General features: G+C 38.9%; 1 protein-coding gene and 1 pseudogene across 1 annotated transcript; both read left to right on the forward strand.

The window, feature by feature from the left end:
* Positions 1–5,526: 5,526 nt before the first annotated feature.
* LOC127410392 (secernin-2) lies at positions 5,527–18,251 on the forward strand. The gene is made up of 9 exons (XM_051645637.1): positions 5,527–5,650; positions 6,815–6,977; positions 8,865–9,046; positions 10,169–10,368; positions 12,002–12,217; positions 12,850–13,015; positions 16,985–17,153; positions 17,601–17,763; positions 17,861–18,251. The coding sequence occupies exons 2-8, from the start codon at positions 6,816–6,818 to the stop codon at positions 17,751–17,753; spliced, it is 1,248 nt and encodes a 415-aa protein (XP_051501597.1). The 5' UTR covers positions 5,527–5,650; position 6,815; the 3' UTR covers positions 17,754–17,763; positions 17,861–18,251.
* Positions 18,252–21,000: 2,749 nt separating this feature from the next.
* On the forward strand, positions 21,001–36,497 carry LOC127410481 (histone H2A deubiquitinase MYSM1-like; annotated as a pseudogene).
* The last annotated feature ends 35,592 nt before the right edge of the window (positions 36,498–72,089 follow it).

Below are 72,089 nucleotides of genomic sequence, written 5' to 3' on the forward strand. Positions count from 1 at the left end.
CGGCTGTCACGTGATGTGCCCATAGTGTATACGGCTGTCACGTGATGTGCCCATAGTGTATACGGCTGTCACGTGATGTGCCCATAGTGTATACGGCTGTCACGTGATGTGCCCATAATGTATACGGCTGTCACGTGATGTGCCGTATGCGCATAGTGTATACGGCTGTCACGTGATGTGCCCATAGTGTATCCAGCTGTCACGTGATGTGCCCATAGTGTATACGGCTGTCACGTGATGTGCCCATAGTGTATCCAGCTGTCACGTGATGTGCCCATAGTGTATCCAGCTGTCACGTGATGTGCCCATAGTGTATACGGCTGTCACGTGATGTGCCGTATGCTCATAGTGTATACGGCTGTCACGTGATGTGCCCATAGTGTATACGGCTGTCACGTGATGTGCCGTATGCTCATAGTGTATACGGCTGTCACGTGATGTGCCCATAGTGTATACGGCTGTCACGTGATGTGCCGTATGCTCATAGTGTATCCGGCTGTCACGTGATGTGCTCATAGTGTATACGGCTGTCACGTGATGTGCCGTATGCTCATAGTGTATCCGGCTGTCACGTGACAAAAGAACGAACGACTCGGACCAGAAGACTCGAGAGGTGAACTAATCATTTCTGACCCTACATTAGATTGTTTACCTTTACGAGTTGTTAGACAAAACCAATATAAGGATATATATAATATGTGTACTAATTTACATTGTCGGGATGAATGGAGACACCGGAACCCTTAAAAATGACAATTCACCTGGAGTAATAAGGATGGATCCAAGAAATCTAGGCTCGATCTTTGGTTGATTTCACAAGAACTTGGGAAACAAATTCAAGAAATTGATATTATACCCTCTGTACTTAGTGACCACTGAATAATTTACTTAGTAGTTGACTTGGGGGACATGGGGAATAGGAGATCTGGTTTTAATTACTGGAAATTAAATAATGCTCTCCTTGAAGATAATTACTTTAAAAACAATGCTAAACATATTATAAAGAATTGTTATAGTAAAGCCAAAGTTTCTAATCTCTTTGGAAAACAATGGGAAATTATGACACTTGAAAATGAGCTATTAGAAGGGGAAAGGAGTTAGCTAAGATTAGGAAAGAATACAAAACATAATATTTATGAAAAACAAACTATATGTGATAGGAATAAGAATATATTAACCAAATTACAATTTTATGAACATAAAGCAAAAGGGCCATTTATAAGATCAAGAGGAAAAATTCTAAATATTTCTTTAAGCTAGAGAAGAGAAAGGCTGAGAATTCCTCTATAAAGAAACTTAATATTAATAAATCTTTCACAACAGATCCCAAACATATCTCTAACTTCATTGCAAACTTTTATGGACAATTATACTCCAAACACCACAGTATTGAAGAAGGTTCTTGGTTTCTAAATTCACTTAAGGAATATGCGACAATTATTGATGTGGATTCTTAAATGTTTTGTGATCAGGACATAACACTGGAAAAAATATGTAAATGTACTGAAAAATTAAAAAACAACAAATCACCCAGAAATGACGGGTTTACTAATTTTATAAGAGATTCCAAGAGGATGTTTCAGAATTCCTTCTCTGTGTATTTCAAGAAATATTGGAACATGAGAAACTGCTTCCAACCATGTCACAAGGTTTAATTACACTAATTCCAAAACCAGGGAAGAATTTACATAACACAGACAATTGAATTGAATTAATCAGTAATGACACCAAATTACTTTCATTAATTGTTGCAGAAAGACTGAAATTAATATTAGACAATAATTAAAATTATAGATGATTGTCAATCAGATTTTATACATGGAAGATATATAGGCAATAATATTCGACTGATCTTAGATTTAATAGATTATAACTTTCTAATTAATGATAATAGCTATATCCTTTTTATAGATTACAATAAAGCATTTGATACTATAGACCATACATTTCTACTTAAAACTTTACGTTTTTTTGGCTTTGGCAATAAGTTTATTCGTGCAATTCAAACACTATACAATAACTGTAATAGCTCTATTAAATTACCCTTTGGGACCACCTCTAGATTTAATATAAGCAGAGGAGTCAAGTAAGGTGATCCAATATCTCCTTTATTATTCTAGATGGTCATGCAAGTAAAGTGTCTCCATATTAAATTGAATACATTTCAAGGCATTCAGATACAGTATTTGATCATGAAATTAAATGTTCCCAATTGGCAGATGATACAGCTATATTTAAAAAAAAAAAAAAAAAAAAAAAAAATGAAAAATAATTAAAATTGGCTCTTGAGTGTCTCCATGAATTTTCTTTAGTATCTGGGTTAAACATAAATATTATGAAATGTGAATTATTTGCTCTCAAAAGCAGACCTGAACTCTATGGTATACCAATTAAGGACCAAATCTCTTATTTGGGTATTAACATTTGTAAAATTCAGAAAGAAAGAACAAATTTAAATGACTTTCCATTAATAAGCAATATTCAAAAAAAGTTTAATTCCTGGTTATTGAGGTATTTATCCTTAAATGGGAGGGTACTACTGTCAAAGTCAGAAGGCTTATCAAGACTAATTTATACTGCAATGGTCATAGATGTTCCAAATCCCTAATTAATCAGGTAAATAAAAACGTATATAATTTCTTTTGGAGGAATAAGCCTCCAACCTTTAAAATTACAAGACGATATTGTGTGACCAATAAGATTTGTGAGGTCTCGTTTAAGATTATTCACGTGATTTACCCTGTTAAACAAGTTATTGCAAGATTTAGGAAAGATATTGATTTAAAATGTGCTTTTTGTAACTTTGAATTGAAAGCATTGTACACCTCTTTTTTTATATACAAAAATGTTCTGATGTGATTTAGAATATTTTATTAAGGTGAATACGGGTATTGATATGCATTTAAGGAAAGAGGATGTTTTGTTTTATTTTGATAGTAAAATTGAACATAAAGCATGGTATATTATAAATGTATTGTTGATTTATGGAATTTTTTTATTCATAAATGTAAACAGTCGTCACAGAAACCAAACTTCATACACTTCAAATAGAAGTGTTACTTTAATTTGTTAACAGGAGTAAAAAACAGTAAAGCGCTAAAGAGTATTAACTTTTATAAAGCCTTAAATAACCCCTTTTGAATCTTAATGTTATATGCATTGTATATTGTATAATTTATAGCCTTTTGAAATCTGTATATTGTCTATATACCTTTTTGTACGTTTTGTTTCTTTTAGTTTATTTCTTATGCTTTCAGTTGGTTTGACTGTCATGTTATATTGGTTAAAGCAATAAAAAAACAAAAACAACTAATCATTTCTGTTTCCTGTACAGCGCCTACGCTGTTTTGACATAACAAATGGAGGTTGCACAATGCGCATGCGCGGCCAATTTACAACGCTTGTAAATTCATACATATTTAGTGATAATTTTGTATTGAGTTGAGCTGCATGTTATAAATGTAACACAGCCAGGTCATTCTTAATAATGGGAAACTTGTTCATGCATCTAACATAAAATCTGATTCCTGAATTTCTCACAGTGTTAATAAAACTAGCTCTACTCTAGCTGATTTTTCCAATGATTTTCAGGTGTTAGCTTCATTAACATAATCACCGGCCAGGAAGAGGAGACAGAGGGTATGTTTACACGACAACGATGTACTAAAAACGGAAAAGTTTTTCCTTTGCGTTTTTGAAAAGTTTTGCGTACAGACGACAACGTTGTAAAACCGATCCCCGTTTACACCAATCTGTGAAAACGACTAAAAACGCTGTATTATGCATGCCAGGCCAGTAGTTGGCGATGTCACTTTGTAAAGAAATATTACGTGCCTGCGCACATGAGCATTCTTCCACAGAGTGTTGAAAACAAACAATGAAGATGGCGATCGCTGGTCGTAGTAGTGATGCAGTAAATCTACACTTTGCTGGAGAACCGTCAATAAACTCAAAATCTTGAGCAGCACAAACACAGTCCTGTAGTCCGCCACTGTAGTTTTGAAGTATGCCTATAGACTGAACACGTAATATGCGTGCGCATGACGTCATCATTTTCACAAATTTGCGTTTTTGGATGTTTACACGGAGACGATAACGGCATCTTTTTCAAAAACTTGCTCTTTGAAACCCGTTTTCAAAAGTTTGCGTTTTCAGGCTCCAAAATGCTGTTGTCGTGTAAATGAACAGCCAAAACGCATAAAAAGTTTTCCGTTTTTAGTTGAAAATGGTGTCGTGTAAACGGCCCCAGAGTGTCCATTAGCACCTCTCAGCGGGAAAATTTCCACAACATAAAAAACAAAACAAAAAATCTCCTTAAAGGTGCACTGAGTAACATTTTTTGCTTGTATCATCTTGGACTTACACTGACAACTAGGGGCCTGAAGGCAGCATCATTCAAAAAATAATAATTTTCAGTAACAGATGCCATTGCAGAAATTCACAATTCAGTAAGCCCATGAAAAACTGAATCCATGAGTGACAGTGTCTAATAACAAGGCGGTTACTGAGATTAAGCGGTTAGTATTTGGCTGGTCATGAGAGACCTCTTCCATGTAGAATAAAACCGTTATGACTGCAGACACGCCTTTTTTATTATTTCAATATGTTCCTTGAGGTTCACTTTTAATATTTGTTACGTTTTTTGCACACAAAGAACAGTCATATATTTGTAAAACATGATCATTTTCCACCCTCATTCTGACCCTCTGTCAGAAACGCTCTGTTTTGGTGCTGCTTCTCCTTTAAGACTTGACAGTAAACACCCACTGTTATGATTGGCTCACTGCTCTTGACTGACCTGCTCCCTCTACTTACAATCTCACTGCTCACCGCTACTGGGTGGGCTACGGAAGTGATTAAAGGAAAAGAAGTCGCTGATTTGTTGTTGTGGAGGCGGTCAGATGCAAATGTCACAATGTGGAGGAAGTAGTGAACGAGTCGTTTTGGCAGCTTGGTTTCAACAAATGCTCTTTTAGCAGTGAGGGGGAAGTTTTGAGTTCTGAAACTTACAGTATGTTTTTATAGTACAACAACCTATTTTTTTTTAAGTATGTAATTCAATACAGCTTCAAAATTCACGTTTGAGGTATGGCTGTGTGTATTTTATGTAGTAGAACAAAACATCCACGTATCGTCAAGTAATGTTTACCACAGACCTTGTTTTACTCATTAGTTGAAAACCCCCATTATAAAAACCCACAGGAAATCCAGAGGGAACCAATGGCGAATTAGCCTTCCAAGTTGTTGGACTACAACCTGAGCAGCTCCATTGATTCACAGATTCTCTGTTTAATATTAGCCAGATAAACACGTTGGCTTAAGATATATTTATATATGTATATTCCGGTTCAATTGGCACTTGAGTTACTGTTTTACTTACTTGAGTGTTTTTCCTTTAAAATATTGCTTAAAAGTTCTCTGTTGCAATATTTCGGGTTAATATGTAGCTCCATGTCGAGTCAGTGTGTTCAGAGGACTTTTATTTTGAAGTCAGGTTAAACAGATTCAGCACTATCACAGACTCACTGTCGGATCAAGCTTCAGGCATCGATTTACTGTGTTAAGAGGACTTTTATTTTAAAGAGTCTGCATGCAGTAGCAGGTTGATCAGCCTCTCAAAGGCTTGCTGACAGATCTGGAGCTTATAAAGGTAATTACTTCATCAAATCCACTCGAACACGCGCTAGTAAATTAGAGTAACACTATTAAGAACCCATATAACGCATGCAGGTGGATGTCACGTCTTCATTTTATGCATGAGATAGATAATTCAATGTATTTTAGTGATCCGCTGTCGGGCACAGGCCATCAATAGACTAACAGATGTTATAAACCATCTCCTCTAAAATAACTGCATTCAGCACGTATGACTGTTTAAGGAGCAGATTGTATTCTGTTGTGCATGCACCTGAAGATCGGAGCTGAAGAATCGGTGAAATGGAGGTCAGGCGATAAGCCGAGTATATACCTGTCCAGCATTGAGACTTAACACTACAGTAATCCGCAGCACTGCATGACATTTAACTACAGCTACTCACACGCGAAGGTTTATGATACATTTTCATTTTTAAATATATCTAGATCTGCATGCATTTAGCTGGAAAAGCATAGGTGCATACAATAACTGATCCATCCAGGAATAACTGTTTATCCCATAGGATCTTATTTGAATCTTGGAAATAATGTGTATTGCATATTTACTATAGTATTACTTTTATTATTATTATTATTATTATTATTGTTATTTTAATTAAATTTCAAATAAGTTATCTAATATGTTATTACCACTTTATATGTTATTTTTTTCGTTAACATGTATTAGAATTGTATTGTACTGGCAAAATGAAAGGAAATCAATGGGAGATTTGATGAGATTTTCTTTACGTTTCTTTGGATATCATACATGGGCATTGTATTCTGTTGGTTATCACAATACTCCCATTGGGAACTGTATTCTAAAATATCTAGTTTTAGTTTTGTGGTATGATAGAGGCCTGAAAAGTTCCCAATGGGATTCTTTAGGATTGGTTCCAGATTATAACAAAACTTGCTGTATTATTTTCTAATTGCGTTCCTTTGAATAACTTTTGCATTGCTTTTTTGACTATGTGTATGATTTTTATCTATGTGTCTGTGTGTGAAAGATTTTATCTAGCCCTCCATGATATTTTTTTTTTTTTTCAGTCCTTTGTCCATCCTGTTTTTTCCTCCTCTTCTTTTTTTCTGTTACATAAAATATGGGACAGTATTGTGTAATCATGTATCATTTCAAAGTGATTCACTGCATTGATCCTTCTGTATTGATTTGATATAGGATGGCTGAACCTCCTCGGTCATGTGATTGTTTTGTATCTCTGCCTCCGGGTTCAAAAGAAGATAATGTGATATTTGGTAAGAACTCTGACCGTCCGAGAGATGAGGTACAGGAGGTGGTGTATTACCCTGCGACCTCACACGCTCCTGGGTCTACAGTCCAGGTAATACACCCCTACAGGAGCAGGACAGCTTACTCCTGCTTACACATGCTTAAAGTGATAGTTCACCCAAAAATGAAAATTCTCTCATTTATTCACCCTCATGATATCCCAGATGCTTATGACTTTCTTTCTTCTGCTGAACACAAACAAATATTTTTAGAAGAATATTTCAGCTCTGGAGGTCCATACAATGAAAGTGAATGGTGGCCAGAACTTTGAAGCTCCAAAAATCACATAAAAGCAGCATAAAAGTAATCAATTCAACTCCAGTGTTTAAATCTATATCTTCAGAAGTGATATGATAGTTGTGGGTGAGAAACAGATCACTATTTAAGTCCTTTATTCTTATAAATTCTCCTCCCTGGCCAGAAGGTGTCGATATGCATAAAAAATGTGAATCGCTAAAAATAAAAGAAGAATGTGAAAGTGAAAGTGGAGATTTTTAGTAAAAAAAAAAGGACTTAACTATTGATCTGTTTCTCACCCACACCTATCATATCACTTCTAAAGATATGGATTAAGCCACTGGAATCATATGGATTACTTTTATGCTACCTTTATATTAAGCATGTCATAAAATATCAATATATTGATTATTGATCAGCACATTATTTAATCTATATATTTTTGAGGCATTGATATATTAACATTAGCCAACATTTAAATTAGAAGCCTAATTTGTGGGCTTTCCAACTCACTCGGGCTTCTGTTGAATGTCTGGCATAATAGCATTGGTAGACCACAAGGGGGTGTAATAACATTTACTGAAGCAGGTCGCAAGGCAAAGGTATCACAACATAGGACTGGTATTTTAGAGCTTCTTGCACAGGATGCATACAAAAGTTACGAAGGTTGTTGTACTTCAAGAATGAAAGTTACATTGAGTTTGCAGGTTCGTGTATGCAACTGGTTTAACTGTGCAAGCTGAATGATTAGAAATTATTATGCAATTTCTCTGTATGTATCTTTGAATAGGTTTCATTCAAGCCGTCAAACCACAAAAACACATACTTGTATCTGAAAATACATTGTGTAGGCTATATGAAAGATGCATATACACAACATGTATCATCCACTGACGGCTGGAGTAAATACATTTTGTATCTGATAATGATTTATGTCAAATTTAATGGAAAACTATGCAAGTTGATCATCGTGGCGCTGCAGATTTTTAAACTGAGCGTTGCCGGTGTGTGCATACTTTCATAGAAAATTTTTGAATCCGCCATGTCATCTGTCAGACACGTCAGGTGTGCGTCCCCTTTTAATTTACCCTGCCGCTCACACATTACCAAAGTTGTGTTGAGAAATATGTTTGAAAAGATAGACTATTGTGCAATAAGCAATCCTATTTATGTCGATAAACATTAGGAAAATCTTCAGATTATCGATGCCTGATCGATCCTAAGCCTACTTTATGTACTTTTTGGAGCTTCAAAGTTCTAGCCACCATTCACTTGCATTGTATGGACCTACAGAGCTTTGTGTTCAGCAGAAGAAAGAAAGTCATAAACATCTGGGATGGCATGAGGGTGAGTAAATGATGAGAGAAAATTTTTATTTGGGTGAACTATCGCTTTAAAGTCAACAGCTTCTACAGGAAAATAAATGGTGATCATATAAGTGGTCCTTGCTGTCCTTTTTTTTTGACCAAATGTAATTTAATGTAGTTTTATAGTATTATTGAGTTTCTATTTCCATTTCATGAAATGCTGAAAAAAAACGATTTACTGTTAAATGCCTTGACATTTCACAAAATTGTATATGTCGTTTTTATTTATTTATTTATTTCAATTATCTGTAATGTATTGCTTCTTAACAAGAACAGTAATATGGAGTTATAGCCAAACCAAAAGGAATTTACAGAAGATTTCTTTTTCTATATAGTGCACATACATTTCCATCCCTCAAGTAGAGCTCACCCATGCAGTTGTACTGAGCAGACCCGCATGGCTCTGGGGGGCTGAGATGGGGGCTAATGAACATGGGGTGTGTATTGGAAATGAGGCAGTCTGGACCAAGGAGCCTGTGAATCCAGAGGAAGCTTTACTGGGAATGGACTTGGTTCGGTGAGCCCAAAACAACTTAACGTCTTTTTTATTTAAAAATGTTCTAGCCTTAAAGGTGAAGTGTGTAGTTTTTGCTCTGTTACAATACCTCCTACTATACCAGGTTAATATGCAAAGACAACTATACTGTAAGTAAGGCTTTAGAAGGTTGATTCACTCGAAAAGTGTTAGCACTATGGTGCCATAATTTGAGTGTTTTGACCAACTCGACACCACAACATTAACTCAACCAACGGTAGGAGTTTGGGAAAACCTGTTTGAAATGGTCATTATTTTTGCATTTCCGTTTGGTGACACTAGTGGTGCAGAAATTACACATTTTACCTCTATAAATTGACCATCACTGTTTTTTTTAAAAATTATTCAACAGTTAGACTCAGACCTCAAATTTCATTGGTGAACAGGTGTTGCAAGAGTGCTGATATTAAGTATAACATCACTGGGATTCTTTGCTATCTGTATCACTCTGTTTGTATGTGTTCGCAGCTTTTTAAATGGTCATGAAGATTTTGATTCATCCCAGTGACTCGAGTCTTGAATCCATTAACCAAAAAGATTTGTTCACTGATTTGTTGTTACCAAATCTGCAGATTACATCTTTAAGCCAGTAGGTGGCAACAAATGTGTGTCTTTTATGTTATGAGTGAGTAATTGAATCATTGATTTGTTAATAAAACACTTATTCATTCACCACTGAAACAAATAAAGTGAATGAGAATGATTCACATAAATGCACATTATTCTATATGATCTATTTACGTGTTTGTTGAACTATTGTATAAAAGCAATATCACACTTGCAGTCATTACCTACTGCCTCATGTCTACGCCTAAATCACAGCTGTGCTGATATTCAGAACAACAGCATTCTTGCTTATTTGATATTGATTATCATCGTATAGGATGATATTAGTTTCCATCTAACTTGGACCTTAAAAATTGGACCCGTGCTTTTTATCTTCCAGTGATGTATTTACATGGTCATCACATTTCTACAAAAGCAGATTGTGCATAGTGATTTTGTGCATTCCTTGTCATTCCTGACATTGATTGACTGTCATTTACTAATATTGTGAATAGATGAGCACAGCCTATTGACAGCAGGTGATGTATGTGTGTTCAGGCTGGGTCTTGAGCGGGGGGACAGTGCGTGGGCCGCTCTGAATGTCATCACAGGCCTACTGGAGCAGCACGGTCAGGGCGGAGCCTGTAGGGAGACCACCGAACCCTTTAGCTACCACAACACCTTCTTACTGGTGGACCGACAGGAAGCCTGGGTCTTAGAGACTGCTGGGAAATTGTGGGCTGCACAGAAAGTCACAGGTGAGGAAGAGAGGTGCTCAAGATTTATACATTATGATCAACTCTCAGGGGTGTGTGAGTTGCACAGGCTTTATTTGTTATACAGTTTGTTTTGTCTGATGATCCTAAATGGAGCATTTATGTTTTATTTTGGTTAAAAGTCAAGAATTAGCATCATTTAAGCATAAATTACATGCTATATTTCTGTTATTTCTGTATTTTATATATATATATATATATATATATATATATATATAGATTCTTGGGCTGTCAATCAATTACAACTCTTAATCAAATTAATTATATGATATGCCTATTATATATTAATATTGCATATATAGGGGGGCCTGGGTAGCTCAGTGGTAAAGACGCTGGCTATCACCCCTGGTTCGCTAGTTCGAATCCCAGGGTGTGCTGAGTGACTCCAGCCAGGTCTCCTAAGCAACCAAATTGGCCCGGTGGCTAGGGAGGGTAGAGTCACATGGGGTAACCTCCTCGTGGTCGCCATAATGTGGTTCATTCTCGGTGGGGCGCGTGGTGAGTTGAGCGTGGTTGACACGGTGGATGGCGTGAAGCCTCTGCCTATGTCTCCATGGCAACGCGCTCAACAAGCCACGTAATAAGATGCACGGGTTATAATGATTAAATCATTATAAATATAATATACACTGATCAGCAACAACATTAAAACCAACAGCGCTAACCCGCATCTCAGAATAACATTCTGAGATGATATTCTTTTCGCCACAATTGTACAGAGCAGTTATCTGAGTTACCGTAGACTTTGTCAGTTTGAACCAGTCTGGCCATTCTCTTTTGATGTGTCCTCGTCTTGTGTGGTCTGCTGTCAGTAAGTGTGTTTTTTTTTTGTTGTTTTTTTTGCCTGTTCTGCTGGAGTTGCGCTTACTGCCACCTGCTGACTGAGACTATATCCACATTAATCGGGATACATTTGAAAATGCCGTTTTCGCTTTTGAAGCACTCTCTGTCCACAATGCCATTTTCAAGCATTTTCTAAAAGTTGCTCGTCCACAATGAAACGAATGAAAACTCTTAAATCCCCTTACTGCTTATGTCGAAAAATTGCCTGTTCTGCTGGAGTTGCGCTTACTCTCACCTGCTAGCTGACTGAAGGCGGTCGCACACTGGACGAGAAGCGCCACTCCGCATTGCGGCTAGGACACGGCACAGGTATCAAACACAGGGCACGTCAATGAGGTTCACGTGGAAGACAGTACACACAAAAGTTAGCAAGATTCCCTTCTTCAAGAATGAACAAGGCTAGAGTAAATAATATAGTCCACTGATAATGATTTGGGTTGAATTTCATGGAAAATATTTGAGTTGCGCTCTGTGGCGTGGCAGAAATTTGAGCAGCCTCCGGAGTTGTAGGTGGGCGCAGCCGACAGATGCCGAGTGGTGGCGGTGGTGTGTGTACATTCATAGAAACCAATTGTTTCGAATTTTAGAACGCGCCATGTCATCCACCAAATGCTATAATTAATTGCATTGATTTAACGCGTTAAATTGACAGCCCTATTTATTCTGTAGCTATATCAGCATGAGAAATGTAATCTTGTGATGTAGTAATCTTGTGTAAAAAATGCTTGTAATCCACCTCTAAAAATAAACTTGAGGTTATTTATGTTGTCAGATGGAGTCAAGAACATCTCCAACCAGCTGACGATAGGCACAGAGATCTCAGCAGAGCATCCAGAGTTGCGCAGTGTGGCTCAGTCTCAGGGCTGGTGGAGTGGTGAGGGGGAGTTCAGCTTTACTGCTGTCTTCAGCCCTGACAATCCCCCTGCTAGGATGGAACTGGCCAAGCAGCGCTACAAGGGCGGCACAGCCCTGCTCCAGCAACACGACGGTAGATGTGCTTCACTTTGCCATCATGACTGAGGCGTTACTAAGCGGTTACATTACATGTAGAACAATAAGCATGAATGTTCTATTTGGGTTCCCCAAATTATAAGTATATTTGAAAAGTTTTGCCGTCCAGCATTGGATTTCGTTATTTTGAAGTCTTTTCATTGAATGTATTAAACAGCACCATCTAGTGTTTGGATCGCTGCAGGTACAATCAATGCTGTAAGGTTTTGGTAGAGAAACTAGAGTGGATGAGTAAATCAGTGAAAGAATAAAAAAGATTGGTGACATTTATTATTGATTCCATCAGGAGGCATCTGTTTTTACATCTGGTTTAACAGGTTTGGTTGTCACAGTCTATACTATTGGCTGTATAACACACCTAATATTATCTGATTAGCCAGTTCATACTTAAAATTTTTTGTTTGATCGTACGCTGTTTTTAAAATGCTTTAAAGGAATAGTTAATCCAACTAACTATTTATTTCAGGATTTCAATTTCAGATGTATTTGATTGTTTATTTGTTTGGTGTAACTTAGTGGTAGATTTGGTTGCAACCACTGTATTACAGAGTAATAATGCCCCTCCCAATTTTCTCCTCTGCTGACCTCTGACCCCTACCACTCTTACAGGCTCTGTGACGGCAGAGGTGATGATGAGCATTTTAAGAGACAAGGCCAGTGGGATCTGTATGGACTCAGAGGGCTTCTGTACCACAGGCAGCATGGTGTCCATCCTCCCACGCAACCAAGACATGCCCTGCGTTCACTTCCTCACTGCCACACCCGATCCCTCCAGGTTTGACCCTAAAAATACACCTGCACACAGTGACTAGATCAGACTTTAAACTTGAAATATGAAACTTATAGTTCCATTGCTAAAATCTGATTGGATTAGCAGTATTCAACACTATTGTGTAATAGCAGATATATGCACATCTGTGACCGCGCATCAGTTGAATGCGGCAAGTTGCTATGTTGCTTGGCAACCATTAACAACATACAGTTCATGGAAAGGTATGCAAACATTTTTCCTACTCCCTGAAAGATATTACTGAAAAAAGTGTCGCGAAATATCTCACCTGTCTCTGTGACAACTCTAGACTCTGTAAACAGCAAAGAAAAATCTGTCCGTGGGCCGCGGTCTCTGACGCTTTCAACTTGTCAATCATTTTGCGAGCTCTCTTAGTATCGCAGTTTTATTGAGGCTTGCTGCCATTTTATTCCATGTTGTTCATAACATTTGTCAGTTGATTGCGCTATTTTGCTGCTTTGTTTTTAATAACCTTTTCTGTACGATGTCGGTATCAATAAAGCTCATTTTGGTATCTTTGGAGTTTGGGGTTTCGGAAAGAGGGGGCTTGACTATTTCAACGGCTCTGTCTCGTGAAAGTAGAACGGCTAAAATCACTTACAGCACCTTTAATTTAGCAATAAGGTACAAATGGCTGTGAGTGGCTTATTGCTTTAAAAATAAAAACAGTTGCTACATAAATGTTACATAATAAAATATTAAGGATACATATTCAGTAAAATTCAGCAAGTGCCATACTTTAAAGGGTAGTTCACCCAAAGATGTCAATTTTCTCATAATTTACTCACCCTCATGCCATCCCAGATGTGAATGACTTTCTTTCTTCTGCTGAACACAGATGGAGATTTTTAGAAGAATATTTCAGCTCTGTTGGTCCATACAATGCAAGTGAATGGTGATTAGAACTTTGAAGGTCCAAAAAGCACATAAAGGTAGCATAAAAGTAATCCATATGATTCCAGTGGCTTAATCCATATATTCAGAAGTGATATGATAGGTGTGGGTGAGAAACAGATCAATATTTAAGTCCTTTTTTATTATAAATCTCCACTTTCACATTCACATTCTTTGTGCATATTGCCACTAACTGGGCAGGGAGGAGATAATAATATATATTTGTCAAAATTTATTTTTGTGGTAATCAACATTATGCCACAAATGCTGTCGATTGAGCTTAACTTGTATTGAACCTGGAATATTCCTTTAATTTAATCATAATAATTAACTGTATTGACAGTTAACTGTCTTATTAACTGTAAATTATGTTAAACAATTAACAAGAGGCATTAGGATTAGCTATCAAATATTTTACTGCAAGGCTAACATTAGCTATCAAATAGCAAATTTGATCATCAACCATCTGTTACTTATTTTTCTGGACTTCGTATAAAGATTTCAGCGTTTTTTACCTTCTATAAAACACACGATAAAATAATCCCAGGTTAAGGTTAAAATGTTGTGAATCTGAACTGTCTGTGAGCCCTTGGCTTTAACCATAAGCTCAAGTTCTCCGTGTGTCTGAAGATGTTGGTCATGTAAGAAGATACCAGAAAATATGAAGATGCACTACACAATTTAAGATAACATTGGCTGTTGCGTATGGATGGACGCATGTATGCACAAGCATATAATATTGTTATTTGAAGAAAGTGAAGTGTTGTTCGGACACTGCAGCCTCTCGTTTCGGAAAATATTTTCGGGAGAGGCATAAAAAAATTACATAATGTGAATGGATTGTCCATATTTTTAAATCAAGAGTGTAATATGGGTTACAGGCTCACTAATGTCACCAATTGTGTTGCATTTAAGGACAGTGCATCCAGAAAGTATTCACAGCGCTTCACTTTTTCCACATTTTGTTATGTTACAGCCTTATTCCAAAATGGATTAAATTCATTATTTTCCTCAATTCTACAAACAATACCCCATAATGACAACATGAAAGAAGTTTGTTTGAAATCTTTGCAAATTTATTAAAAATAAACAACGAAAAAAAAAATCACATGTACATAAGTATTCACAGCCTTTGCCATGACACTCAAAATTGAGCTCAGGTGCATCCTGTTTCCACTGATCATCCTTGAGATGTTTCTACAACTTGATTGGAGCCCACCTGTGGTAAATTCAGTTGATTGGACATGATTTGGAAAGGCACACACCTGTCTATATAAGGTCCCACAGTTAACAGTGCATGTCAGAGCACAAACCAAGCCATGAAGTCCAAGGAATTGTCTGTAGACTTCCGAGACAGGATTGTATCGAGGCACAGATCTGGGAAAGGTACAGAAAACTTTCTGCAGCATTGAAGGTCCCAATGAGCACAGTGGCCTCCATCATCTGTAAATGGAAGAAGTTTGGAACCACCAGGACTCTTCCAAGAGCTGGCTGCCCGGCCAAACTGAGCGATCGGGGGAGAAGGGCCTTAGTCAGGGAGGTGACCAAGAACCCGATGGTCACTCTGACAGAGCTCAAGCATTTCTCTGTGGAGAGAGGAGAACCTTCCAGAAGAACAACCATCTCTGCAGCACTCCACCAATCAGGCCTGTATGGTAGAGTGGCCAGACGGAAGCCACTCCTCAGTAAAAGGCACATGACAGCCCACCTGGAGTTTGCCAAAAGGCACCTGAAGGACCCTCAGACCATGAGAAACAAAATTCTCTGGTCTGATGAAACAAAGATTGAACTCTTTGGCCTGAATGGCAAGCGTCATGTCTGGAGGAAACCAGGCACCGCTCATCACCTGGCCAATACCATCCCTACAGTGAAGCATGGTGGTGGCAGCATCATGCTGTGGGGATGTTTTTCAGCAGCAGGAACTGGGAGACTAGTCAGGATCGAGGGAAAGATGAATGCAGCAATGTACAGAGACATCCTTGATGAAAACCTGCTCCAGATCGCTCCGGACCTCAGACTGGGGTGAAGGTTCATCTTCCAACAGGACAACGACCCTAAGCACACAGCCAAGATAACAAAGGAGTGGCTACGGGACAACTCTGTGAATGTCCTTGAGTGGCCCAGCCAGAGCCCAGACTTGAACCCGATTGAACATCTCTGGAGAGATCTGAAAATGGCTGTGCCGCTCCCCATCCGACCTGATGGAGCTTGAGAGGTGCAAAGAAGAATGGGAGAAACTGCCCAAAAATAGGTGTGCCAAGCTTGTAGCATCATACTCAAAAAGACTTGAGGCTATAATTGGTGCCAAAGGTGCTTCAACAAAGTATTGAGCAAAGGCTGTGAATACTTATGTACATGTGATTTTCTTTTTTTTTTTTTCTTTTTTTTTTTTTTAATACATTTGCAAAGATTTCAAACAAACTTCTTTCACGTTGTCATTATGGGGTATTGTTTGTAGAATTGAGGAAAATAATGAATTTAATCCATTTTGGAATAAGGCTGTAACATAACAAAATGTGGAAAAAGTAAGCGCTGTGAATACTTTCCGGATGCACTGTAGGTATTCCAGGTATTCCAATCAATTTCTTCTAATAATCCCAGATAGGCTACAGCATACGTACATGTTTAATATTTCTGGATAATTAATCAGCACAGCTATACATTTTCTGATGGGTTATTTAAATGTGACGTCAGTTTGTAAATGCAGTGAGTTTACGCACCCATCTCTAAAATCTCTACAAACATCCCTTATCCTCTACGAATCGAAAGTAAACTTTACAGATGTCCGCAGTAATAATTAATCTACAGTCGGATATATTTCCAGAAAACTAATCACATCGAAATAGGGCTTTACTTAATAGCACCATCTACTGTTGGACATGTATGCATTCAGTCTGACTAGAAATGGATAAAACGTAAGCCCTACAAAGATACAAAATGAACGACCAGAAGGGGGGGTATGAAAAGCAGAGGAAAACCTGGGTAATAGCCTCAAGTTGCTTATTTCTTTGTTCTCAACGCAGAGTCATCACACTTTGATTAATCTTTACTGTTTTCAAGGTCTGTATTCAAGCCTTTTATCTTCTCTGAGAACATGAGGCCCGTCAGCATGGTGATGTCACCACAGTACGGGCCTGATGACCCTGTCAGGACACAGCCTCGATTTCAGCACCAGGTGGACCGCAAACATGAGCTGTACAAAGCCCACCAGACAGCGTTAACCAATCCCGTAAGTCTGCAAACAGTACAACACAATGGAACGCAAAGGCTTTACAGTGTTTACATTCAGAAAAATACGCCTCTTTTTCCAGCTGAAATCAATTTTGGTTTGGGTTTTTTCAGCTTTAAAATGATTAAATATATAGTTCACCCAAAAAGGAAGCCTGTCATCATTTACTCACCCTCATGGGGTTCCAAGCCCGTATGACTTTTTCTTTCATCTGTGGAACACAAATAGAAGGCAGAATGTTGGCCTCAGTCTCCATTCACTTTTATTGCATTATTTTTCCATATGAATGGTGACTGAGGTTAACATTCTGCCTAACAACATAAAGGCTGTTGGAAAAACATGAGGGTGAGTAAGTGATGACAGAATTTGTATTTTTGGATGAGCTATTCATTCAGCTGTGTGTGTGTGTGTGTGTGTGTGTGTGTGTGTGTGTGTGTGTGTGTGTAGGATGCTGGAGTCTCTCTGCAAGAGACTATGAGATACTTGGAGTATCAGTGTCTTGAGGAGATAGAGGCCATGCTTAGGGGAGAGATACAGGGCCAGGAGCTCGGCGACCTGTTCTTTGACTGCGTGGACGCAGAGATCAAATTCTACCAGTGAGACAGAGCAGGTAAACTCTCAGCGAACTCTCAGTTCCTGCTTGTGTGGACCACTCACTCCAGTCTTTCTCTGTCTGATATTGCCTTTAACTTATGGCTGTTTTGCAGTTGTCGTTGTGAATGTCACTAGTGCTTGCTGATCTGCCCGGAGAGAGGGAGAGACAGTCCCGAGTGCACAGGTTCCTGCCTGCTCAAATCCTGCTCTCCTAGTTCCCCTGATGCCATGCCAAACTAATTGTTATGTCCATGCCACACTAACTGTAACTCTTAAAAAAAAAAACACACTAGATGTTCATGTGAGTAATTGTCGCATAGGGCAGTCATATATGCATCTCAATAACCAGTTTGTGATAGATTACTAAGGTGTGTATTTGCCATGTGTAGATGTGTGAGAGAAGAGACGTTAGTGAAATACACTTGTCATACCTGTAAGTGAAGGGATCAGCTACCAGACTGACCTCTCTGAGGAGAAATACAATAAAATGTCAATGATTCAGCATGTCTGTTCTTTATTATAACTGAAACTATGTGTTTAAAGTGTGTCTGAAAGGCACTGTTGCCTAAATTTCTTTTTTTCTAGTACATAATCGGAATGAATCAGAAGATAATAAGCCATAAGCAACAGGTGCAAAGAACAGGTATGCTTCTGAAATTATACCCTCTTAGTGATATAAAATGATAGTTTAAACACCAGAATCTGTTTATGTGGACACTTCAACTGGCCACAGGAATATTCCAGGTTTAATATGAGTTAAAGGTGGAGTAAATGATTCCTGAGAAAGACTGTTGATATTTGAACTCAACAGCCAAACAAACACACCCCTTCTTCGGTGCTCCTTCAGAAGCTCCGCCCCCCAAATTCATGCACGTGTTGTGTGGATTGGTCCGATCCACTTTCTTTATTTGACCATTTACAGAGCCAGGGCTGCGTACAAACACCGGATTTTTTTCAGCACACACACAGAACGTACAGCTAGCGGACCGTGAAGAGATATTTGCGGAATTTGACAAAGTCTTACTCCACCTTTAAGCTTAATCGAAAACATTTGTGGCATAATATTGATAACCACAAAAAATTTATTTCGATTCATCGCTCCTTTTCTTTAAAAAGAAACAAATAAATCTGGGTTCCAGTAAGGCACTTATCACACTAAAATCATCTTAACATGCATATTGTTTACATATTTAAACAGTGTGTATGTATATATATATATATATATATATATATATGGGCAAGAAAAAGTATGTGAACCTTTTGGAATTGCATTTATGTATAAATATGTCTTAAAATCTGATTTGATCTTCATCTAAGTTACAATAATCAACAAACAATATGTTTGAACTAATAACACACAAATTATTGTATTGTTCTTGTACATATTGAACCGTCATTCAAACATTCACAGTGTAGGTTGTAAAAAATGCATGTGAATCCCTAGGCTAATGATGGCAACAAAAGTTAATTAGAGTCAGGAGCTGGCAAAATTGGAATCCAATTAATCAAACAAGATTGGAGGTGTGGGTTAGAGCTACTTTGACTTATAAAAAGCATTCAAACATTTTGAGTTTGCTATTCACAAGAAGTATCTGCTAACGTGGACTATGTCTCACAAAAAAAGAGACCTCAGAAGACCTACGATCAAGAATTGTTGCTTTGCATAAGGCTGGAAATGGTTACAAAGTTATCTGTAAGAGCTTAGATATTCATCTGTCCACTGTTAAATGGAGACTGTGGCTACTCTCCCTAGAAGTGGCCGTCCAGCCAAGATGACTGAAAGGGTAAAACGCAGAATGCTCAATGAGGTAAAAAAGAACCTCAGAATGACAGCTAAAGACTTGAAGGAATCATTGGAACTGGTTGACATCTCTGTTCACAAGTTTACTATACGGAAAACATTAAACAAGCATGGTGTCCATGGCAGGACACCACGATGGAAGCTCTTGCTTTCCAACAAAAACATTACTTCACGCCTGAAATTTGCCAAAGACCAACTTGACACTCCTCAACGCTACTGGGAAAATGTTTTGTGGACTGATAAAACTAAGGTTGAATTGTTTGGGAACAACACACAGCACTACATATGGTGTAAAAAGGGCACCACGTACCAACATGAAAACATCATCCCAACGGTGAAGTATGGTGGAGGAAGCATCGTGATTTTGGGCCGCTTTGCTGCTTCGGGGCCTGGATCGCTTGCCATTAGTGAGGGAAAAATTCATTCTAAGTTTAGCAAGATATCCTACAGGATAATGTCAGGGTGGCTGTGCAGCAGCTGAAGCTCAGTAGAAGTTGGGTAATGCAGCAGGACAATCAGCCTAAACATTGCAGTAAATCCAGTACAGAATGGCTTCAAAAAAAAAAAAAAAAGAGCCTAGACATTAACCCAATAGAGATGCTGTGGAATGACCTAAAGAGAGCAGTTCAAACAGACATCCTAAGACTATGGCTGAGCTGAATCAGTTCTGTAAGGAAGAATGGTCCAAAACTCCTTCTGAACTTTGTGCAGATCTAATCCGCAGCTACCGGAAACACTTGGTTGAGATTATTGCTGCCAAAGGGGTTCACTTATTTTTCCACAGCACTGTGAATGTTTAATGGGATGTGTTCAATAAAGACATGAAAGACTATAATTGTTTGATTTGTTAGCTTAAGCACATTGTGCTTTGTCTATACTTGTGACTTTGATGAAGATGAGATCACATTTTATGACCAATTAATCCAGAAAATCAGCTAATTCCATAGGGTTCACATATTTTTCTTGCCACTGTATACAGTATAAAGTATTTTAATGTTTACGCATTGGCCCCATTCACCTGCCTTACTGTAACCCAGATTTTTCCCTTTTTTTTTTTTATTGTTTTTTTTTTAGAAAAGGAGGGGCAAGTCAACATTTATTTTTGTGGTAATAAACATTATGCCACAAATGCTGTTGATTGAGGTTAACTTGAATTGACCTGGAATATTCCTTTAGTGCTATTCACACTACAAAAACACTAATAAAAAGAATAGTTTACATGTCAGCTAGAACCTCAGGATGAATGTAAAGGGCCACGGATGACTTCATTCATTGGCTCTGGATCCAAATAATACTGAAATTTCTTAAGTTAAAGCAAGAGTACTGTTCAAATAAGAATTAAAAGAGGAGGAGAAAATGCAGGCCTTACCCAGACCAGAAACATAGATGATAAGGCAGAATATAAAGCTCTGTCCTTTGTTTTCTGATTTATTTTCATAATTTATTGCAAATATGAGTTGGCCTATGTCTCAGGTAAGTCCATCTCCCTAAAAAAAAAAAAAAAAAAAAAAAACTAAATATTCCTTTTTAATATAGAAAGTAAATAATTTATTAAATGTGTCATGTTGTTTTATTCTGCACACTTGGTTACTATGTACCTATAGGTTGAGATGCTAATTTGACTATGTAAGATTAGTTTTAATATAATTCATAACAGTTGTTTTTAACCCATGTCATTAGCCAAACATCCTAAAAACCATTAACATTTGTGATTTTCTAGGAGAAAGAGTAATTTATTCAAACTATAAACACTATTCATGGGTTTTCACACAAGTTTAATATCTATTAAAGGGAAAGTTCAACCGAAAAAAAAAATCTTTCATCATTTACTCACCATCATGCCATCCCAGATGTGCATGAATGTTCTTCTTCTGCAGGACACAAACAAAGATTTTTAGAAGAATATCTCAGCTCTGTCAGTCAATACAATGTAAGTGAATGGTGACCAGAACTTTCAAGCTCCAAAAATCACATTAAGGCAGCATAAAAGTAATCCATATGACTTTAGGTGTGGGTGAGAAGCAAATCAATATTTAAGTCTTTATTTACTGTAAATGGCCACTTTTACATTCTGAAAGTGTATGGATTACTTTTATTCTGTCTTTATATGCTTTTTGGAGCTTGAAAGTTCTGGTCACCATTCACTTGCATTGTATGGACCGACAGAGCTGAGATATTCTTCTAAAATCTTTGTTTGTGTTCTGCAGAAGAAAGAAAGTCATACACATCTGGGATGGCATGATGGTGAGTGAATGATGAGAGAATTTTTATTTTTAGGTGAACTATCCCTTTAACCATCTTTTAAACTCTAAGCACAAATTCAGTGTATTGCACCAGTGTGCCTTAAAGCAATAGTTCACCCAAAAATGAAAATTTGCTGATAATTTACTCACCCTCAGGCCAGGAGTTTTTTTCTTCATCAAAACAGAATTTAATACTTTTAGGATTTCATTTCAGGCCTCCTCCTCCTCTAAACAATGCATGTGAATGTCCTCCATTTCTTGATGATCCAAAATGCATATTTAGGGTGCATCAAAATAATCCACACAACTCCAGTCGACAAATAAAGTTCTTCTGAACGCAAACGATTGATTATTTTGAGAAACAAAACAATACTAATATACTTTTTAACTACAAATGTTCGCTTCCGTACATCTCTGTGACGTGCGCTCATGAGAAGGATGACGTAAGCTCGTTGGTAAGGTCACACGTCAGGTGGAGGAGGAGTCAGGGACGTGTCATTACTCAGATACATCTTGGATGCCCTGAATAAATTATCAGCAAATTTTCATTTTTGGGTGAACTATTCCTTTAAAGCGCGCAGCAGCAGCAGTAGCAGCATCCTGCCAGTGAGCGGCGCTGTGAGAAACACACTCCTCTAAATATCTCATCTCTCTCATGTATCCGCAACAAATATGGCAGAGGAGTGTGACGTTGTTGACGTCGAGGGAGATGAATGTGATGAAAGAGTCGGGAGGAGTTCATTCATTCATATTCCGCGTTGTGGGCAATATTATGGACTCGTGCTTTGATAGTATTAAGTGGACGATTGTTCAAAAGTGAGACAAGAGCGATAGAAAAGCGACAGACAGAAGAATTATGAGCTCTTCCACTGTTATGAACACATTTACACTAGTTTAACATGATGAAAGACACTTTCAGCAAAGTGAAGCTTAATACACTATAGCTTAATGTAACTATACAGCTTCAGTGTATACTATGGACTTCTAGTACGATGTATTTATCAGTAACTGTAATGGCACATCAGACACTTGTTATAGGAGAGCCAGTGTTTATCTTTTAAAACATTAAGTTAAGACCTATTGATAGATGGGTATGCTGTCGATTACCACTGACAATAATTTCGATTAGTCCTTCAGTTTATAACAAAACAAATATCGCTTTTACATATGCACTTACTGTATAATGAAAGTCTATGGGGCACATGATAATACATGTGATAAAATTGCTTGCTAACTTTGTACAAAGTTAACTTAAAGGAATTTTCCGGGTTCAATAGAAGTTAAGCTTAATCGACAGCATTTGTGGTATAATATTGATTACCACAAAAATGCATTTTACATTTAAAAAAATAAATAAAAAAATAGAAGCAAAAATCTGGTGTCCGAGAAGTACTTACAATGGAAGTCAATGGGGGCCAATCCGTAAACATTAAAATACTCACTGTTTCAAAAGTAAAGTCACAAGACATAAACCATATGCATGTTAACATTATATTAGTGTGATGAAATCGCTTGAGAGAACAGACAGGCCATTGAGAGCATGCTACAGGAGGAACTGTATCCTTCACTCTTCTACACTGATCTTTTTTTTCTTTTTTTTCCCCGCAATTTGGAATGCCCAATTCCCAATGCGCTCTAAGTCCTCGTGGTGAAGGAGTGACTCGTCTCAATCCGGATGGCGGAGGACGAATCTCAGTTTCCTCCGTGTCTGAGACCGTCAATCCGCGCATCTTATCATGTGGCTTGTTGAGCGCGTTGCCATGGAGACATAGTGAATGTGGAGGCTTCACGCTATTCTCCACGGCATCCACACACAACTCACCACGCGCCCCAACGAGAGCGAACCACATTATAGCGACCACGAGGAGGTTACCCCACGTGACTCTACCCTCCCTAGCAACCGGGCCAATTTGGTTGCTTAGGAGACCTAGCTGGAGTCACTCAGCACACCCTGGATTCAAACTCACGACTCCAGTGGTGATAGCCAGTGTCATTACTCGCTGAGCTACCCAGGCCCCCTACACTGATTGTTAACACTCATTTTGTTCACATTTCAATAGATGTGATCATTCACTAAAAGCATGTTGCTGTTTTCTTAATAAATAAAGATATTATTTTGGCAGTAAGAAAGCACCAAAGGTGGCATGGACTAATGAGAAGACAAACGTCAAAAAGTGAGCTTGTTTTACCTGTTTATATTCATTATATTTAAACAAATAAAAATTAATTCAGTAGAAACTGGTGTGGTTTTTCCTTCAATTTTTTTTTTATAGGTCATTGGTGAAGAGTTCTGGGGTACGAACTCGTTGGGCTGAAGAAGAAATGGATCTCTTTGAGAAAAGACTGGTATGTTTTTAAATCCCTTTTTTTGAACTTTATCAAAGGTCTGAGAATATAAACAATGTTCCCTCTCATGAAATGAAATAAATAGTAGCTTCTTTTTTTGGTTTCTAGGCTCAGTATGGCCACAGGTGTACCAAGATTGCCAAGCTAATCGGCACTAGGACGGTTCTACAGGTGAAGAGCAATGCTAGGCAGTACTTCAAAAATAAGGTATGACGTCTTCAGCCCAAATGACCATATGAAGAGTCATATGTCCTCAGTTCAAATGGTTGAACCATCTGTAATGTTTATGCCTGGCAATAAAATCAAAATCAAAATATTAATAAGTGCAGTCTTGACCAACACAAAATAGATATCGTTTGAAAGCTTAGAAGCTGCTCCTCCTCTGGCTTTTATGACGGCCTGAATTCTTTGAGGCATGGACTTCACTAATGAAAAACAATATTCTCCATAAAGCTCGTTCCAACTTTCTCGAATAGCGGTTGACAGATCAGCTTGTCATGGATCAATTCTTTCAATTTCCACCATACATTTTCAATCGGATTGAGATCGGGACTGTTTGCTGGCCATGTCATTGAGTTGATATGCCTTTCCTGAAGAAAAGCTTTAACACTCTTTGCTCTATGGCAAGATGCATTATCATCTTGAAAAATGACTTCATTATCACCAAACCTATTTTCTATCAATGGAATGAGGAAAGTGTTCAAAATTTCAATGTACACCTGTGCATTGACTGTTGAGGTAATGATTGCCATCTCCCGTTCCTTTACTTGACATGCAACCCCATATCATAAATGACTGGGGAAATGTGATTGTTATCTTCAGGCAGTCATCTTTATATGTTTCATTAGAACAGCACCAGATAAAAGTTCCAGCATCATCACCTTGGCCAATGTAGATTCGTGATTCATCTCTGAATATCACTTTCATCCAATCATCTACACTTCATGATTGCTTCTCTTTAGCCCACTGTAGCCTTGTTTTCTTCTGTTTAGGTGTTAGTGCTGGTTTTCGTTTGGCTTTTCTATATGTAAATCCCATTTCACTCAGCCAATTTCTTACAGTTCTGTCACAAACATTGACTCCTGTTTCCGCCCATTTGTTTTTCATTTGTTTTGTTGTGCATTTTCTATTTTCAAGGCATATAGCTTTGAGTTTTCTATCCTGATGCTTTGACGTCTTGCTTGGTCTACCCTTATGTTTTCCTTTTATAATCTTCCCATTTTGTTTATACTTGCACCAAAATTTAGACACAGCTGACTGGGAACAACCAACTTCTTTTGCCTCACTCCGTGTTGGATTTCCTTCTTGAAGGAGTTTTATAACCCTTTCCATTGTTTCAAACGACAACTCTCTTGTTGGGGCCGTGTTTCCTTTCAGTTAGCCATGTCCAACAGCTGGATAAGGTCTGTAAGCACTCTCTTTTAACTGCAGAATAGTTTGCATTTTTAGACTTGTGGTGGTATTTGTTTTAGAAATGCAAATTACAAGGTGATTCCATAATTTTTTCTTCTACTTGATCTGGAAAAAAAATATGCCTTTAAAATAATGTAAATTAATTTGTTTGAGGGATGTTTCACGAAGCCAGAATGTTCAGCTATTAAACAAAATTGTTTTGTGTCAAATCTGTGATTTGTTTATTTGCTACAAAGTAAAGAAGCTGGGTGAATATCCTCTAAGAGTGGTGATTCCATAATGTTTGCCAGGGGTTGTATTTTCCTTGAAAATGCTTGATTTTTTTTCTTTAGGTTGTTAACTTTTATAAACGATCTAAAATTATTTCAAATTTGAAATAGGTATTATACAGTTGTTATGTTTGTGGTGTCTCGACAGTGCGAGAGCGCACGTGCGCCACTCTGCATCTTTCTCTCTTGCTTTGATGTCGCGCACATGAGAGTACAGCACGCCTCCACTGTGGTAGATTGGCACCAAAGAAATTATACCTGCATCTCCTGCTTCCATCAACATGATGGAGTGCCATTTCAGTGACAGCTGGCTGGAAGAGGAGAAATAAAATATCTCTTATGCGGAGGAGCGATTAACAAAAAGAAAATCATATGTCTAAGTGTGCAAAAAAAAAAAAAAAAAAAAAAGACGTCAATGGAAGTTTGCACTTATCAGCACTAAGCCAAAGACTTAAAACTTGAATTTACATTAGGATAATTTACAATCAATATGTAATATTGCATGAATATTTAAAAGTACGGCAGAAAGTCATTGTATATTAAATATGTTAAATATAGAGCAGAGTTAATAAAAATAAAATCAAAACTGCGATATGGCCTTTGCGATTTATTAAACCCCCAAAAGGCTGCAATTTTATTAAATAAATGTACTTATAATCTGAATTAAGATGGTCTAAGAACAGCCACTGTGTTTTCAACTGTCTCAGCGGCTCATAAATGGCCCAAACAAACTCGGTTTGATAAGCAGTGTTACATGTTCTAAGGACTTGTTGAATGTGTGCCTCAGCCTGGGTGTATACAATTATCCCTGACATATTTTAGCTCTCAGAAACAGCTGAAATTACTTATTTCTGCTGCAGATGTGCATTTTTAGAGGTGTGATTCCACATGCATCTCATATCTCATCTCTGAATAGCTAGTATTTTACAAAGCAGTCTTCTTTTAGCCTTTATTTGTGTTGTTTTGCAGTGCACAAGGAAGCGTCGCATTTGGGACATGTGGGGGAATTGGTGTGATGCTAAAGTTCATGGTGGGTCAGACATATGAGGTAAAGGATCTCCAAGAAACCTGTGGCCCTTCACGGAATTGAAATATGCTGTAGTCTATAGAGAAGATTCAGTTTATGACCTGCTACAGCTAGTGTTTTGAAACAATGGTTTCGTGTCTCTATAGTGGTGCATGGAAGAAGCAATTACAGGTTGTTTAAAAATGTCCTCGTGTTTGTTCTCCAGCATTTGAGTGCAGAGGAGCTGGCCATCATGAGAGAAGAAATTAAGAAAAAAGGACAAACTCCCTGTAACATCTGGAACTGATCATTAATACTTAATACTCTCCCTATATAATTCCTTCTCCATGTCTGTTTGTTTTCTGCAGATATTTTGATCCATTCCAGCTTATTCCATGCAAGGCATTTGGAGAGGAAATGCAGGTAGTATTACCTTGGATCTCTGATATTTCTGCTCTGTTGTCAAAGATTAGTACAAAAGACAATTCGACAACAATGAAAAAAAGAAATTCAGTCTAACTTTATTATGCAGTGTTGTCATTGGTGTTTCTTTTTCTTTTAGGAACCATACAGAGTGATAGTTTGTGCTGAGGCCATTATCGTCATGGATATAGTAAGTGTCGAGTGTTGTTGGTTTTGAAATATTGCCCTAAATTGACTAAAATTAACCTCCCATTCATTCCTCAGTGTTTGATCATTCTGTACTAATAAACAGACCGTTACCAGCATGCTCATGTGTCTATGGGAGAAGTGATTGGCCTTTTAGGAGGGACATATGAAGTGGAAGAGAAAGTGTTAAAGGTAAGTAAATTCATTGTCTGATTGGCCAAACAATTGATTGGTTCTGTTTGTTCTGACACACAGACTTCAGCTCCCTCTTTCATTGGTTCTTTGGCTGTTTATTAGGTGCCATAGGACACTCAGTTCAGTAAATGTATGACTGCTAAGGATGTGTAATGTTGGGCCTCATGTATTCAGATAGAAGACAAAGGCAGGCCTAACACAGTCGTAAAAACCTAACTCAAGCCCCCACATTCCAAGTCGTAAATTATACTGATAAAAATCGCGCCAAAATCAAACGAAGGGAGTCCAAAACAGACTACAAATCCCATGAAGCCTTGCTCACTAAAGGATCGAACTCTCAACTCCTATTGGATGAGGCACACAACAGAACGTCCCTCAAACATGACATCATCAGGAGTTGAAATACCTCTGAAATGCTTCCGGGATTTGCTTCCAGCAACTTTGTTTGCAGTGTGTAGACGCAGCTCATCGCTGCTCTCAGGTGCAACCTCGTGGCACAAGGAAGTAACGTCCGACTTGAAACTGTGGCCATACAATCTTCATCTCGCTGGACGAGTTGAGATTACTCTGTGTTCAACCGAACACTCTAACGGATCCGAAGGAGACCGCTGAGCAATCCGCAACTTCATCCGTTTGCCTGCAGAAGTGAAGAGATTAAAGATTTCTCTTCCATCTTCAATCAAGTCGACATTTCTGAGTTCTCTGCCAGCCCGCCGAGAATCAACAGCCGTGCTCGCCAACAGAGCGAGGAAACGGCCTCCCGTCATCACCCGAGCCTCAAGGAACCGGGTCGGAATTAAAGGACGGATGAACATACACTCTGTCCTCATGTGGTTCAAGTAAGAGGTTTACGTCTGGGCAGAGATAGAATATTATAGTGTGTTATTCTTGTGTTTCAAGGTTTTTGCTTGTACAGTTTATGGACCACCATGTCCGTTCATTATTAATACTCGGTATTAATTATCATGAATTTGTTTTGCTGTATTGTGGTCCAACCAAATTGGACTGTTGTGCATTTTCGCCATCGCGGGTGAAACCGGCAAACTGAGTTATCCATTAAAGAGTCAAAGAACGCGGGACTTTTACGAGCCATCCACCGCGTCTCTGAGTGATAAACTAACAGCTGCTTTCTCTCCCACGATCACGAAATCGGCTTTGGGGCCGTCACTTAATTCTCTCTCTCTCTCGTACTAACCACACACACACACACACCTTATGTGTTATAGGATTATTTTATTTCCATATCTAATCATATCACTGTTTAGTTTGTAGTTGTAAGTCGGAAGTTTATTGACTGCATTGTATTAATTATTAATTGATATTACTGCATAAATAATCTTTGTTTATATTACAAAGAGAAGTGTTTTGGTTTGTTTTGCATACGCCTGTGTCATGCTGATGGGATGTCAGTGCTCGGATTCAAACCTTCATGCATTGATTTTTTTCCCGAAAATCGATATTCTTCGGATGTCGATTTTCCTAAGAAAACAATCTAATATTGAGACTGTTATACTATCTGGTTATTAGTCAATGTTCTATTGATTTTAATAATGAATAATTAACTTTGATAATTATTAATTATTGCTACTAACCAAACTTGCTCCTAAACGTAGTACACTACATTTACTGGAGCCCCATATGAGGTTTTAATGAGTTAGATTCAATTAATTAATTTAAAAATTAATTAATAACTAAAGAAATAATTATTAATTATTTCTGATAGTAACACTGATCTAAACAACCAGTAAAGCCCTACATAATAATTGGTGCCCCGTGTGAGGAATCCTACGTGCCAGTTCTGTCACAGTGTGTATGCAAAAGAATCCAAATTAATAACTTGAATCATTACTTCAAAGTTTGGTTCTGTTTGACAATTTACTTTTCAAAACTTGCCAAACATAAGCCAGTGTGGTGTGAAAGTGCTCTTAAGAGTGAATTAAGGGTTGGTAAATTTACTATAGTCTGCTTAAAATCTGCTGTTGTTGTTATTTAACTCCTAACGCTTTCATCTAAATGTTACAGAGAGGTGCCAAGTCACTTCATTGACGTCCACTAAAGAGAGAACGCAGTGAAATTTGCACTGAAATTGTACTGAAATTACATAACAGTAGACAGTAAGCCACAGGTCGAAGCCTCTCACCTGTGCGTTCGTGTCAGCATTATAGAAACTGTAAAACAACAAACTATCAGAGCCACTGTCACAAGAATTTTTACTGCCCCAGTAAAATGAGTCACCAATCGCCCTGCGTGACTGGAGCTGAAGCTCCACAGAGGATAGTCGACCCAGCACTGCAAGATGTAGTTGCTGCTGTCCTCCGTCTCTCCATAGAGGAGAGAGATAATCTTAACGGCTACAATATTAGTCGTTGTGATGAAGCATTGCAGGAACTAGTTGATTATGTCAACAACCTGGTCGGGAAGCCAATGCGCACAATCCTGGAGCTTGTGGGCCAAATGTTCCTTCTTCATCACCGCAAAACCCAACTGCAAACGGCCGAGCACCAGGCCCAGCTCACCCAGCTGCAGTGCAGCTACCAAGCGGTGCAGAGGGAAAATCTCAGCCTGCACCAAGAAATCAGGTGCACCCAAGCTGAGAAAGTCCAGGCACAGGAAGATAATGCCCGGATGCAGGAAGAAAATGAAACCCTGCGCAGGCAGCTTCAAGCTGCCCAGCTAAAAGTAGAGTCAGATCAGGTAAGTGCAGCTGAAACGCACCGCACGACATCTGACATAGAAGAGGGCCCCCTTTTTAGCGATACGTGTAGAAATGTGCCCCTGAGAAACCCAGGGACACACGCTAGGAGCCGAGCTGCCCCTAGTGGTACAGTCTCTGACTTCGTCCTCCAAGACACCTTTCAAACTCCTCCAGCGGCCCGCTGGTTAGATGCAGGTGCCCCTCCTTACAGTTGCCCTCCTCAGTCAGTTTTCAGTCACGCAACCGTGCATTTCAAACTGACTGATTCCACACCACGGAGGGGGGACATTTATTTTCAAGCACAGAGTGGTGTAAGCGGCTCGAAGATCCCATTAGCCAGGGAGCTGTACGCAACCCGGGGTCCACCCCCACGCGTTGACTGGACTCCTTCCCCACCACAAAGGGGAGGAAGTCGTCCTCATCGCTACAGTGCTCCGAGTGACTATGGTGTTTCGGATGACTCGGACGACCCGTGGTCATACCGACACCAATGCTTGCACATCCAACATCTCGAGTCCCTCGCAGGGGACATAGAACGCTTTGACCCAAGTAATCGAGATTCAAACATCGACAATTATCTTAGGGAAATTGAGCACTGCCTGATTGACTTGCCTTATGCTTCGTCGCGTGAAAAACTCAAGCTCATATGGAAGACCACGGTAAGGAGTGTCCATGCGTTCATGGAAACGCTACCGACTGGTACACGAAACCGCTACTCAGCTCTGTGTAAAACCCTACGCGAGGAGTATTCACTGTATATCGACGAAGCCTCCGCTACCATAGCTGCTTTCGCCATCACCCAGAAGAGGCACGAGCCTCCGCGTGAGTATTATAGACACCTGAGAACCACGTACTTCCAAGGAAGTAACGCACCAGGTCTGGAGGAGGAACGAGCTTTCAAGTCTCTTTTCCTTCACAACCTCCATGAGTGCGTGTGATATGACGTCACGATGCACTGCAGAATGGGCAACCCCACCATGCAGGAAATCAGAAAGTACACGCAACTGGCATGGGAGACACGCGTGCGCCCTGCCCGTGGGCATGAAGGCAACGCCAGAGCCCTGGGGATCCAAGCCTCATATGCAGACCTAGCGCTTGAAGGCAACGAAATGCCTCACGTTAAGGTGAATGCTAGAACAGGACCCCAGAGGCTCCGATCACCCTGCCAGCAGGGTAGGCAACAGAACCAGGGGGGTGGTAACCAGACACACCCGCAGGGTCATGGCAGGCCTAAACAACAAAACGTTCGCCGGCCGAAAGGAAATGCGCGGTTCGAACGAAAACCCAAACAAGAAGGTGAGTGGGTAGGCAAGGTTTCAAATCCCCTCAGAGAACAAGATTTGAGAGAGGAAATGGAGAATATAAGGAGACACTTGACTGAGTTAGTAACTAAGCTTGACGTGCTCCGTTTTTCACCAGGTCCGTCGACCTCCTCAAAGGAACACGGCACTGAAACCCCGTCAGTATGACTAGATGATGTACCCCCTCCCGTTAAGGCCAAAGTTTACTTTGTAGGTCGGGAAAAGGGGAACAGTGTCCAAGTTGCTCCCCAAAACAGTCACTCCTAACATGCCACACCCTCCTTTTCTGATCTTTTTGGGTGATCTGTACCGTAAGGGCAATGCCTGACACATGGGTCATTCAGCTCCCACGCACTACTCGACACCGGTTCCAAAATAGTCTAATGGGTTCCAACACCTTCGCAGAGGTGGCTAGAGCAAAGCTCTCCCTTGGCAAACCATTATAGACAGAGACCTGCAACGTAAGCATCACAAGCTACACACAAGATAGGTCGTCTATCACAAAACGGGCCTGGATTGACACCTTTCAAGGGATGTCGCTAGTACACCCTGTTTACATAAACATGTGTACCAAGACAAAGTACATTACTTGGGTTTGTCAAAACGCAACCCCTTTGTTAGAGAGGTGACTAACTACCTCTGCGGCCTAAGAGCCGAATTCCCTGAACAACTGTCATGGTAGCATGTCCATCAAAAATGAAGGAACTGAGACAAAGGTAGAGCGAGCAGGCAATCGCTGGCTCGTTAACACACCAGCCACCAAAGTCCCAATGTCATAAACCGCCATGATACAGCCACTAAACTAAGGCTACCAAACCAAACGGTGTTCTTAATGGTTCCCCAAGGAGCCACCGTGCACATTGACGATATTGTCCTCCATCATCTCAACGTCGACAATAATGACGCAGAAATTGAGATCATGGACGCATTTAGAGGTCACAGCCTCACCGTTGATGACACCCTTCAACAGCAGCTTCAGGCTGAAGGGATGAAATTAGTGAAGTTCAGTCTCAAACCGACTGGCTTGACCACTATATTTCATAGTCACATAAGCAGATCGTCATCTTACCGAGAACACCCTATCAGTTTGGTTGCCCTCTGGCTCCTCCTTAGTGGTTGGATCATCATCGCAATTATTGCACTCGCCATGTACAGGTACATGATAGTAACACTGATCTAAACATCCAGTAAAGCCCTACAGTAATGTTTGTGTGTGTGTGTGTGTGTGTGTGTGTGTGTGTGTAGATCTCTGCAGCAGAACCGTGTAACAGCCTGAGCACCGGTCTGCAGTGTGAGATGGACCCTGTCTCTCAGACTCAGGCCTCTGAGCTGCTTGGGGTCAAAGGTCAAAGTGTGGTAGGTTGGTACCACTCTCACCCGGCCTTTGACCCCAACCCCTCCCTCAGAGACATTGACACTCAGGCCAAATGCCAGGTAACAGATCTTTTGTAATGTAGTTGGACTGCCACAGTGGAGTTTTGTTTTCTGATAGGATAATATCTCATATTTATATCTCATATTCTCTCTGTCTATCTTGTCTGCAGAGTTATTTTTCTCGAGGAGGTGCTCCATTTATTGGGGTGATTATCAGCCCGTATAACCCTGATAACCCCTCCCCCCTCTCTCAAAGCACCTGTCTGTTGGTACAGGAGGAGACCAGAGCCACTGCACCTCAGAGTATGTTATAGCATCTCTCCAGGAATACAGGGATAGTTCACCCAAAGATTAAAATTTTCTCATCATTTACTCGCTGAATTTCTTTCTTCTCCAGAACACAAACAGAGATTTTTAGAAAAATATCTCTGCTCTGCTCAAACTTTGAAACTCCAAAAAGCACGTAAAAGTAATCCATACGACTCCACTGGTTAAATCCATGTCTTCAGAAGCAATATAATAGCTGTGAGTGAGAAACAGATCAGTATTTTAGTCCTTTTTTAACTAGGCTTGGAATCGATGCTGTTTTTACGTATCGATAATCTGAAGATTTTCATGATGATTATCGATATATATTGTTTTTTTTTTTCAGATATAAATAGGGCTACTTGTTGCACAATAGTCTTTGTCTTTTCAAACATACCTATTTCTCAACCCAACATTGGTAAATTGTGAGTGGCAGGGTAAATTAAAGTGGGTGCACACCGGACGTGTCTGGCGGACGACATGGTGCGTTCTCAAGTCGTAAGTTTCTCATTAAATTCGACCGAAATCATTTTTAAAGGACACAGATTATTTACTCTAGTCATTTCTGGATGATTTATTGTGTATATATGTCTTCATAGAGCCTACACAATATATTTTCAGTTACAAGTATGTCGTTTTGTGATTTGACAGCTTGAATAAAAGACCTATTCTAGGCTACATATAGGAGTATTGCGTAATGAAAGTTGGCATTTCTAATCGTTCAGTTTGCACAGTTACATCAGTTTCATACACGAACCTGCAAACTCATCGATGTCAATTTGTTCATTCTTGAAGTACAAAAAGCTTCGTAACTTTGGACTGCCATCAGCCCGTGATGTTTGTGGTATCTGTGCCTTGTTAATTCCGTGACCGGCTTCAGTAAATATTATGTCGCCCCTTGTGGTCTCCTAAAGCTATTACGTCATTACTACATTGAATGGAAGGCAAGTGGCAGTGAACTGAAAGCAGACAAATTAGGCTTCTAATTTAAATGTCAGCTGATGTTAATCTATCAATGCCTCATAAAGATATCGATAAAATAACATGCCGATCAATAATCTTTATATCTATGTTTTATGACATCCCTATTTTTTGCTGTAAATCTCCACTTTGACCAGCCTTCATATGGCGTTCACGAGAGGTCTTCTTTAGTTTTTTGGCAGTTTGCATTCTTTGTGCATATGGCCACCTACTGGGCTGTTGTGCAAATATGATTTATTTATTCTTTTCCTTTATCCCTCTTTTTTTTATTTCTCCTCCCTGCCCAGTAAGTGGTGATGAACGAAGAATGCTAACCGCTAAAAACAAAAGAAGAACTCTGTCCTCTTGTGAATGCATATAGGAGGGCTGGTCAAAGTGGAGATTTATTGTTAAAAAGGACTTAAATATTGATCTGTTTCTCACCCACACCTATTATATCGCTTCTGAAGACATGGATTAAACCACTGGAGTTTTATGGATTATTTTTATGCTGCCTTTATGTGATTTTTGGAGCTCCAAAGTTCTGGTTACCATTCACTTGCATTGTGTGGACCTTCAGAGCTGAGATATATATATATTCTATTTTAAAATCTTCATTTGTGTTTTGCAGAAAAAAGAAAGTCTCACATCTGAGATGGCATGAGGGTGAGTAAATTTAAAGGAGGGTCGAGTCGAAATTAATTTTAACATTATGCCACAAATGCTGTCGATTGACCTTAGCTTGCACTGAACTGGAATATTCCTTTAATAAATTTGTGTTTTGTAAATGTTTAATGATCTTAGTGGTAAGAACAAGATTCATAACTGTTAAAGAATAAATGAACAGAACAGCTACAGCTGAATCTTTGTCTGTCCTGTCTGGTGATTGATTCTGAACTATATGTGAATAAGTATATTGGTTATGTTTTAGAGCTTCCATATCGGTTTGACATCCAGAATTCATCTGAGCTTCCTGATTGGTCAGAAGTGATGAGAAGTGCAGAATGGGTGGTGTTCAAATACAGGCACAGTCATGGGTGAGCTGTGTGTTTCATGTATTTATTTATGTGTTGGCAACATTCTCTTTGGCTGGAAGAGGGGAGAAAAAAAGATCTGAACTGTACAAAGTATACTCTAATGCATGAATTATGTATGACATCTTCTGATTTTGTTCATTCTTTCAAGAGTGTACCAATGAATAGACTTTTCCGTAGAGACTCTTCTCTCACTTGTCTGGAAAAGGTAATATGTTACGTGAAAACAACCTCCAAGTATCTTGTCTCAGACTTTCATGGCATTCCCTCAGACACTTGACAGACCGTCTGAGCTCAGCAATGGCTAATCTGATTGTTTGGTTGTCACACACTTTCCGGTAGTCAGGTGCACGTTTTTATCAGTCTGCTGGGAAACGAAGTTGTGTTTACAGGTTCCTAGGCTGCTACAATGGCCGCAGAGATCAGAGTAACTGCAGAGTGGACCAGACTTCTAATTATCATCCGTCTGTAATATTGCTGAAACAGCAAATTATGTCTTTGTAAACATTGCTATAGTTTCACTGTTATGCCATACTACCACGAAGGGTTTACAAAGTGTAGCATTTTTAATTTAATTAATTCAGCATGCTAATTTTCTATTAAATAAAAAAATATGCATCTGTCTTGTTTGTCTGTCTACAGATGAGACTTACCTGCTGCAGACTGAAACCTTGTTTCAAACACATTTTCTCCCTGAGACCAGCTCCTCCACATCTTATTTTCATGAACCAATAACAGAGCCCCATTTACTGCCATTCTCCAGCTCTGAGCTAGTCAACAGCAGCCATGTCACAGATGAGACAACTATTACTGAAGAGCAGTGCACTGTTGAGTCTGACAGCCAAGATGAATTGTACACTACAGGACCTGTCATCCATATTATAAGCTGAAATGATGAAGAGGATGCACCTGTTACACAGTTTGTCAGTGCAGAAATTGTGTAAAGAATTCCAATGAACCTGAAAACCTGGATGGAAGGACTTACCATAAATAAATCTGCTATTGCAGAGGATGAAAAGACATTTGTAATGTATAGACGCTGTACAATACTTATATTTCAAAACTGTGTATGTAACATTGCTTTAATGTAGATTTTTATACTATACGTAATAGAATTTATCCATTAAAGTGTTATCTAGTTTTCATGTTGAGTATAAACATATTAGTCTGAATAAAGACAACAGTTGCAAACTGTTCAACCACAAGGCTGTCTTTAATGTACTTATTTTAAGTTCACAACAAAAAGATTCGGGGGAAAAAAAAACTATATATACACTATATTGCCAAAAGTATTCGCTCACCCATCCAAATAATTGAATTCAGGTGTTCCAATCACTTCCATGGCCACAGGTGTATAAAATGAAGCTCCTAGGCATGCAGACTGCTTCTACAAACATTTGTGAAAGAATGGGCCGCTCTCAGGAGCTCAGTGAATTCCAGCGTGGTACTGTGATAGGATGCCACCTGTGCAACAAGTCCAGTCGTGAAATTTCCTCGCTACTAAATATTCCACAGTCAACTGTCAGTGGTATTATAACAAAGTGGAAGCGATTGGGAATGACAGCAACTCAGCCACGAAGTGGTAGGCCACGTAAAATGACAGAGCGGGGTCAGCGGATGCTGAGGCGCATAGTGCGCAGAGGTCGCCAACTTTCTGCAGAGTCAATCGCTACAGACGTCCAAAGTTCATGTGGCTTTCAGATTAGCTCAAGAACAGTGCGTAGAGAGCTTCATGGAATGGGTTTCCATGGCCGAGCAGCTGCATCCAAGCCATACATCACCAAGTGCAATGCAAAGCATCGGATGCAGTGGTGTAAAGCACGCCGCCACTGGACTCTAGAGCAGTGGAGATGCGTTCTCTGGAGTGACGAATCACACTTCTCCATCTGGCAATCTGATGGACGAGTCTGGGTTTGGTGGTTGCCAGAAGAACGGTACTTGTCTGACTGCATTGTGCCAACTGTGAAGTTTGGTGGAGGGGGGATTATGGTGTGGGGTTGTTTTTCAGGAGCTGGGCTTGGCCCCTTAGTTCCAGTGAAAGGAACTCTGAATGCTTCAGCATACCAAGAGATTTTGGACAATTCCATGCTCCCAACTTTGTGGGAACAGTTTGGGGATGGCCCCTTCCTGTTCCAACATGACTGCGCACCAGTGCACAAAGCAAGGTCCATAAAGAAATGGATGACCGAGTTTGGTGTGGAAGAACTTGACTGACCTGCACAGAGTCCTGACTTCATCCCGATAGAGCACCTTTGGGATGAATTAGAGCGAAGACTGCGAGCCAGGCCTTCTCGTCCAACATCAGTGTCTGACCTCACAAATGCGCTTCTGGAAGAATGGTCAAAAATTCCCATAAACACACTCCTAGGCTGGAAAGCCTTCCCAGAAGAGTTGAAGCTGTTATAGCTGCAAAGGGTGGGCCGACGTCATATTAAACCCTATGGATTAAGAATGGGATGTCACTTAAGTTCATATGCGTCTAAAGGCAGATAAGCGAATACTTTTGGCAATATAGTGTGTATGTATATATATATATATATATATATATATATATATATACATACACTGATCAGCCACATTAAAGCCTAATATTGTGTAGGTCCGAAAAAGTTGGGACAGTATGAAAATAAAAACAAAAAGTAGTGGTTTTGTAAATTATATTCACCCTTTGCTATATTGAAAGCACTACAACTACACATTATATGATGTTTTACCCTGTGAATTTCATTGTTGTTTTTTAATGTACAGTAATTTCAAATCAGATGATTGCAACACGCTCCAAAAAATTTGAGAGAGTCGAGTGTTTACCACTGAAGACTGTCTTTTGAAAACTTTTGTTAAGTTTAGAAAGTGGAATTTTACCCATTCATCCATTATGCAGGTCTACAGCTGCACAATTGTACGGGGTCTTTGTTGCCATATTGTGCGCTTCATAATGCGCCACACATTCTCAATTGGAGACAGGTCAGGACTGCAGGCAGGCCAATCTAGCACTCGCTGCTTATTCAGCCAGTATGTGGTTTGAAGTTGTCCTGCTGAAAATGCCGGGATGTCCCTGTTCATGATATCCATTACAGATGAATGATGTTTTTTAAGATGGTGATGTCTGAGGGATCAGAGATCACGCGCATTCAGAAGTGGTTTTCGTCTTGCCCTTTACGCACCGAGATTTGACCAGTTTCCATGAATCTTTTAACTATATTGTGCACTGTAGAGGGTGAAATGCCCAAAATCCTTCCAATTTGTCTTTGGGGAACATTGTTCTGAAAGTGCTGGATTATTGGCTGAAGCATCTGTTGGCAAATTGACAAGTCTTGAACGAACCTTGCTCTTGAAGGACTAGGCTGTTTTTGGAGGCTCCTTATACAGTATACAGTATTATGACACAATTTCCTCACCTGTTTAACATCTCCTGTTCCACATCGCCTTGTTATTTCAACTCGTCAAATTGTTATTAGTTTTAAATTGCCCGTCTCAACTTTTTTGGGTGTGTAGCAATCATCTGATTTGAAATTACTGTACATTTAAAAAAGAACAATGAAATTCACAAGGTAAAACATCATATGATGTGTGGTTGTAGTGCTTTCAATAAGCAAATCTAGTTTTTTACTAGCATTTTTCATACTGAATTACATGTTTGTTTGTTTTTTTTTTTTTTTTTTTTTTTTTTTATCAACAACTGACTGTAAAGAACAGAAAGGGTATTAAAAATGACATTAATCAATGACAAATGGATTGCGTGGATCTTGTCTTTGGACACACACGGAATTAGTCAAACCAAATTTTTACTCTCAACACGGTGCTGAACTTCTTCCCCACAACATTACACTGTATATATATCACTGGTGAGTGAAATCTTTAACATTTACCAGCCAGTGGTTAATCATAGACATTTTATTCGCATAGCGTGAAATTTGTTTGCATATGTGAGTGATTTACATGCATTGAAGAGGGTTGTCTCATAAAGTAAAAGGTCAATCTTGGGATTAAGATTCGATATCAAGATCTTAACATGATCGCGATACATCAGAAAATCGATATTTTTTTACCCAGTCCTATTTATATAATGTATTCTTTTTATTTGGGGGCCTTTTTCTGCAAATATTGATATATGCGAGTAATTGTGATGAATTTGATTAATTAATTGGCATATTATTTAATTTTTAGATTACAAATTTGAATTGATTGACAGCCCAAAAAAGATCCCTTTTTATATATTTTCTCTGATGAGCTACATACTGTATAAACCTTTCTTCAACTTAATAACACTGTCATAACAAAAGATTAGACTGTTCTTAGGTCACTGCAAATTATTAAATAAAGTCTTGAGACACAATACTGATTACTAGAGAGAATTACTCAGATTTTACAGCTACAGTAGAATGATTAATGTGTGTGTGTGTGTGTGTCAGAATGGAGAGGTATTTATCTTTACAGGTATGCTGGAGGCTGTAGCAGACATCCATCAGCTGACCTTTATACTGGGACATGAGATGGCACACACTCTGATTGGTCATGCAGTAAGTCCCGCCTCCACACTGTCAGACCACTACACAGAAACAACCTATTGGACCTTATTTTTGTCACTTTGTCCAAATCTATTTTAATCCAGTAATTAACTATGCTGGAAGTAACATAACCACGAACATGCTATTTAATGTCTTGCTAGTTTTTCTTGAGGTATATGAGGCAGTCTCTTCCTTTGGGTCAATCTGGTTTAAATGTAAATGTATTTGAGTATTATATGTTCTGCTATCAGCACCCTTTGTCAGATGGTTGTGGCATTTATAGTTTAAATCAAAATAAATTTGTACTTTAGCTTTCCCTTATGTCGTTCTCAGCTTTTTTTCTGGAAGTAAAACGGCCTTCATTAGTTTCAAGCATTTAATTTATCTTGATTTTGCTTGTGTCATGTTTTACTTTCATCTCTTCTCTTGGTTTAAATGAAGAGAATGAGGCATCCTGTCTCAGAGGCACTAAGCGATGTTAAGGGTTCAGTTTAAAGAGATGTTTTTAGTTTCAGAGTGGTTGCATCAGTGCGCGGTTGTAGGTCTTGTAAGGGTGGCGGAATGAAGAGCTTAATGTTGGCAGTGTGACTGCACTGTACTGATATCAGGGTTAACATGATACTGCTGTAAATGACTAAATTGTTTCAGTACATTTCTCAATGATTAAACATTGGGTGTCAGCAAAGTTTCTTTTAAGCCAAGTCAGTTCACTCTGAGGCCATCTTGACCGCCATATTTTCCCTGTATGTAATAATAGGTCAGAGCAATACAGCTAAAATTATATTCAGTATAGATCTCAAAATGTATATATTTACTCTGAAATGGCTTAGAATGGATTTTTATTTCAGTGAGAGCAACCATCATTTTAACTAACCAGCCATTATTGCCAACTAGATTTAAAATGTTTAATGCGTAAAGTAAAATACAGTAAAAATCTAGTTAAGAATAATCATTTTGTTTTTCTCTAAATGAACACAAGGAAAATTTTTTAATCATCTTCATTTGTGCTGTGTGCAAAGAACCTGTATATATTTTTTACTGAAACATTGTAGTTACGTTGAACCATCTGTCATTATATACTCAACCTCATGTTGTTCTAAACTTGTATGATTGTCTTTCTTACCTTTAGAACAATGTTCATGCTGCTCTTTTTTTTACATGAAAAAAGTGTCTGTCAGTGGATATCTTAAAGGCCCCGATATACTTCCAGAGAAGTTCTTTTTCATTCTTCATTCAGGGGTAAAAAGAGCCGAGTATAGTACGGTATACTGTTTGTGAACATTCAGACACTGGCCACACCACTGTGGGAGGCTTTTAGAGAAGCATTTAAATATGAGGACGTTACTTGTAAATCCTTTAAAATGTGTTATCAATGACTTTCTGCCTCATTCTATGAGTAAAATTCACATGAGATCAGTAAAAGAAGCTGTTTTAACCACTCAATGATGATTTAAAGTAGAGGTGCACCGATACCATTTTTTGAAGGCCGATACAAGTACCAGTTACCTAGTTTTGGGCATCGGCCGATACCGAGTACCAATCCGAGTAGTTTTGTGCTTGTATATGTATGGCATTCTATATGCATTTGATATCTTAATATTGCCAATATTAGCGTTTTCAGTCATTAAGAATGACAATTCAAGACCGATTTAATATGATGTAGCTTACCTTTAAAAGTATCCCAGCTAACACGTACACATTATTCATGCTTTATCGTTGTTGTTTTATCCATATTGTTCTGTACTGTTCTCAGTTTGTTGCATTGAGCCTGACTGAGTTCGAGGTCTGTTCGATTGCTTTATACTGTGTTGTTACTGGGCTGAAGTAAAGTGATAGACAGTAACTCCCATCACTTTACACATAACATATGACTTTTGGATTTACGGTGTTTATGGCAGGCACGAGCAGAGCCCTTCTGAAAGTTTAGCCTTCAAGGTTAGCATAGAATAGCGTAACGCTGCGGTCCCATAGACACTCTATGGGCGTACACTGGCGAGGAGACAAGGGGCCGTTCTTTTGAATGGATGTCTATGGAGAAGATGCTTCACGACATTAAATGAATGAATGCTTTTTGTGAGGTATTTTAATGAATTGACTGCCTGTCCGCTAATCTTAAACATGATTTACACTAAATAATCTGTTTGGTGTAAACTGAGTTTCATATGATAAAATTGCGATTTATTAAGATATTTTACGACATGTAGGTATCAGATTACAGCTCTCCCCATTAATTTGTATGGTATTAGAAGCATAATGCACATGTGCAACCACGTCATTATATTAATGTACTCGTACTCGGAAATGTGAAATGACACCGATACAGAGTAGGAGTATTTACCCCCCAGTATCGGTGCATCTCTAATTTAAAGTAATATATATGCAGTAGAAAATTTTTAATTTATCTTGTTTAGATTCTGCACATGAGTGAATGGGCACTTGAGAGTATTTGAGTAGAGTTTGAGTTTTTTAGTGTTTTTGTTGAATACTGACTGAAAAACTTATACAAAGTGGTAGGTGGAGCCTCAGGTCACACATACCGATGACGTGGACCAATGGCAGCAAGAAGATATTTAGCAGCCAGTAAGAAGTTTTCCTAAAAGTTCGCCCAGGTGAAATGAATGCAAAAACACCTTCTTTTTGGCCAGATTTTGTTCTAAATGATGCCATATCTTCGTTTGAAGTATATCTGGGCCTTAAGCCCCTAAAGTACAAAAAGTACCAAAAAGCAGTCCATATGACTTGTGCATTATATTTCAAGTCTTTTGAAGCACATCTTTGTGTGAGGGACAGATTGAAATTAAAGTTAATTATTCACTATTCACTCAATTGTGAAAATTGTATACAAAGAGGAGCTTGGACATTCAGCTAAATATCTCCTTTTATGTTCCACAGATGAAAAAAATTATGAAATGGGTCTGAGGTTGAAAACAAATGGTGACACATTTTTTTTGGTTTTGTGTGTATTTATTTATTTATTTGGTGAACTATCCCTTTAAGTGCACAATAAAGTATTGGAATAGACTGTATGAACATAGAAAATGCAAATTTACATAACCACATTTTTAAAGGGAATACCTGAGAGTGCACACACACCAATATAAGAGGCCGTGTCTGCCTCTATAAAATATTTTTCATAATAATCAACAGTAGTGTAAAGTAACCAAGTACAAATACTTTGTTACTGTACTTAAGTAGCTTTTTTCAAAATTTATATTTTACTTGAGTATTTCAATTTTTTGCAACTTTTACTGCACCACATTTTTTAGCCAAATAAATACTTTTTACTCTGATACAGACCCTCCTGTTACTCGTTTCCCTGATTAAAAAAAAAATTTGTTTAATTTTTTGTGAAAGAAAGCAGAGTGGAGTGGCATATAAACAGTGATTGTGTTTGACAGCAGTGTGAGTACAGAAGTCTGCGTCTGACCAGCGAGGCACATTTTTATGAAGGACTATATTTAGAAGGTCTGAATTTAAATAAGCCTAAAAAATGCTTCCAAATGCACAGATGTGATGCAATTTACCCTAGCTGTGAACAAACCTGATGGTCTAAATGTATTCATCACTGTATATAAGCCACAGGATACAAGGAAATAAAAGAAACCATGGACTCTTCTAAGAAGTTGTGAAATACTGTTTTTCACCACATGATTTTCTTCATTCCTAATTCAGATTATCCAAATATTTATGGGCATTTTGGATCTTTTTTTGGATAGCCCTGAATGTTTTAGAGACTCAAAAGTGAAAGTAAATTAACAGTGAATCAGACAGTGGGGCCTGGGTAGTTTAGCGAGTATTGACTACCATCTCTGTAGTTGCAAGTTCGAATCCAGGGTGTGCTGAGTGACTCCAGCCAGGTCTCCTAAGCAACCAAATTGGCCCGGTTGCTAGGGAGGGTAGAGTCACATGGGGTAACCTCCTCGTGGTCACGATTAGGGGTTCTCGCTCGCAATGGGGCGCGTGGTAAGTTGTGCGTGGATCGCAGAGAGTAGCATGAGCCTCCACATGCTGTGAGTCTCCGCGGTGTCATGCACAACGAGCCATGTGATAAGATGCGTGGATTGACTGTCTCAGAAGCGGAGGCAACTGAGACTTGTCCTCTGCCACCCGCAGGGCCGGAGTGGGATTCATATTCAGCCCGGGATGTCATGTCCAAGTCAGCCCACACCCAGAAGGGGGGCTGGAGGTGAAGATGATAACAATAAAACAAGATCACAGCAAAAATATGCAATATATGTAATTACTTGAAAATTATTGAAGCTCTCCATGTCATTATACCACATACGGCATTCACTAAGATTTTCACTTTGTCATAAGACATCATTGTATGTGTTGTAAAAATAAGTGAATGTTAATGGGATATTTGATCATTTCCTCACCCTCATGCCATCCCAGATGTGTATGACTTTCTTTTGCAGAACATGAATGAAGATGTTTAGAAGAAATGTTGGTCCATTAAATGCAAGTAAATGAGAAGCAGTGAGAAACAGATCAATAATTAAGTCATTTTTTACTATAAATCTCCACTTTCACTTTCATAAGCACTCTTCTCTCTTAAGAATTCTTCTTCTGTTTTTGGTGATTTACATAAGCATATCGCCCCCTACTGGGCAGGGAGGAGAATTTATAGTAAAAAAAAAAAAAACTTATTGATCTGTTTCTCACCCACACCTATCATATCGCTTCTGAAGACATAGATTAAACCACTGGAGTTGTATGGATTACTTTTATGCTGCATTTATGTGATTTTTGTACCTTCTGAGTTCTGATCACCATTCACTTGCATTGAAAGGACCAACAGAACTGAGAAATCTTCTAAAATGCTTCATTTGTGTTCAGCAGAAGACAGAAAGTCATACACATCTGGGATGGCATGCGGGTGAGTAAATGATGAGAGAAATTTCATTTTTGGGTAAACTAAGTTTATTTTAAAGACTATCAAGGCACATAATAACACTATAGAACTGTAAATGTTTATAACTCTTTCAAGATGTACAGGCTCACACTTTAAATGGTCAGTGCTTTGTATTTTAGATCATTAAAATAGCAACAGATCCAGTGAAACAATTAAGTTTGAGTGATTGTTTTTACATTTTTACATGCCATTCAAAAACGTGCCATTTTACAATGATAAGAGTGAAATAAAAGACTAAAAATAACACAGTTGTACTTTTCTTTTACTTGGAATGTAAATGTTCAGGACGAAGGCAAAATGGTTACTGTCTCTTTAAGAGGGTTTTATCGCATGATACAACATTGAAGGCACTTTGTGCAGTATGTTTTGTTGAGTTTAATCTTTTGAGAGCTGTAAAGTCCCATTATTTTCGTACCGTGTCGTGCTGTTGCATCTGTATTCATTTACTTTGAGTATTCTGTTATTTTGTGACAAAAATAATTTTGCTATAATTCTGCACTGCTAGGGAAGAGGATTTCAGAGATTAATTGATTGAGACTGTGAGACTGCATTCAGTATTAAACTTGTTATGATCTTGTACCTGAAGCACATTCATCCATTCAGCTATTAGTAGCCTATCTGTTCTCGATGGATCTTCCGTGATCCTTCCCGCGCTGTCAAGTGAAGCGGCGCAACATCAGTTTCGTCTCTCACAGGATACTCTCTCATTTGTTTGGGTGTGAGATGATAAAATACAGACTGCGTCCGTTATAATAGGGAGCGCAATTCTGATCCTTTAAATATCGGATGTTACGGGCTGTTGGCAATTGTTATGCGACATATGATGAAAGTTTGTCAATCAACATGCGGACCTAACCTGCCCAATTTTTGACCGGCCCAGCGGGAATTCTCCCGATCTTCCCTATTGCCACTCCGGCCCTGGCCACCCGGATTGAAGTGAGTAACCCTGCCACCATGAGGACCTACTACGTAGTGGGAATTGGGCATTCCAAATTGGGAGAAAAGGGGATAAAAAAATAAAAATAAAACAAAGAATTAGACTATAGTAATGATTATTTAAGGCAGGAGCTCCCAAACTGGGTGCCGCATGCTTTTGTTTTTTTCTACAGAACAGGTAGCACCGAGTATTGATTTAATTCGGTACCCACGCGCTGTTTGACTTCCAGCCGGCTGCTTTCAAACACTCTCATGTGCCTGTATGTCTGCGTGTGTTGTAATAAAGAGCGCTCGTGTCGAGTTGCCATCCAACCAGGATTTTCCGGGATTTCCTGTTTTTGGTCTGTCCTGACTCCTGGAAACACTGCACACCGCAGAGACTCACAGCATGTGGAGGCTCATGCTACTCTCCGCGATCCACGCGCAACTTACCACACGCCCCATTGCGAGCGAGAACCCCTAATCGTGACCACGAGGAGGTTATCCAAGGACAAGGAACTGATAAAACGTGCTCCCTTAAACCGCTTTTTCATATAAATCAACAGGATGTCCGATTCATTTTAGTACATCGGTTTGTTTGGACGATTCATATGTAAGAAGCTCTCCTAAACCATTCTCTTCCTTTCATACAGTATGAAGCAACAGGAAGTCCGATTCATTTTAGTGGATTGGTTCTTTTGGACGATTCATGCAGATGAGCCGTATTAAAGGACGAAGTATTTGAATTTCACGCAGAATACCCTCCACATTTTACGGCTTCTCTTTGTTGCTGTTCACATCTATGTTTTTGATTCATTTATTTACATGTTGGTCTATCTTTTCAAATACTGTTTAATGCTGATATTTTGATATTTTTAAAAAAAATATGCTTTAATGTAGTTAGGCCCTGTTTTTAATAGCTCGTAGTGTAACTAATACATTTTTTAAAGGGATTATTCCGGGTTCAATACAAGTTAAGCTCAATCGACAGCATTTGTAGCATAATATTGATTACCACAAAAATTAATTTTGAATAAAATGCCCTGTCCTTATCCACCTGCTTTACCTATTATACTGAACTGTCACTTACTGTATCCAATATAACCTGTTTTAGACTCAGTTATTTGGTTTTAAAAGTAAAAACATAGATTAGTCGCTTTTTATAAGATGAATGGGTTTGAATTTGATTTTAATTTTGATACTTAAAAGACTCTCATCAATCAGGTTTTGCGAAAGTTTTTCCCCTTTTCTGGGGAATCAATCTACCAATGTGCTACGAATAGTTACTTATAGTCTCTGCATATTAAACTGAGACGGGAGAAGGTATTTTAACAAAAAACAAATTACACACTTCATCTTTAATGTGTATGACCATAAAGCTGACATAAATTCTCAACAAATCTGCATTGCGGCATTTACCCATCCACTTATGGACATGTGTTTTGGCATATTCGTTGCCCTGATCAGTAGAATGTGTATTGCAGTTATAATTCAGTGTGATTCATAATGTCTCTTTTTTAAACTGCTTCTTTCTTTTTGTGTATTTTTCTACATTGCTCCTAATTGGGCATGCTGTCAACGTCTAGGCTGCTGACCAAGTGTACCAAAAATTTGGCTCTTAACTGCACCAAAATACAAACAAATTAGCATAGTAGATAAACAATGAAAAAAAAAAAAACAAACAAAAAAAAAAACAAAACAATGAATTTCTGCCTTTTTAGGCAATAGTTACTTAAGTAAATTCTCAATTCTCAATTCTCTCTCTCTCTCTCTCAGGCAGTGCAAGCCAGTTTGTCTCATGTGGTGGAGCTCTTGTCTCTTATTCTGCTGACGGCCATCTGGGCGATCTGTCCTCGGGACAGCCTGGCTGTGCTGGGCCAGTGGATTCAAACTTGTGCAGGTGACAGCTGACCTTAAAGTCTCTCTCATATCCTTTTTCACAGACACAGTGCAAATGCCCAATCTGGCTCTGTTCCATCTGTTTCCACCTGAGAAAAGGCGGTTCTGGGCAAGAAAATAATCTCTAAACCAGCCCTTCAAAGATATGAAATCAAAACTGTAGGTTTGTGGCCAGTCTCGAATCAGTAAACTCTAACGTCAGAGACCACAGGGAAAAAGTCTGACTAGACTGATGCAAAGCAAAACAAGACTGCATAAAACAATGCGATGTGCACAGCTAATTCAGCCACTTTATTCTCACCATTTGTCATATGATTCCCCATATCATTTTTCTTTGTTTTGCTTAAATGAATTTGAAAAAGAATGAGAAAGGAAATTGTGTTTGTTCAGAATTAAGCGTAAGAGGTTGATGGGACTCAGTTCAGGATGTGTTTGTCACTTAGTGATGCAAACACTCCTTTAATATTGATTATAAAATCCCAATGGACCCTTTCAACGCAAGTTATACTGCTCCACTAAAGCTCAAAGAAACCTTCTCAAGTGCTCTCTCACCACCATTGTAAAACATGGTACCGACAATAACAATATATCACGGCAGATTCTATTTTATTTGCTTAAGGACTTCAATTTGTGGTTAGTTAAAATTCACTTCAGCTACATTTATTTGTCTCCTAAATGGATATTGAATTAGCATTTTCTAAAGCTCTGTATGCCATGAAAAAATGCTCTCTTTCAGTTCTATTGTACTTTAGGTTTTTATGGTGTTTTCCTTCTTACATATGATGAAATCTTTTGTTTCGCTTTTTTAATGTGGATAATTCAACCTTTTATTTCTTTACTCTCCTTATTTCTCTATAACATTTAAAATAAATTCCTTTTTAATGGTTTTGCTTGTTATCTCCTAGTCATTTTGTTCTCCAAATATAGTTAACTTTTTCCCTGTTCAGTCCATCTTCCTCTGTTTACCCAATATAACTCCTGTGTGCTCTGTCAGAACAGCTCATTTAACTAAATATTCTCAAATTTTCTCTTTCTGTGCTGTAGTTCTTATTTGACCGGCCCTTCAGTCGCAAGTTGGAGGCAGAGGCTGGACTGCAACTGGCTGCCAAGATACCGCAGATATTATCTTTTATGGTTACTGTTAAACAATTCGATTTTCTTTCTCTTAAAGGGATAGTTCACCCAAAAATGAAAATTTACACATCCTCATGCCATCCCAGATGTGTATGACTTCTGCTGAACACAAACAAAGATTTTAAGAAGAATATCTCAGCTCTGTACGTTCATACAATGCAAGTAAATGGTGACCAGAACTTTTCAACCCCAAAAAGCACATAAAGGCAGCATAAAAGTAATCCACACGACTCCAGTGGTTAAATCCATGTCTTCAGAAGTGATATAATAGGTGTGGGTGAGAAACAGATCAATATTTAAGTCCTTTTTTTTTTTTATACTATAAATTCTCCTCCTTGCCCAGTATGTGTCGATATGCACATAGAATGTGAATTGCCAAAAATAAAAGAAAAAGAATGTGAAAGTAAAAGTGGAGAATTTATAGGAAAAAAGAACTTAAATGTTGTTCTGTTTCTCACCCACACCTTTTATATAGCTTCTGAAGACATTGATTAAAACACTGGAGTCTTATGGATTACTTTTATGCTGCCTTTATGTGCTTTTTTGGAGCTTTAAAGGTCTGGTCACCATTCACTTGTATTGTGTGGACCTACAGAGAAGAGATACTCTTCTAAAAATCTTCATTGGTGTTCAGCAGAAGAAAGAAAGTCATTCACATCTGGGATGTCATGAGGGTGAGTAAATGATGAGAGAATTTTCATTTTTGGGTGAACTTTCCCTTTAAACCACTTTGGATAAATGCGACAGCTATATAAATAAAAAATTATAATTACTAATTACTAGAAAACTGGATAAAGAAAACAAAGTACACAGTGACAGATGCCTATAATTAGTAATTTATAGTCGCTGTATCCTACATGACCTCTAGATGGCATTGTGTCTCTACAAACAGCCTCATAGAAAGCTTTCTCTCTATGTGGAAAAAGTCTGATTTACTTTGTAGTGCTCTTTTTACCAACATATCTCATGATCCCATACTTGTTGGCACCATTATGGAGAAACAGTCAATTCCCCTCCATCTCTTATTGTTGTAATAACAGGACGCCTGCTGCTCGTAAATGGGCCCAGATCCTGCCTGACTGCCATAACCCACCTGGTGAAGGACACAGGCACGTTGCTGCGGTAACGTGCGAGGCTAGCTAGACTAGTCATAAGTCATGCTGTCTGTAAGCCAGCCTGCTCTCGGCTACAGCTAGAGTTAATGACAACGTCCAGAACTCTGAGTGCCAGTGGGGTTGTGTGTCATCTCTGTTTGATTCCTTTGATGATGGCAGAGCTTTAAAAGGAATAGTTCACCCAAAATTTAAATTCTGTCATTATTTACTCACCCCCATGCTGTTCCAAACCCATATGCTTTTCTGTCTTCTATAGAACACAAAAGGTGAATTTTTGAAGAATGCCCTGGGTACTCTTTTCCATATAATGAAAGAGAATGGGGACTGGGGATGCATCATAAAAACAGAATTTAATGAGTACAATTATGGTATTTTATTTATTATTATTATTATAATTTTTTTTTTTTTTGGAGCTTGATATATCCAAAACCCTTATGTTGTGTTCTGGTCATTTTGACATGGATGGATTTTTTGTTTGTTATGTTTTACTATTTTTGTTAAAAAAAAAGAAAAAAAGAAAAATTAATCCAATTAAAATAAAATTCATTGACTTTGTTCACATAAGGTATATGAAAACACAAAAACAATTTGGACCATTTTCTTTACATTTTATTGGTTTTATTCAATAAAATATTGAATAAAACCAATAAAAGACTTTTATTTAGTCTAATCCTTTCATTTCCAATGGCCGGTAATTTTTGATCAGGAACACAAGTGTAACAGATCAAAAATTACCGGCCATTGGAAATGAAAGGATTAGACTACAAAATACAGAAATATTAAGTATTCAGGAGCATCCCAATCCTTTAGATGGGCACATATGTGGATGTGTGTTTGCACACACAATGTCCTTGGACATGTTCACGTACACACACACACACACACACACACAGAGAGACAACTTGTGTTGAGCACCCTTTTGTGTACCGTCTTTCCATGTACACTCTTTGAGGAATATTACGTTGTGTTTGGGCTCGTTTGAATCGGGATAGTCTGCTATAAGTTACGATATGTCATTGTCTATGTTATATGTATGTTTCAGGAAATAATAAGGAAAAACGTGATAAAAAAGACACTCCTATTTATTTATTTACAGTATGTGTGTCAGTGGGAATTTCATACACTAAAACTCACTGCAGTTTTGTCTCTGAGTAAAACAAATTATCTCATTGCGTTTTACTTATTGAGACCTTTCCAACGATATATAACACATGGCTATCTCATCTTTTTTTATGTTTTTACCAACTGAATATAATTGTTGTGATAACAAATTCGCAAATAATGAGAAAAAAATAGGTCTAATTTGTCAGCAAATTAAAAATAATTATTTAAGAATTGGTAGGATCAGCTATATGCATTGTAAAGTCCAGATTCTAAGTTTTAATATAAAACATATTTTATTTAGATAAAATAAGTGGTTATGAATTTATTTGACAAAATAAAGTTGACAAAGTTGACAAAAAGATCTAATGCAATATCTTGGGATAATATATGCAATATGAGAGATTTACTAACAATTTTAGTGGGCCGGACAAACACAAAAGGTGTTAGCACAAACGAACACACACAAGGGTTAAACACCTTCAGTTTTCCACAAAAGACAGAAAATCGTATTAGAATGGAATGACATGAGGATAAGTAAATGGTGACAGAATTTTCATTTTTGGGTGAACTGTCCCTTTAACATGCAAGCAAACAATTTCTGCAGGTGTATTAATTGAGATTTGTCTGTGTTTCTGCAGGCGTGTGCTGACGAGAGGGTGGGGCCAGTGTTTTGGCAGCAGATGGAGATTTCTGATCAGTTGAGAGGGGAGCCCACCATCCCAGAGTGGCTGTCTACACACCACTCCCACCAAAACCATGTCAGACAGCTGGACCGCCTCGTCCCTGAGGTGAAATGCACACACATCTTTAGAGACTACTTGAATGCAATATTTTCACACACACTAAACCATAACATTTACCATCACCATTAAATTTATTTCATAAATGGAAACAAGCATTTTAAGTAGTCTGCAGAACTGAACAATGAAAACAATAGTCAAAGCCTCATTTCCGATAGGATTATGGACTGCATGCAGGAAAAAAACAATGCTAAATGCAAATAATAAAAAAAATATAGTTAGGATATAAACAGATATATACATCTACACAAAGTAAATAGGACCAGTCAAGCACATAAGCTGACAGGTGAGACGAGTGTGTCATAAAAGTGACACAAGATGACATGGTTGCTTCAGATAATGTGTTTTTCATTTCTCATTTTGTTTTTGGACACTCGGTTAGTAGTAGGTGTGTTGGTTTAGAGTAAGAATGCCTGTTTTGTTTACAGTTGAAGTCATATGTTTACATACACTTAGGTTGAAATCATTAAAACTCATTTTTTAACCACTCCACAGATTTAATATTAGCGAACTATAGTTTTGGCAAGTCGTTTAGGACATCTACTTTGTGCATAATACAAGTAATTTTTCTAAAAATTGTTTACAGACAGATTGTTTCAATTTTAGTTGACTATATCACAATTCCAGTAGGTCAGAAGTTACATACACTAAATTAACTGTGCTTTTAAGCAGCTAGGAAAATTCCACAAAATGATGTCAAGCATTTAGAAAATTAGCCAATTAGCTTCTGATAGCAGGTGTATTGAACTGGAGGTGTACCTGTGGATGTATTTTAAGTCATACCTTCAAACTCAGTGCCTCTTTGCTTGACATCATGGGGAAATCAAAAGAAATCAGCCAATACCTCAGAAAAAAAATTGTGGACCTCCACAAGTCTGGTTCATCCTTGGGAGCAATTTCCAAATATCTGAAGGTACCACGTTCATCTGTACAAACAATAGTACGCAAGTATAAACACCATGGGACCATGCAGCCATCACACCCCTCATGAAGGAGATGCATTCTGTCTCCTAGAGATTAATCTAGTTTGGTGCGGAAAGTGCAAATCAATCCCAGAAGAACAGCAAAGGACCTTGTGAAGATGCTGGAGGAAACAGGTAGACAAGTATCTATATCCACAGTAAAACGTGTCCTATATCAACATAACCTGAAAGGCTGCTCAGCAAGGAAGATGCCACTCCTCCAAAACCACCATAAAAAAGCCAGACTACAGTTTGCAAGTGCACATGGGGACAAAGATCTTCTGAAGACATTGATTAAAACACTGAGAAATGTCCTCTGGTCTGATGAAACAAAAATTGAACTGTTTGGCCATAATGCCCATCGTTATGTTTGGAGAATATAGGGTGAGGCTTGCAAGCCGAATATCACCATCCCAACCGTGAAGCATGGGGGTGGCAGCATCATGTTGTGGGGGTGCTTTGCTGCAGGAGGGACTGGTGCACTTCACAAAATAGATGGCATCATGAGGAAGAAAAATTATGTGGATATATTGAATCAACATCTCAAGACATCACCCAGGAAGTTAAAGCTTGGTCGCAAATGGGTCTTCCAAATGGACAATGACCCCAAGCATACCTCCAAAGTTGTGGCAAAATTTCTTAAGGACAACAAATTCAAGGTATTGGAGTGGCCATCACAAAACCCTGATCTCAATCTGGTGAAAATTTGTGGGCAGAACTGAAAAAGCGTGTGCGAGCAAGGAAGCCTACAAACCTGACACAAGTTCTGTCTGGAGGATTGGGCTGACATTCCAGCAACTTATTGTGAGAAGTTTGTGGAAGGCTACCCAAAATGTTTGACGCAAGTTAAACAATTTAAATGCAATGCTACCAAATACTAATGAAGTGTATGTAAACTTCTGACACCCTGGGAATGTGATGAAAAAAATAAAAGCTGAAATTAATCATTCTCTTAATCATTAATATTATTCTGACATTTCACATTCTTAAAATATAGTAGTGATCCTAACTGGCCTAAGACAGGGAATGTTTTCTACGATTAAATGTCAGGAATTGTGAAAAACTGAGTTTAAATGTATTTGGCTAAGGTGTGTGTAAACTTCTGACTCCAACTGTACCTGCCATTTGATTTTAGATCACTATTGGTTAGGTTTAGTTAAAATTTTAGGTTAGGGAGGTACGTTTTACTCATTAAAACCTCTAGCTAATATTCACCTTAAAAACCTCATCTGGTTACACCACCATTTCACTTGCTTTAGGCTGGACATTTCACAGGGAAACTGCAGCCAAACGTGTAATTTGGCACGTAATTTTGTTTTGCAAAAATTTGCCATGGTCACATAATTATCACAAGACCAACCTAATGTATTGTCATACAAATTCTGCAACTTTGTCAGAATGCGTTCATTTTCTCTCACTCATTTAACAAACAATGCAATATTCAATTCATAGTGAACAAGTAATAGACTTCAGACACAGCATATGTATGAATATGTCAATACAGTAATGCCTCTGTAGCGTATGTGCCACATGAGTTCAGCACCATGGTTTGATGTCATGATAGACATGAGCAGAGGCAACATTTCTATTTTTCTGTCCTTTTTTTCCCACTTTGACAGCTACTCTCAGTTGTTGGATAAAATTTTTTTTTGGCATTGTGGTGAGGCTTACATCGTTACTATAGCAACCAATGTAGATACACTAGATACTGACTACTCAGAAAACAATTATCAAATTTGATCACATCTAAAATGACAGTCTGAATTGTCATTGTCAAAATCAAAAGTAACAGTCAGTATCTGGTGTGGCCACCAGCTGCATTAAGTACTGCAGTGCATCTCCTCCTCATAGACTGCACCAGATTTGCAGTTCTTGCTGTGACATGTTACCCCAATCTTCCACCAAGGCACTTGCAAGTTCCCGGACATTTCTGGGGGGAATGGCCCTAGCCCTCACCCTCCGATCCAACAGGTCCCAGATGTGCTCAATGGGATTGAGATCCGGGCTCTTCGCTGGCCATGGCAGAACACTGACATTCCTGTCTTGCAGGAAATCACGCACAGAACGAGCAGTATGGCTGGTGGGATTGTCATGCTGGAGGGTCATGTCAGGATGAGCCTGCACGAAGGGTACCACATGAGGGAGGAGGATGTCTTCACTGTAACACACAGCATTGAGATTGCCTGCAGTGACAACAAGCTTAGTCCGATGATGCTGTGACCCTCCACCTCCAAATCGATCCCACTCCAGAGTACAGGCCTCGGTGTAATGCTCATTCCTTCGATGATAAACACGAGTCTGACCATCACCCCTGGTGAAACAAAACCAAGACTCGTCAGTGAAAAGCACTTTTTGCCAGTCCTGTCTGGTCCAGCGAAGGTGGGTTTGTGCCCATAGGCGACGTTGTTGCCGGTGATGTCTGGTAAGGACCTGCCTTACAACAGGCCTACAAGCCCTCGGTCCAGCCTCTCTCAGCCTATTGCGGACAGTCTGAGCACTGATGGAGGGATTGTGCGTTCCTGGTGTAACTTGGGCAGTTGTTGTTGCCATCCTGTACCTGTCCCGCAGGTGTGATATTCAGATGTACCGATCCTGTGCAGGTGTCGTTACACGTAGTCTGCCACTGCGAGGACGATCATCTGTCCTTCCTGTCTCCCTGTAGTGCTGTCTTAGGCGTCTCACAGTACGGACATTGCAATTTATTGCCCTAGCCACATCTGCAGTCCTCATGCCTCCATGCAGCATGCCTAAGGCACATTCACTCAGATGAGCAGGGACCCTGGGCATCATTCTTTTGGTGTTTTTCAGAGTCAGTAGAAAGGTCGCTTTAGTGTCCTCAGTTTTTATAACTATGACCTTAATTGCCTACCGTCTGTAAGCTGTTAGTGTCTTAACGACCTTTCCATAGGTGCATGTTCATTAATTGTTTATGGTTCATTGAATAAGCATGGAAAACATTTTTTAAACCCTTTACAATAAAGATCTGTAAAGTTATTTGGATTTTTACAAAATTATCTTTAAAATACAGTGTCCTAAATAAGGGATGTTTCTTTTTTGCTGAGTTTAGTTTAAACAAAGCCAAAGTACAGTGATAAAAATGTGAAAAGGCTTGCAAAATGGACTGTTTTTGGATTATTTTAAGTCATGGATAGCTCTAAGAAAGCCCTTGAGGCCATAGTTCACTTATGTGATAAGCACAGCATCTCCAGTACCACTAACCCACAAGCTCTTTGCCAAGGAAGAGCTATTTTTTTTTTTTTTTTTGAATTGCGGAATATGTCCTGGGTACTTCTAATTTTTGATTTGAAAGAGTACCCATCAAAAACGCACACCGTAGGGCTTGCAGCGTGTCTGAAATTCAGACTACACCACAGCTAACGAGACGTCTAGAGACCTTCATATTCTCCAGCAAACTCTGCTGTCTACACACATGCCTTAGACCACGTTCAATGTGGAAATGAACAGATAAATGCTCTTCTGCGGGCAGGGCCAGACAAAACACAAGGGCCAAGGAAAACCAGGAGGATTTGTGAAAAGCAGGGATGTGAACACACTCAACAGGAATGTGGTGGAATCCTTAGATCAGTGGCGCAGAGGTTAGCCAATCAACAACAACCACAGGAGAGAGTCTTCTTAAGTGATTGAGACTAAATAATTCACCTTGTGTGCCCAAATGTGGAACATCATGCCATATACAGCTCTGGAAATAATTAAGAGACCACTGCAAAATTATCAGTTTCTCTGGATTTACTATTTATAGGTATGTGTTTGAGTAAAATTAAAATTTTTGTTTTATTCTATAAAGTACTGACAACATTTCTCCCAGATTCCAAATACAATTATTGCCATTTAGAGCATTTATTTGCAGAAAATGACAACTGGTCAAAATAACAAAAAAGATGCAGTGTTTTCAGACTCTGAATAGTTCAGGAAAACAAGTTCATATTAATTTTTAAATAAAACAATACTAATGTTTTAACTTAGGAAGAGTTCAGATATCAGTATTTGGTGGAATAACCCTGATTTTCAATCACAGCTTTCATACGTCTTGGCATGCTCTCTACCAGTCTTTCACATTGCTGTTGGGTGACTTTATGCCACTCCTGGCACAAAAATTCAAGCAGCTCGGCTTTGTTTGATGGCTTGTGGCCATCCATCTTCCTCTTGATCACATTCCAGAGGTTTTCAATGGAGATGGGGCTGGCCTTGATCCGGTGGTCCTCCATCCCCACCTTGATTGACCTGTCTGTGTGCCATGGAGCATTGTCCTGCTGTAACAAACAATCCACAGAGTTGTGGAACATTGTCAGAGCAGAAGGAAGCACGTTTTCTTTCAGGATAACCTTGTACGTGGCTTGATTCATGCGTCTTTCACAAAGACGAATCTGCCCAATTCCAGCCTTGCTGAAGCACCCCCAGGTCATCACCGATCCTCCAACTGGTTGTCTAATGGTTAGACGGAGACCTGGAGAGGCCTTCCAGCCACAGTGTCTCACACCCATTGTGAAATTTGGTGGAGAATCAGTGATGATCTAGGGGTGCTTCAGCAAGGCTGGAATCAGGCAGATTGATCTTTGTGAAGGACGCATGACTCAAGCCACATACAAGGTTATCCTGGAAGAAAACTGGCTTCCTTCTGATCTGACAATGTTCCCCAACTCTGATGATTGTTTTTTTTCGAGCAGGACAATGCTCCATGCCACACAGCCAGGTCAATCAAGGTGTGGATGGAGGACCTCTGGATCAAGACCCTGTCATGGCCTGCCCAATCTCCAGACCTGAACCCCATTAAAAATCTCTGGAATGTGATCAAGAGGACGATGGATGGCCAAAAGCCATCAAACAAAGCCAAGCTGCTTGAATTTTTGCATGAGCATGCCAAGATGCATGAAAATCAGGTTTATTACACCAAATATTGATTTCTGAACTCTTCCTAAGTTAAAACATTAGTATTGTGTTGTTTAAAAATGAATATGAACTTGTTTTCTTTGCATTATTCGAGGTCTGAAAACACTGCATCCTTTTTGTTATTTTGACCAGTTGTCATTTTCTGCAAATAAATGCTCTAAATTACAATATTTTATTTGGAATTTGGAAGAAATGTTGTCAGTACTTTATAGATTTTACTCAAACACATACCTATTAAGAGTACATTTTTAAAATTTAACATTTATGTATAAATCTGTCTTAAAATAAGTTACAATAATGAACACACACAATCTGTTTTAACTAATAACACACAACTTATTGTATTGTTCTTGTACATATTGAATACATAATTCAAAACATTCACAGTGTAGATTGGAAAAAGTATGTGAACCCCTAGGCTATGACGTCAACAAAAGTTAATTAGAGTCAGGAGTTGAACATCATCCCAAAGGTGAAGTACAGTGGGGGGAGCATCATGATTTGGGGCTGCTTTGCTGTTTCGGGGCCTGAAGCACTTGTCATCATCGAGGGAAAAACTAATTCCCAAGTTTATCCCAATATCCTACAGGATAATGTAAGGGCGGCTGTGCGCCAGCTGAAGCTCAGAGGAAGTTGGGTGATGCAGCAGGACAATGACCTTAAACATCAAAGTAAATCCAGTACAGAATGGCTTAAAAAAAAAGCTACCTTTTGGAGTGGCCCAGTCAGAGCCCAAACCATAACCCAATAGAAATGCTATGGAATGACCTCAAGAGAGCCATTCACACCAGACATCCTGAGAATATGGCTGAGCTGAAGCAGTTCTGTAAGGAAGAATGGTCCAAAATCCCTTCTGAATGTTGTGCAGGTCTAATCCACATCTATCGGAAATGCTTGGTTGAGGTTATTGCTACCAAAAGGAGGATCGACTTATTAGCTATAACTTAGTTATTAAATCCAAGGTTCACTTACGTTATCCACAGCACTGTGAATGTTTAATGGGATGTGTTCAATAAAGACATAAAGATTATAATTGTTTGTGTGTTGTTAGCTTAAGCACATTGTGTTTATCTATACTTGTGAAGATGAGTTCACATTTTATGACCAATTAATGCAGAAAATCAGCTAATTGCAAAGGGTTCACTTACTTTTCCTTGTCACTGTAGATATTTCACAATTTGGCATTGATCCTTGTATCAATGCATTCATATCACTGCCTACAGTTCAATTAACTAAGCAGGTCATCTAAATAAGCGGAAACTCTGAAACCGGCATTTGTCAGACACAAACGTACCGCAAACCGCACAAGAGAGATTGAAAGGTCCTTTCACTCCAAACACGAATATTTGGCACACATGTGCGGCACAAACAAGAATTTGAAAAGAATTAATGCGTTCTTATATGGAGCTATATTTAATTATTTTTTTCTCTCCCCTTTTTCTCCCCACTTTGGAATGCCCAATTCCCAATGTGCTCTAAGTCCTCGTGGTGGCGTAGTGACGGAGGACGAATCTCAGTTGCCTCCGTGTCTGAGACCGTCAATCTGCGCATCTTATCACGTGGCTTGTTGAGCGCGTTACCACAGAGACTTACATTATATAGAACTACATTATAGCGACCATGAGGAGGTTAACCCAATATGACTCTACCCACCCTAGCCAATTTGGTTGCTTAGGAGACCTGGCTGGAGTCACTCAGCACACCCAGGATTCGAACTCAGCGTCAATAATCGCTGAGCTTCCCAGGCCCCCTATATGGACCTATTAACACTGGTGATAAACATTCGGTCGACATATTATTTAAGTATATTATTTCTTTATATGGAGTTTGAGTTTTTATGTGCTAACTTCTACATGTTTGCATATAAAGTTAATACCAGTTTCTACTTTTTGAAAAAATAATCAGCTTTTAATATTTTTGGCCTAGATTTTTATGTCAAATGAGAATTTATATTAACATATTACAGAAAATGGCAATAAAAATGTGGAATTTTTTTTTTCAAATATGTCTTGATCATGTTTACAATAATTTCAGACTGCCCTTTTCTTGTTCCAAAGATATGAAATAAAAGAAATGCAATTTTAAACATATATATAAAAATATATATATTTATACTGAATGGAATCAATTGTAAAATCCCATTTGTGATTTCTCTATAACTGACCCTTGGAGTGTAGATGTAAAATTGGAGACCATAGCAAATGTTATTGTAGTGTTCTTTTCTGCTCACACAGCAAACTGTTTTTACTGTCACTCCCTTAGCAGCTGTTTTAGAAACTGTATGTAAAGGTGGAATAGTTGAAAGGTACAGTATGTAATCATTTATATGATGCAGTTAATTTTTGTCAACACTGCTAAACAATTTAATGTCAGAATTCTGACACTGTCAGAACATTAAAATGAGAGTACAGATATTCATTAATGCACAATCCATTTATTCAGCAATCTAGCTAAAATATAAAATCCTCATAGTTAAAGAGACATCGATACCCCTTTTTGGATTTAGATTGTTTTACAATTGAAATGTTATCAATAATCATCCAGGGGATGTTGCTAAAACCAATTGTCACATATTCCCTGTTTCTGTGCTTAGACTTTTATTTTGAAATCCTTGTTTAGTTACCTGTTCCTGTTTCCTGTTAGTTTTGTTATCCTTTGTAGTTTCTTTTTATGATTGGTTTCCCCTGATTGTTTCCCCAGGTGTTCCTCATTCCCTTGTTTTCCCTTGTGTATTTAAGCCCTTGTTTCTTTGTCAGTCTTCACATGTGTTGTCATGTTCTGTGCCTGGTTCCCTGTGTTTTTGATTCCTTTTGTTCAGAGTTACCTTGTTCATCTTTGTTTTATTAAAACTCTGCGTTTAGATCCTCAGTCCTTGTCTGCCTCGTCACAGAAAGACTGACCAAAAATGGATCTAGCGGCTGTCAGAATTCTGTTTCTGAAACAAGGGGACCGTCCAGTTGAGGATCACATCTGTGTGTTTTTAGAGCTAGTGAATTTAGTGCACTATCCAGACCGCTCTCTGGTGGTTTTCTTCTGGACCGGTCTGAATAGTGCACTGAAGGAACTGATGCCTCCGGCTGATCCTCACTGGACACTCTGCGAATATGTGGAGAAGGCTCTGGAACTTTGCGGATCTCTTTACACGGTGGATTATGGCGGGAACCCCGGGCAAATACCTGCATCTTCTGCTCCCTGCTCCAAGCCTTCCACGGCTCCCTGCTCCAAGCCTGCCACGGCCAACGGGCCAGCACCCACGCCTGCCACGGCCAACGGGCCAGCGCCCTCGCCTGCCAAGGCCAATGAGCCAGCGCCCTCGCCTGCCATGGCCAATGAGTCAGTGCCCACCTCTGTGGCCTCATCCGCTCCCGTGACTACGCTACCCCTGTGTCCGCCTCCCGGGCCTCCTGACCCAGTCCCTGTCCTGTGGCCGCTGATAAATTAAAACTGAAATACGTCATCAAACTCTGTGAAAAGGACCCATGTTGTTCATGAGATGCTGCTTTTCAAAATGCTGTGGATGTGTGCCTGTTTGCACATGTATGTTCTTATGTTCGCATGTATACGTAAATAAGTGTATGTTTAGACAAAAGAGCTCAGGTTGAAGTACAGAATACTGGTGAGAGGACAGACTACTATAGAGCAGTGTGGACAGCCATTTACATGAACATCTCAACCGTCACATCCCAGTAGCTCCACAAAATGACAGTCTAATATACGATGAAAAGTGTTGGAAGCAGTGTGGAAGTGTACACGTGAAGAATGTGGATTTTAGTGGCATGCAAGGGGCCTTACTTAACCTTCAGCTTGAACACTTAGCAGTGTGCAACTGCCTGCCTGCTTACTCGCAAACTCCAAACAAAGAGGGAACAGATGGTCAACACACTAATTGTCCATCAACAGTAATGCATGTGTGTATCTGTTCAAGCATTTCTGAGTGGAGGATATTACTCCTTTGGGAAGTTACTTGAGAACTCTCTCTCTAGTCTCACCCTCCTTAACCTGAGCCATTGGAGAGTCGTCCTCCGTGTGCTCACTAATGAGAATTTGCATAGTGGAGTGTGCACAACCCTCTGTCTCCTGCTGCCTATTAAGCCCCATTCACTCTGCCAGCGACATTGCTGGATGTCGCTAGTCTCTGTACCATATGTCTCTAGTGTGCGCTCCTATTGTGGTCACTCTAGTGTTATTGGTCGGCTGCACAACGGGCCATAGCTTTAGAAATCTGATCACAGATGAGATGTACTGCCGGTAAAAATAAGATATCAGTCTAGTTTGAAAAGGAATCAGTTTTCTTGCCTCTTAAAATTAACATTCCGCAGGGGAGTGTTTTATATAATCTGCAGTAGTGCTCATTGCATCATATTATTAACAAGCTGAACAATCAATGTATTAATCAAACAAACTCACAGTGCTGACAGTTTCTGACACAGTTTTCCATCGTTTTATCATATCCATGCCTGTGAGTACAGACAAATAATACTGAACAGTGAAATCCCTCACAACATCATAACTTCTCTGTCCAGTCTGCACTCGGCTCCTGTATCTCACAGGAAATGGATGACGTGAGCTCCACCATCTTCTTTTGCATCGGTTGTCGCTCCCAAATGTCGCTCGTCATTTGGATAAAGTTAAACTTTTTTCAACTTTGTCATGTCACTTGGCATCCACATCTTGTCGCTAATAGTCATTGTCGCTTGTGTCGCGGAAGTCGCTCTGCTCTCATTGAAAATGAATGAGATTGTGTCTTTTTGTCGCTTGTGTTGCTGGCGGTGTGAACAGGGCTTTACAGGAATCAAAGTGGAATTTGAAGTATAAAGGCTATTCTGCACATGAGAGCGACTTTTCTGACTTTACTATCAATGTAGTTCAGATTTCTATTGGCAGGTTGACATGTAACATCGGGAGTGTGTTTTACATGTGGTGGCTGGGAGAAGACCTGCACAAAGACTTTCAGATCAGTGTAAACGGGTTTTAAAGATCATATGAAAATAACATTGGAGTGTTGTGGCTTTTAGTCCATGTTCATTTTGAGGACATTTACACTTACTTAGCACTTTATTAGGAATACTATAGTCTGTTGTAGTATATCAAAAACACATGCACACTAAAATTATGTTTGTAAGGTGCTAAGTCTAAACAATGTCTCAAGAGAGCTCGCACACTTACTTATTGCTCCAGAAGATATTTTAATAAATAACCATGTGGTTAACGTTTCGACCCACGCAAGAGTCTTCTTCAGACTGATATTACAGAATTTGTGATATCTGTTTCAACATAGAGTCCATTGTTCACAATTTGTTGTTAATTGCTCCACCCAAACTCAGGTCCTAGAGATGCTACATAGACAACACAAACTATAGTATTGATAGACATGGTTAAATACATATATACATGAATTTTCACACAAAAAATATGTAAAACACGCTTCTGCTCTTGTAGCCTATCCGCCTCAAGGTTCGACGTGTTGCACATTCTGAGATGCTATTCTGCCCACTACAATTGCACAGAGTGCTTATCTGAGTAACCGTAGCCTTTTATGTCAGCTCGAACAAGTCTGGCCTTTCTCCATTGCCCTCTCTTATAAACAAGGTGTTTCCGTCTGTAGAACTGCCGCTCACTGGATGTTTTTCATTTTTGGCTCCATTCTGAGTAAACTCTAGAGACTGTTGTGCGTTAAAAACCCAGGAGATCAGCAGTTACAGAAATACTGAAACCAGCCCGTCTGGCACCAACAATCATGCCACAGTCGAAATCACTGAGATAAAAAAATGTCCCCATTCTGATGGTTGATGTGTACATTAACTGAAGCTCCAGACCCATATCTGCATGATTTTATGCATTGCCCTGCTGCCACATGATTGGCTGATTAGATAATCGCATGAATAAGTAGGTGTACTGGTGTTCCTAATGAAGTGCTCAGTGAGTGTAGATAGTAGTGTACACTAAACGCTGACAAAATTAACTTTTGGCAGATATATGCATTTCAAATTTGCAGTCTCTGTCTTTTGGGAAAACAGACCATAATTTTGTTCAATAAAATGCTTTCTAGAGTGAGAATGCCCCTCTCCCTTGTACTACATGTCTCTAAATAGCCATTATGTTTCATAACTGTGATGTAAACTAATTTTTATTGCCTATTTTATAAACAGGGACAAGCCTTTTGATATGTCCTGCCCCAACTTCCTGTTACAATTGGAAAGACATCAACACAAGAAAGAAAGCCATTTCAAATCAAATCAAATCAAATAAAAAATCAAACCAAATTCATGGGGTCTTTAAAGGAATACTCCAGGTTCGATACAAGTTAAGCTCAGTTAACCGAATTTGTGGCATATTGTTGATTACCACAAAAAGTCATTTGAACAACTTTTCTTTAAAAAAAAAGCAAAAATTGAGGTTACAGTGAGGCACTTACAATATAAGTGAATTTGGGCAATTATTGGAGGGTTTAAATGCAGAAATGTGTAGCTTACAATTTTATAAAAGCAATTACATTTACGTTTTCTGTTAAATCTCATGTATTATTTGAGCTGTAAAGTTGTTGAAATCATTGTTACCGAGATTACAGGGTTTACAGTTTTATGTCCTCATGGCAACGAATTTGTAAAATTGGATAAAACTTTACACAGAAAAGGTAAGAAAGTGATTTTATTACACAAAAATCATGTTAACAAAGATAAAAGGTATCTTTTCTATGTTATTCAGAGTTTTTGTCCTAACCAGCCATGACGGGAAATTTTGTCAATCGCTTGGTTTCTATTTGCGGCGTCGCGCCATGCTGCCCCATCTGCTATGAACTGGCACCGGTCCAAAACCATTCCCATAACATTATATTGGAGCCAGCATCTTACAAGCCGGTTAAAATCTACATGATTCTGGGTGAGAATTTTACTTTTTCCGCTGAGGTCTCGCTCTCTTCATTCGGAGGTCTGTCACACCATCCGTGCATTCAGCAGGTGCATAAACAGTTTTGTGCCTCTCTGTACTGGAGCCTTTCTTATTTCTTACTTTACTTTGATAGTTTTGTGCAATATGTTATAGTTAGTTTTGTGCTATATGATGTTATAGTTATTTAGTCTGTTTAGTTGGTGAATATCCCTTCATTACCATGTTGAAGTGCTGTGCTTAGCATCCGTATATCCCTCTGAAACATGTCGGATCGGGGTCACGTGAACATAGCAGAGCTTAATTATACATTATCCTTAACACTGACTAGTTGTTCAAACAACCATCCTACTAGTAAATTATGAAAATTGGTAGTTTTGCACATCCCTTATTGTTTTCTTGCAACCTGCTGCTGGCAGTTTTCTTTGTACTTTCTCAGAACTGGTAAGCCACCCATCTTGAACACGCACCTTTAGCTTCGCCACAATCCAGAAAACAGCTTTGCCTTTATTACAACACTGGAGTGCTGTCATGCTCTCATTTCCCCTAGAAAAATTTAGCTTGATTTGTTCTGACATTGTTTTTAATTTAGGTTACTTTGCAACAGTGAAACAGTCAACATTTATTGTGAAATATATGGTGTCTATTCATGCATAATTTTTATATAATCCTCTCAGCTCCTGAATCAGTTCTGTTGCATCTATGATGTGCTATTTTGAGATTAAATGTTCTCTGTCAGATTGGTCCTAAGTATGCATCTGACATGTTCTTCTTGGGAAATTGCTCTCAATAAGGTTTAATCTGGCTGCTCTTTTATCAGGTGTCATTAACTGTATATTTTAGAGTCTAATGGCCTGATTCTCAAACATTGTGGTTGCTTAAATCTGCCCTTCTTTCTGGTTTGAGTGTGTATTTAGCAGTCGAATCTGATCTGTTCTCCCCCGGGAAGATGTTTTTGAATAATAATTTAACTAGAAAAGGCTTTCCTTTAAGTGTCTTTTGGCTGATCCTGGTCTTTGAGTTCATGTTTCACAAGGAATTATTGATCCAGTGTTATGAAGGCTGTTTCTCCATTCCCCCTAATGGAGGTTAGAGGTCATAGTTCAGGGTTCACAGACAAAGTGAACCAGTCAAATCAGTTTTTGTAAAAGTGTCTGGATGTCTTTAATGTAGAAGACCTTCTTTTACTTAACAACCATCCTTAGGGGGGCATTTCTTTATCCATCCATCCATCCATCCATCAAATCACTATTCCCATCCATCCATCCATCCATCCATCCATCCACCAAATCACTGTTTCCATCCATCCATCCATCCATCCATCCACCAAATCACTGTTTCCATCCATCCATCCATCCGTCCACCAAATCACTGTTTCCATCCATCAATTCACTGTGTCCATGCATCTATCCATCAATCAAATCACAATTTTCATCCATCCATCCAATCACTATTTCTATCCATCCATCCATCCTTCAAATCACTGTCAATTCATCTATCATCCATCAAATCACAATTTTAATCAATTTATCTGTCCATCCATTCATCCATTCATCCATCCATCCACAACTTTCATCCATCCGTCTATACATCAATCCATCTAGTCACTACTTTCATCCATCTATCCAATTACTATTTCCATCCATCCATCCACCCACAATTTACATCCATCCATCTATTCATCCATTTAATCACTATTTCCATCCATCATCCATCAATCCATCAAATCATAATTTTCATCCATCCATTCTTCCATCCATCCTTCCATCTGTCCATCCATCCATCATCCATCAAATCACTGTCCATTCATATATCCATCTATCAAATCACAATTATCCATCTGTCCATCCATCCATCCAATCACTATTTCCATCCATACAGTCACTGTTTCCATCCATCCATCCATCTATCCTTCCGTTCATCAAATCACTGTCCATTCATTTATCCATCCATCCATCCATCCATCCATCCATCCACCCACCCACCCTCAATTTTCATCCATCCATCCATCCATCCATCTATCCATACAATCACTATTTCCATCCATCCATTCATCCACAATTTTCATCCATCAAATAACAATTTTCATCCATCCATTCTTCTATTCTTCTATCAATCCATCAAATCACTGTTTCCATCCATCTATCCATCCATCCATCCTTCCATTCATCAAATCACTGTCCATTCATTTATCCATCCATCCATCCATCCATCCACCCACAATTTTCATCCATCCATCCATCCATCCATCCATACAATCACTATTTCCATCCATCCATTCATCCACAATTTTCATCCATCAAATCACAATTTTCATCCATCCATTCTTCTATTCTTCTATCAATCCATCAAATCACTGTTTCCATCCATCCATCCGTCCATCCATCCATCCTTCCATTCATCAAATCACTGTCCATTCATCTATCCATCCATTTTTCCATCATTCATCAAATCACTATTTCCATTTGTCCATCCATCCATCCATCCATCCATCCATCCATCATATCACTATTTCTGTTCATCCATCCATCAAATCACTGTGTCCATCCATCCATCCATCCATCCAGCCATCAAATCACAATTTTCATCCAACCATCTGTCCATCCATCCATCCATCCATCCAGTCACTATTTCCATCCATCCACCCACCCATCATCCATCCATCCATCAAATTACAATTTTCATCCATCCATTCTTCCATCCGTCTGTCTGTCCATCCACTGTTTTCATCCATCCGTCCATCCAATCACAATTTCCATCCATCCAATCACAATTTCCATCCATTCATCCAGCCATCCAGCTGGGTGAAAGTGAAGAGATGGAACATTTATAGTGCAAAGCTCAAGTCCATCAGCACTAATCTGTGTCCTCCTCTGTTTTGTTGTAGGCTTTGGAGCTTTGTGCACGCTGCGACTGTCCCACGCTTCCCCCAGCGGACCAATGCATAATTTTCTCCCAGAGCGTTCGACTACTGCTGGAAAACACCAAAAAATAAGAGATGTTAGAGGAAGAGGAAAAGAAAGAGAAAGAGAGAGCTGGAGTCATTTTACCCCTACCTCAAGTCCCTCCTGTCCAAACGCAGGGGTCTCAGCCTCAGCTGGGAGGAGTGCTGGCCAAATCTGCACTGCCACAAACTCTGCTTAATAAATAAGACTTGATAAGACTCTGACAGAGACAAATTCAAGCTTTCCTGTTCAGTTCTTTCTTTCCAGTCCACTTGCCCTGATCAAGGCCTGAGTGGATCGGTGGATTAAAACAGACACAGTTTCTTGATGCAATACATTTGTTGTCACTTTGATACAAAAGAGTCTGCTGATGTGATGTTAGTCTGTGAAATGAGTTCAGTGGGTGTATTGTATATAATTTGTGTGTGTGAATTTTAAAGGGAAAGTTCAGCCAAAAATAAAAATCCATCATTTTCATTACTTACATGTTATTGCAAACTGTCTTCTATGAAACACAAAATGTGATGTTAGGCAGTATGTTAATCTCAGTCACCATTCATTTTCATTGCATCTTTTTTCCATACAATGAAAGTGAATAGTGACTGAAGCCGTCATTCTGCCTAACATCTCATTTTGTGTACCACGGATGAAATAATGTCATCCTGGTTTTTAACAACATTAGGGTGTGTAAATGATGCACACTGCTTGAGTTTTAATCAAGAAATTAAAAGGCGGTGCTATCATGTTTATAATGGAGCGATTCTAAATGGGCTTTGATTAAAGTCATACTGGTTTTAAACAACATGAGGGTGTGTAAATGATGTGCCTTGCTTGAGTTTTAACCAAGAAATTAAAAGGCGGTCCTATCATGTTTATAATGGAGCAATTCTAAATAGGCTTTGATTAGTTTTAGTTATGTTAATAGCATAAGATCCTTGTGAATTTGAATGCATCACGGTGTACATTATTCATCAAATATCTGCCTCACTTTAATGTCCTCTATAGGGTACAGGCTGTGATGTAACTGCTGTATAGCTGCATATGTCAGTGAGTTTAAAATTGTGTAGTTCTGGGCATTCTACATTATTTAGAAGATTTATTAACAGGGACAGCTGGCACCCAATTAGCGCAGCATTAATACTGTTGAAAAGCAGTGAGTTCACATTAAATTTACTCTTTATGCAAGACTGAGTGTATGGGACTGAAATTATACACAACATAAAAAAGGACTTTACATGTTTTCTGTGTCCACCCTTTTGTTGTACTAAGTAAAAAATGCTTTACTATGTAAACTGCAGCTGTTTTAACTGTTTCGATGTGGCTGATATTTGATTTAATTATACAATCTTGTGTACAGTGGCAAAAAGAGTATGTGAACCCTTTGGAATTAGCTGGTTTTCTGCATTAATTGGTCATAAAATTTGATCTCATTTTCATCAAAGTCATAAGTATAAACAAACACAAAGTGCTTAAGCTAACAAAACAAACAATTATAATCTTTCATGTCTTTATTGAACACATCCCATTAAACATAAGCAGTGCTTTGGAAAAAGTATGTGAACCCTTGTGCTTTAATAACTGTCCGATCCTCCTTTTGGCAGCAATGTCCTCAACCAATCTTTTCTGGTAGCGGCGGATTAGACCTGGACAAAGTTCAGCATCTCTATTGGGCTAAGATCTGGGCTCTGACTGGGACACTCCAAATGGTGAATTTTCTTTTCTTGAAGCCATTCTGTACTGGATTTACTTTGATGTTTAGGGACATTTTCCTGCTGCATCACACTACTTCTACTGAGCTTCAGCTGGTGCACAGCCACCCTGACATTATCTTGTAGGATATCTTGATAAACTTGGGAATTCATTTTGACAAGCAGCCTAGGCCCCGAAGCAACAATTCTTGATCGTAGGTCTCCTGAGATCTCTTTTTTGCAAGGCATGGTCAATGTCAGCAGATGCTTCTTGTTAATAGCACATTCAAAATGTTTGAGTGCTTTTTAAAAGTCAAAGTAGCTCTAACATTTCTTTAACTGGATGCCAGGTTTGCCAAACCCTAACTCTAATTAGCTTTTGTTGACATCATTAGCCTAGGGGTTCACATACTTTTTCCAACCTACATTGTGAATGTTTGAATGATGTATTTAATATGTACAAGGACAATACAATAATATTTGTGTTATTAATTAAAACAGATTGTGTTTGTTCATTATTGTAACTAGATGAAGATCTAACCAGATTTTAAGACAACTTTGTACATAAATTGAGGTAATTCCAAAGGGTTCACATACTTTTTCTTGACACTGTAATTGCTATGGACAAATTATTGGAATATATGCTTTCTGAAGAATCTATAGTAGTTGTTTTTAAAAGTTTGTATCTCACTTCAGCAAAAATTAACATGGAGTGATTAATGTCCTGAAAGGTTAAATTTTGATTTCATGTTGACTTTCTAAGTTTGTCATCAGAGTTTAAGACAGAGCTGGAGGCTGATGAGTCTACCAGTTTATGTCTGACCATGTGACTGGACGCTTCCCTTATCTCATCTGAATATACTCGCATGACTGGATGGAGAGAGGCACCATGGTAGGCCAAATGTGATCCTTCCATTTCTGGACAAGTTAATTTAGTCGTTTACCTCCACATCCCTGCCAAAATCCCCAGAGAAGGGATGCAGAAACTCATTACCAGATGTAAGATTGCAGAAGACACACCAAGATGCTCCCCTTCACTCACAGATCCAATTAAAAAAGTGAACAAGAGAGCAAGACCAAAGGATCTGCAGGGAGAGCAGAGAATAGGAAGAGGTTGACTGAGGCAAATGCGGTGTTTTTGCAGGTAATAGTTGTATGTATTCAGTTAGTGTCCTGAGCACCTCTCTCAAAGTCTCTAGAATAAGAGGGGAGATTTCTGCATGTTTAGTTGAGATGACAAGACCCATATTTGAAGCAAGGAAGACTGAATAGACTTTACATCATTTTTGTTAGCTAGCAGAATAAGCTAAACTTGATAAACAATATGCCAACGATAACCATAATCATCATGTAATTTTGAGTCCAGTATAGCTACACTAATCAGTGCTTGCAGTTTTTGCGGAAGTTGCTAGTACATCATATGTTAAAGGGCACAGGGGTTGAAAGAACATTGTCAACATGGGCATGGCTAGTATCTCTGGGAATGTATTTATACTACACCTGCACTTTACAGAACGTATTTCTTGAACAGCCAAGATGTTTTTCTTCGAATTCAGTACACAATATGAAAGTACGAGGATTAAAACGTATTTGCTTGGTGAATGAAATTATGATTGTTTGCTTTATTCATCATCAAATATCTCTGTAGATTTGATTTCACAGGTAGGATTCCTACTATTTCATTTATGCTTAAGTTCAAAGGCAAAGTATAAAACATCTAAACCAGCAGACATAAAGCCTGATAACCAAATCTGTTGCCCAGTGCTCAGAAGACAGCTTCTTCCCCTAGAGGCCACTTATTATAGAGTGATGGGCCCATAAAGAGTGCCACATGTTTCTGTCTGTCAGACAAATGTGACGCTGCACTCTGGGTCTCTAACGAGGTAAAATGTAGGAGGAGAGTGATGGATTTGCTCTTACTGGGAGGATTTGGAGGCTTATTTGTACTCTATTCCACCCACCAGCAATTTTTATGCCGACAGAGGAAGACCCCTCACTGAGAGGTGTCACGGTGTTCACCATTAAGACGTGACTGTGTGCATGTGTGTTTGTGTTAATGACTTCCTGTATATGTAGGTTTTCATGTTATGGACTTATGGGCAATTTGTAGTTCATTTCCACAGCAAAAGAGCCAATAAAGCAACACACACATAGTGAGTGTGAATGTGTAGGCCAGAGAAATTGTTTTTAGTGCTAATCAACATTCTCATGTGAACATGCAAACCACTGTAAACAAGCTTTTCTCACAGCACTCACGAACATGCAGCGGACATTAAGGTTTTAGCTGAAAATGGCTTAAAATTCAGGTTGTTTCTCACCAAAATCTATGGTATGTCTTCGGAAGACTTGGAATAGGACACAAGAGCCACATGGACTACTTTTATGAGAACCATTTTGGAAAATAAAGCCAGAACCTGGGTGGTAGCTGTTTTTGGAACATGGTGCCTGGATTCTAGCTGGTACAAGATGGTCATTGGCTAGTTCAAGATGGTTGACCAGCTGGACTACCGCTAGTGGAAGCCTGGCTGAGCTGGCACACCTTCTTGTTTCACCTTGTAGACCAGTGTTTCCCTCCATCTGCTAGTGGGACCAGGGCGCCTTCGTTTAGCTCCCTCCCTTAGCACCTGTTGGCGCTCCTCTTTGTATGGCGCCCCTATGCACTGCTTACATGCATTGCATATATAGTTTTTGCACCTCTGATGACCTGAACTGGTGTGTTAAATAAGGGAAATATCCAAAATGTGCACTGTTGGGGATACTTCAAACCCGGATTGAGAAAATACTGTTCTAGACCTCTATGGACCAGCAACAAACAGGCTTCCATGTTCTATAACCTACCATTACTTCAAGCTAGTGTGACAAAGTTGGAATGGCCTGGTTTTTCCAACTGGGCCTTTTACCAAGATGGTCTACCACCTCAGCCAGGTCCCTACTAGCTGGTAGTCTGGCTGATTAACTGCCTAAACCAGCCTGGTCCAGCTAGAAACAATATTCCCAAAAATGGCTACCACC

Source organism: Myxocyprinus asiaticus, chromosome 19, assembly GCF_019703515.2.
Source record: "Myxocyprinus asiaticus isolate MX2 ecotype Aquarium Trade chromosome 19, UBuf_Myxa_2, whole genome shotgun sequence".
NCBI lineage: Eukaryota > Metazoa > Chordata > Actinopteri > Cypriniformes > Catostomidae > Myxocyprinus > Myxocyprinus asiaticus.

What these genes read in the sequence shown, in the direction of transcription:
- LOC127410392 (XM_051645637.1), top strand. Translation starts at nt 6,816, where the DNA reads ATGGCTGAACCTCCTCGGTCATGTGATTGTTTTGTATCTCTGCCTCCG. An exon ending in CTGGGAATGGACTTGGTTCG is followed by an intron (nt 9,047 to 10,168) that starts GTGAGCCCAAAA and finishes ATGTGTGTTCAG; the next exon opens with GCTGGGTCTTGAGCGGGGGG. An exon ending in GGCTGCACAGAAAGTCACAG is followed by an intron (nt 10,369 to 12,001) that starts GTGAGGAAGAGA and finishes TTATGTTGTCAG; the next exon opens with ATGGAGTCAAGAACATCTCC.